The sequence below is a fragment of the Dromiciops gliroides genome, chromosome 5 (assembly GCF_019393635.1).
Source record: "Dromiciops gliroides isolate mDroGli1 chromosome 5, mDroGli1.pri, whole genome shotgun sequence".
NCBI classification, from domain to species: domain Eukaryota; kingdom Metazoa; phylum Chordata; class Mammalia; order Microbiotheria; family Microbiotheriidae; genus Dromiciops; species Dromiciops gliroides.
In genome coordinates this window covers 48683885-48755973 of record NC_057865.1, presented here as the reverse complement: position 1 = coordinate 48755973, position 72089 = coordinate 48683885, and the positions used below count along the sequence as shown (strand labels likewise).

General features: G+C 40.3%; 1 protein-coding gene across 1 annotated transcript; it reads left to right on the top strand.

Moving 5' to 3' along the window:
* The first annotated feature begins 17076 nt into the window (after window positions 1–17076).
* FZD1 (frizzled class receptor 1) lies at window positions 17077–24696 on the top strand. The gene has a single exon (XM_043967840.1). The coding sequence runs from the start codon at window positions 17611–17613 to the stop codon at window positions 19501–19503; it is 1893 nt and encodes a 630-aa protein (XP_043823775.1). The 5' UTR covers window positions 17077–17610; the 3' UTR covers window positions 19504–24696.
* Window positions 24697–72089: the final 47393 nt, after the last annotated feature.

Below are 72089 nucleotides of genomic sequence, written 5' to 3'. Positions count from 1 at the left end.
GTAGAAAAACCTTGGACCACTGGGATTTTGGTGGTTGTTTTCTATTCCTTTGGAAAGGGAGTTTCCATGGAGTGGTACTTGAAATGAAACACCAAAGTCACAGTGCCTACCGAGTGAGACCATTATCATTCAGATCCTCCATCTCCTTGGGTATCTTTGCCGACTGCAAATTTGTCTTTGGCAGGCAAAAGGAAACCCCCAGCAAAAAAGAAAGGAAGCCCACATCAATGTCATATCTGCTCTGTGAAACTTGGAAATTCTCAACTCCTGATAATTCAAGGTTCTGCTTTAAATCTATATGAACTCAGGACCTATGAGAAAATGGAAGTGGCACTTGGAAATAAGGTTAAGAAGAGAAGAGGACCAGATAAGTTATTTATGAAGGAAAACTGTACTTTGAGGCAGCACCATTTTAAAGGCATTATGGGATGTATTCTTAAGAAGTTTGTAAAGGAGAAGATACTGTATCAAATGAAAAAAAAACTCTGGTTGGTATTACTACCAAAAAACCCCACAAAATACCTTTCCATGGGGCAGCTGGTGGTGCAGTGGATAAAGCACCAACCCTGGATTTAGGAGGACCTGAGTTCAAATACAGCCCCAGACACATGACACTTATTAGTTGTGTGACCCTGGGGAAGTCACTTAACCCTCATTACCCCGAAAAAAAAAAAACCAAAAAAACCAAACAAAACAAAAAACCCTCCAAAGAGCTTTAAAAAGTTATCAGTCACTAGCAACTCATACGGCTACTTTTTAAATTCTGTACAATTTTTATGAGAATGCTTTATACCTACATCAAGGGTTTCTTGGCTTCCTTTAGTCTCAGCTCAAATCCCACCTTCTATAATTTTTTTCTGGGTACCCTCAATGCTGGTACCTTCCCTCTAAGATCACCCATACTTTACCCTGTATATGTCTTATATGTACTTGGCTATTAGCCATTAGTGTGTGAGCTCATTGAGGGCCAGGAACTATTTTTGCCTTTCTTATATCCAGCTAGGTGGTGCAATGGATAGAGTGCTGGGCTTGGAGTTAGGAAGACCTGAGTTCAAATTTGACCTAAGATACTTCCTAACTGGGCAAGTCATTTAACCCAGGTTTTTCTCAGTTTCCTCATCTGGAAAATGAACTGGAGGAGAAAATGGCAAACCACTTCCAGTAACTCTGCCAAGAAAACTCAAAATTGGATCATGAAGAGTTGGACACAGCTGAAAATGACCCAGCAACAACAACAACAATAATAATAACATACCTAGAACTTAGCGCATAATAGGCACTTGGTAAATATTTGTTCACTTGACTTTCAGATGCTTTCACCCACAGATAATACTGTGCTGATTGCAAAGTCCACAATGGGACCTCCTTAACAAAAGTTTAGAACTCTTAAAAGAGATCAGGATAACAACCCATATAGGAAAAAACAAAATTATGGAAAATTGTGGGTGCTGGAGCCAGCTGGCTCTTAGAAGCAATTGTTAAATATTCAGCTTGAGCATTTAGACTGTGGAAGTTGTCAAATGCTACAAGTCAGGGCTTGAATTACTGTTTTGATGATTATCCATCCTTAAGAAAGTGATAGAGAAAAATGTTAATAATGCAAATTTAACTTCAAAGTGTGTTCATGTATTTTTTTCTGGTTGTTAAACATTTATCAGCATGCCCCTGTGGAAAATGCCTATTGTCCAGACTGTGACTTCCATCTGGATGAGTAATCCATTGAATTAGTCCATCAGTATATCCAACTTAGATAAGCACCATAGACAGTCAATGATTTGGGCAGATAATTAAATGGGAGGAAGAGAACAGCTTGGATGAGAATTGGAAAGATTGAATAGTACTTTTAATGATCCTAAGCTACTCCCTGAAACAAACATACCCATCTCCTTAATAGCAATATTTTTCCCCACCTCCCTCAGTAAATACTCCTTTATTTAAAGTTTTGAGTTCCAAATTTTATCCTTCCTTCTCTCCCTCCCCTCCCCTCTCCCTGAGGTGGTAAGCAATCAAATATGGCTATACATGTGCAATTATGTAAAACATTGCCATATTAGTAATTTTATACAAGAAAACTTGAATAAAAGAAAAAAATGAAAGAAAGTGAAAAATAGCATGCTTCAGTCTGTATTAAATCAATATCAGTTCTTTCTTTGGAGGTGGATAGTATGTTTCATCATTAGTCCTTTGGGATTATCTTGGATCATTGTATTGCTGAGAATAGTGAAGTCATTCACAGTTCTTCATTGAACAATATTACTGTCATTATGCACAACATCCTCTTGGTTCTGCTGTCTTCACTATGCACCAGTTCATACAAGTCTTTCCAGGCCTTTCTGAACTCATCCTGCTTGTCATTTGTTATAACACAAGATTCCATCACCATCATATACCACAGTTTTAGTCATTCCCCAATTGATGGTCATTCCTTTGATTTCCAATTCTTAGCCACCACAAAAACAGCTGCTATAAATATTTTTGTACAAATGGGTCTTTTTCTCTTTTGGGGATGTCTTTGGGCTATAAACATATCAGTGGTATTGCTGGATCAAAGGATATGCACAGTTCTATAGCCCTTTGGGCATAGTTCCAGATTGAATAGCAATATTCTTCAGGTGTTTCTATATGACTAAGAATCACAGAACTTCACAATCTCTGAAGAATTAATACTGTGGTGACAGAAAATATAATTGAAAAATACATGAGAAGTATAACTAGGCAGTGGCAAATTACTGGTAGTGACATATGGTTTAAAGGAAATCACTGAGGAAACTGAGGAGTATTGATCCCATAAGGAGAGCAAACGAGAACATGTGGGTGGTCAATGTGATGCAATAGAACTCACAAAATGGAAAGACAACTTCTGGATAGCTCCTCTATAGGGCATTTAGAGGATTGCCATAGATATGAGTTTCAAAGAATACTAGGATGTGGCTAGGTTCCAATCTGGAGAGTGAGTAATCACAGGGTTTTGATCAGGGCTCTGCTGAATTATGCCAGTGCTTCTTTAAAGGCACCTATAACCCAGAAAGACTGATGGAGAGTGAAGTGAACAAAATCAGGAGAACATTATACATAGTAACAGCAATATTGTTCAATGAAGAACTGTGAATAACTCAGCTCTTCTCAGCAATACAATGATCCAAGACAATCCTAAAGGACTAATAATGAAATGTACTATTCACCTCCAGAGAAAGAATTGATATTGATTGAATACAGACTGAAGCACACTATTTTTCACTTTCTTTCTTTTTCTTCTTTGAGTCTTCTCATACAAAATGACTAATATGGAAATGTTTTCACATAATTGCACATATATAACCCATATCTTATTGCTTACAGCCTCAGGGCGGGAGGAGGGTAGAGAAATAGGGAGGGATAGAATTTGGAACTCAAAACTTTAAAATAAATATTTCTTAAAATAAAAAATAAAGGCAGCTATAATTCTGAGCACGGAGTCAGAGGACCTAAATTTAGGATGCTGATCACAGTACTGTGTGAGACCTTGAACAATTAAAATCATCTGTTTTAGCCTCAGTTTCCTCATGTAAGAAATGGAGATAATACCTATGTCACAGGATTGTTGTGAGACTCAAATAAGACTAAAAAGTCAAGTAAGACTCAAATCAAATAAGATTCAAAAGTATGCAAAGCATATGAAGTATGAAAACTATGCAAATATTAAAGCTCTATATAAATGTAAGTTTTACAGTGTGGACCTAAAAGTATTGGTCCAGTTTTTAAGTTTTGAATAACAGAAAGATGCACTAAGACTTTTGGGACATGCTGCATAAATGCTATCTGTTATTGGCCATTGGCCAGAGTTTCAGATGGCACTGACCTCCTCTCCCCACCCTTGCAGAGACCCCAGAACTTACAGTCTCACAATTCCAGAGGACACATGATGAAAAATGCTATCTACCTCCAGAGAAATAAGTGATGGAGTCTGAATACAGATTAAAGCATACCATTTTTATCTTGGGGTATTTTGGTCTGTGTTTTCTTTTCTTTTTCTTTTCTTTATTTTTTTTTGCAGGACAATGAGGGTTAAGTGACTTGCTCAGGGTCACACAGCTAGCAAGTGTCTGGGGTTGGATTTGAACTCAGGTCCTCCTGAATCTAGGGCCGGTGCTTTATCCACTTCACCACCTAGCTGCCCCGGTCTGTGTTTTCTTTCAGAACACGACTAATATGGAAATATGTCTTGCATGATTGCACATTTATAACCTATGACAAATTGCTTACTATCTCAGGGAGGGGAGAGGGAGAGAATTTGGAACACACACACAAAAAGAATTTGGTCTTTAGTTTAATCAATTTTGTGAGCTTTTAGCAGAATTCATAACCCATCTTAAGCACTAAGGAAAACTGCAGTAAGTCAAGAAGCTCTAGTATTTTGCAGATGCTCCAACCACTAGACCTATCTGTAAATTTTGGAAAAGGAGGCAGAATGACTTTCTCCAGGTTCTTTCAAAAGGAAATCATGAGATTTTTCTTTCAGAATCTCTAGATGAATGGGAAAATAGCATTTATTAACCTCTTATCATGTGTTAACATCTGGGGATACAAAGAGAAAAGTAAGACAGTCCCTGTTTTCAAGTTGCTCGCATTTGTAATGGCAGACACAAGACATATGGAAGATTTCAGCTGCAAGTCAGATAGAAGAGCCCCATGGTCCTTAGGGTGCAGCGACAAAACACATCATAATGCTTCTTCTTGAATGTCATTTTCTATTGATAAAGCCAAATCCACTCCTAATGGTGAACCATTTGACAGTGCCAAGGACTTTGATAGTACTAACTTTCTTATTCAGGTCTTTATTATCAGAGGCTGCTAACAATAAGTCAAAAGAGTCAATAATATGCATTTCTAATCTCAAGTACACCAGTGTTCTTGCTCAAAATAGAACTGTTTGCAGGATTCAGTTATTTGAATAACTACAAATTCATTATAATAACTTTTGGGGTAAATTATATTTTTCCAAAACAGGAATCTGCTAGGTAACTCAGTTTGATGTATAAAAATTAATCACATTTTAAAAAGTGAGCTCCCTATTCCTATACTTTAGCAATTTACATTTTAATTGCTCTTCAAGATGAAAACCCTTTGTATTAGAATATTTCTTGATGACAGCAAAATTCAGGGTTGCTGAAATCTATTACAGAGTACAGTGCTAAGATCTAGCTTCCCAACAGTCATAATGCAGCAGTCTTCTATGTCCCGTGAATCACCTCATTCTTTTGGGGGAAGCATTCAGCTCTGCCTTTCAAAGTTTATGTAGCTCTGTCATAATAATGTAGAGACAACTTACAAGTATTTGCTCAGGCATAGGAAGCTTTGGCCCATGGCTACTGAAGCTATTGAACCTATTGACTCATAATTTTTTTTGTACAAATGTTAACACATTTATTGAAGGTCGAGGGTTTTGTTTTTGTTTTTGTTTTTGCGGGGCGATGGGGGTTAAGTGACTTGCCCAGGGTCACACAGCTAGTAAGTGTCAAGTGTCTGAGGCCGGATTTGAACTCAGGTACTCCTGAATCCAGGGATGATACTCTATCCACTTCGCCATCTAGCTGCCCCTGTTTGTTTGCTTTTAACAAAATCACTGTGGTTTAAAAGAGACAGAATGCACAGTTGAGTTTATAATCCTACCTCTGATTTTTACCAGCCTTTAGTCTTTGGGCAAGTCATTGTGAGACCCAGGAAACTTTGGGGGTTTATCTACTAAATCCTAGAAAGCTTGCCACCAGATTCAGTAGAATGAATTCCCATACCAGAAATGTTACCCACTGATAAAAGTCAATCATGTAAGGGTCCTTACAAAGTATCAATGAAAATAAAAGAAATACCAAGAAATCTGAGATCAGTGAATACAGTTCTCATCATGAATTTTCCATATATCCACCTGCCCCAATCAGTGGGCAAACAGAACTCTCTTTTATCAGAAATGACAGTGCATAAGTTTTGATTCTTAAAGCCAGGCACATATAATAGATACACATGACAAAATAAGATTACAATTAGAAAAGTGAATGTTTATGAATATATGCATTGGCAAATGAAGAGGAAATTACTTCAGTAGGGTTGTAGAGAGCTTTTTCACTGGGTAGTGGGGAAAGGACTAGATTTAGAATCAAGAGGTCCTGGGTTCAAATTCCATCCCTGCTATTTACTAAATGTGAGACCCTGGGCAAGCCATTCTGTGGACCTATTTCCTCATCCTGAGGAGATTGGACTAGACGACCTCTGAAGTCCTTTATATCTCTACATCCTCTAACCCCAAGATGGAAAACTTCATTGCTAGTGATAACTGTTCTGAATCATTCTTTTTGAGGACAAGGGCTAGCCAGTTAGGGATAGACTCTGGAACTAATTTCTTTCTTTTTGTGGGCATTGTGGGGAGTCAAGTTACATTTCAATTAAATAATAATAAATAATATTAGCTAGGGTTTCTATAAAACACTTCAAGTTTTACAAAGCTTACATATCTTGTTTGTTCCTTACAACAACTCAGTGAAGAAAGTACTCTGGGTATCAACTCCATTTTACTGGTTAAGAAACTGAGCTCCAGGGAGGTTGTAACTTGTCCAGGGGCACACAAATAGCAACTGTCTAAGATGGTCTTTAACAAACTCATTAATTGGCACTTGGCTATTAAACTACATTTTAAATGTAAAAAATCTGAATATGATCATATCAATTTAAACAATTATAAAATATAAAAAGAATGCCACACAATTCGATTCTATGACTGATATCAGGGTGTATTATGATGTCAGATTTTGTGTTAGAAAAAAATTTTCTTCTTGTTATAAAAAAAAAGCCTTAACATTCCTTTTTGGCCTTAAGTCACTACCAAATGAGAATTTACCACCTGATCTAAGCAGCCTGGACAGTCCTCCTTCTGTACAATTCAATTCAACTCAACAAGCATTATTCTAGGACCGGGGATACAAATACAAAAATATTTACAGCAGCTCTTTCTATGGTGGCTAAAAATGGGAAATCAAGGGAATGCCCATCAATTGGGGAATGGCTAAACAAACTGTGGTATATGGTGGTAATGGGATATTAGTCTTCAGTAAGAAATGACAAAAGAAATGACTTCAAAAAAAGCTTGGAAAGACATCTATGAAATGATGTATTGGGAAGTGAGCAGAACCAATAGAACATTGTGCACAGAGACAGCAATATCGTATGATAAACTGGGAATGACCCGACTATTCTCAACAATACAATCACCCAAGACAATCCCAAAAGAATATTGATGAAACATACTATCCACCTCCAAAAAAACCCTAATATTGATGGAACAGACTGAAGCGTGCTATTTTTCACTTTCTTTCATTAAGTGACAAATATGGTGATGTTTTGCATGATCATATATGTACAAGCCCGATCGGATTGTTTGCCGTCTTGGGAAATGGGGAGGGGAGGGAGGGAAGGAGGGATAGAAATTGGAACAGAAAAATATAAATAAACATGTTTAACCCGGGGAGGGGGGAAACGTAAGTCAGTTCCTGTCCTCTAGAAAGGGGGGGGGGGGGGGCGGAACGACATTAAAAAAATACAAAATATGTGCAAAGTAATTGGAGTATAGCTAGCATTTATATAGTACTTTAACCTTGAAAAAGCGCTTTACAAAGGTTTTCTCAATGTATCCTCACAACTCTGGGAAGCAGGTGCTATTATTCTCCCTATCTTTCAGAGAAGGAAACCGTGATAAGAGTTAAATGACTTGGGGCAGCTAGGTGGCGCAGTGGATAAAGCACCAGCCCTGGATTCAGGACTCCCTGAGTTCAAATCCGGCCTCAGACACTTGACACTTAACTAGCTGTGTGACCCTGGGCAAGTCACTTAACCCTCATTGCCCTGCAAAAAAAAAAAGAGTTAAATGACTTGCCCACAGTGCCACAGCTATGGGAGACTGGATTTGAACTTACCTTCCTGACTCTAGATCCAGCATCCTAACCATTCTAACCTTGCTGATTAGGGGGAGGCTACCACCTGAGAGGGAATCCGGGTAGGTTTCCTATAAGGAAGTAATCCATAAACTGACTTTTGAAAGAAATGAAAAGATTGTGTGAGTCTGTCCTGGGGAGGGAGGGTATTTCAGGCACCACGGAGAGAGTCAATTGTCATTCTAAAACTGCAAAGCTAGGAAGAGACTGTACTGAAATCAGGGGCTATTTTTCACGTAGTCTTGGGGAGGGGGAGGATACAAATTAAGGAAAGCAAAATAATACTATAATAAGGGCATTTGAACAGGATATGCCATGGTTTGAAAGCAGAGATATAAAGGGATTTCCTGACATAGCCTAAAAAATGCCAAGCCACCAGCAGGATGAGCAGAAGTTTTTCTTGTTCTCCCAAACTTTTTTGAGCACTTGTTCCAAGTCCGGTCCAGCCAATCGGAGAAGAAATCTGGAAACATAAGCAGCCGGAGGCTTTCATTTACAAGGGATCGTCGACAATTCTTTCCCAAGTGCTTGCAGAAGTTCTGCATTTTCAATGGACTACAAAGATAGTATGCGTTTACAAGGTTTGCCATTTTCAGCATAAATACTATAGAAGGCGTCAAAACAGTTCTATCGGAATCATGTCTTTGAATCTTGTGCTCCTGAAACATTGATTTCTAAAGTTCAGTGAGATCCTTTTGTATGGTTCAGGGGTGGGAGTAGTTTAATAGGTGAATCTTTATCACAAAAAAATTAATTTAGAGATTTTTTGAATAATTATTACCAAGGCCCTGGGTTCAAATCCCATGATGCCCACTAAAAACATGTGTGAGCTCAGGTTAGTCTCTTAACTGATCTGGGCCTCAGTTTCTTCATTTGTTTCTCTTTTTTTTAAGTGGGGCAATGAGGGTTAAGTGACTTGCCCAGGGTCACACAGCTATTAAGTATCAAGTGTCTGAGGTCGGATTTCCTGGGGGAAAAGGACTTGCAAGCCTTAAAAAGCTATGTAAATGCTAGCTACTTCAACCAGTACCACTGTCATTGCCTTCATCATCATCATCAGTGGTTATTATAAACTGCTTTAGTGAAGATTAAATGCTTAGGAAAACTGCTCCATTCACAGACTATCTGAAATGGTGGTTTACTGTGTAACTGAATCCAATGACTACATGACACACATAAGGCATAGTATTGTGTAAGTGTGATATGGGAAAAAGGGTGAAGAGATCAAAGACACATTTATTTATTCATTCATTCATTCATTCATTTTTAAAGTGTTGCAAAATAGCCAAGCTGGGTTTTTTGTTTGTTTGTTTTGATTTGTTTTTGAAGATGAGATGGCTCCTGCAGAAACTCTAGGGTTGTCATTCTTCCAAAAGGAAATAAGATAGAAATCTGTGCTAGACCATCCATGTAGCTGCCCAGGTATGTACCCAGGTAATTGAATCACATGCCACAGAGTTACAGGCAAAATGCCACCTAATAATAGCAGCAAGGGCATTTAACTACTGGCAGCTAGATCTTCTGTTAGTTCTTGTTGGTAGCACCAGTGTGTGATATCTATTTGTCAGTAATCATGGGGCCAGTGAATTAATAAGCCTTCTTTAGGAATTAAACAATGAGAGACAAGCACTTTGAGGACTGGATTGCTTTGTCTACACTTTCTGCTTCTGACAATCAAGAGTGAATCAAAGCTTATTAGTCCAGCCTCATAGTATTTGCTTCCAAGTCATGGGTGCTTTTGGCCTTGAGATTTCATCAGTAGGGAATTGCTTATGTGGAAACTTCCTGCCCAGTTGAAAATCAGCAACTTATGGTCTTAGAAAGTTGCCAGAGGCACTGGGACATTGCATGACTTAATCAGCTAATGTTAACCCTCATGAAGCAAGACACAAACTCAGGTATTCCTAACTTACTCCCAGGTCAGCCCCATATCTACTAAGCTAGCAATATTTAAGATGGGAGCCAAAATGTGTTACAAAGGACACTTTCACCTGACACCCCCCCCCAAATCCCCTGCAAAGGAGGGGGTGTAATCAACTAACCAAAGAATGGGATGGTATCCAACTCTTCACCATATAGCAAGTCCTAGGGCTGGTCTCCATTGAAACCTTCCCTGCCCTCATCAGGGCAGCTAGGTGGTGCAGTGGATAGAGTACTGGCCCTGGAGTCAAGAGGACCTGAGTTAAGATCTCACCTCAGACATTTTATTAGCTGTGTGACCCTGGACGGGTCACTTAACTCCAATTGCCTTAAACATCTGGGACCATCTTCAGTCATCCTGGTATATATTTTGCCACTGGACTCAGATGGCTCTGGAGGAGAGAGTGAGGTTGGTGACCTTGCACAGCCCTCCCTCACTTCAATTCAATTCATTGCAAATCATGACATCACTCCAATGTCATGATCCTCTTCAAGAATGAAGGACAAACAGGACAGCTAGGTGGAGCAGTGGATAAAGCATGGACCCCCAGATTTAGGAGGACCTGAGTTCAAATCCAGCCTCAAACATTTGACACTTACTAGCTGGGTGACCCTGTATAAGTCATTTAACCCTCATTGCCTCCCCCCCCAAAAAGAAGGACAAACAATAACAACCTGCCCTTATCTCCCAATACTGTCTCTTCCCTCTCTTTAGACCCCACATATAATCATAATTTAATGTCTACCTAGGTCAAGCCCTCATCACTTTGGACTATTTCAATAATCTCCTAATTGGTCTCTCTATCTCCATTCTCTACCCTTCTCCAATTGATTATCCATACATCTGTCAAAATAATTTCCCTAAAGCACAGGTATGACCATGTCACTGCCTCACTCAAGAAGCTCCAGTGGCTTCCTAGTGATTTTAGGACTAAATATGATTTCATCTTTATCTCATCACTTAAAAATTTCCATTTTGTGTTATTATGCACACAATTATTAGTATAATAGTATATGTTTATAATTTACAAATGAGGAAATACCCACATATTGAATAGCATGCTCAATTTTTTCAATTACTGTGTTTTTATTTTTATCCTTTCTGCCTCTTCACAAACTAACCACCTTTTTTTGTTTCTATAAGATTTTTAGTTTCAAATTTTTCTCCATCCCTCCCCTCCCTTCCCCCTCCCCAAGACAGCAAGTAATCTGATATAGGTTATACATGTACAATCACATTAAACATATTTTTGCATTAGTCATTTAATGAGAGAAGAATCAGAGAAAAAAGGAAAAACCTCAAAAAAGAAAAACAATAGAAATAGTATGGTTCAATCTGCATCCTCATTCAACAGTTCTTTTTTTCTGGATTTGGAGAACATTTTCCATCATGAGTCCTTTGGAACTATCTTGGACCATTGTGCTGCTGAGAAGAATCAAGTCTATCACAGTTGATCAACACACAATGTTGTTGATACTGTGTACAATGTTCTCCTGGTTCTGCTCATCTCACTTATCATCAGTTCATGCAAGTCCTTCCAGGTTTCTCTGAAATCTGCCTGCTCATCGTTTCTTACAGCACAATAGTATTCCATTATATTAATATACCACAACTTATTCAGCCAGTCCCAATTGATGGGCAACCCCTCAATTTTCAATTCCTTGCCACCACAAAAAGAGCAGCTATAAATATTTTTGTACATGTGGGTCCTTTTCCCTTGCATGCTCAATTTTTTTATTCTTTCTAGTGACCCATCATGAAAAAAGTTTGGAGAGCGGCTAGGTGGCACGGTGGATAAAGCACCAGCCCTGGATTCAGGAGTACCTGAGTTCAAATCCGGCCTCAGACACTTGACACTTACTAGCTGTGTGACCCTGGGCATGTCACTTAACCCCCATTGCCCCCCCCAAAAAAAAAGTTTGGAGACCACTGCATCATACAACACTGTCTCTCTCTAAGGCAAATGGAAGTCTAAACCAGAATCACAAAATCATACAAAATCTGATTTGGAAAGGACTTCAAAGACCATCTAGCATACTCATAACCTAGCACAGAGCCTTGAAAACCAAAGGAATTTAATATATTTGTGTAATTGAATGGAATCTACTGGGTGAATGGGGCGGGGCATCTTCGACAAGAAAAGCCCTCCATTGTTTATCCCTGTGTTTATAGTGAACTATTCAGATATCTTCATTCAAAGCCAGTTCCAGTTTCTCATTCAAAAACAAGGAAAGTTCTGCACTACGGCTATTTACCCATAATTTGGACACGTACTTCAATGTGCTCATATACACTAGTCTGTGTCTAAAAGGAACTGGTTACCCATAATAATTAACCACACTGAACTTGTCAAAACATCCCATCTTGAGAAATTGGGGGGGGGGGGATTTGGGAAAGGGCTGGTAAAACAAGATACCTGAAGTGAGATAACATGACTAAGATGATGAATGCCATGATGCAATTGATCTCAGAAAAGAATAATATTATGCAAGTCATTTGACTTGAATGTAAATATTGTATTACACAGCTAAATAAAGGTTTGTTCTTTACTCATCTTCATCCGAGGATCTCAAACACCCTGAGAAAGTAATTTCATCAGAATTAAAATGCAGACATTATTAAAAAAGCAAACTTCCCCTCCCCTCCTTTTCACTTTCCTCTTTACCCTTCTCCTCCCTCTTCTCCTCTCCCTTCTTCTCCGCCCCTTCTCTTTCCCTTTTCTTCCCTCTCCTCTTCCCCTTATCTTGTCTTGTCTTCCCTCCCAAACCCCAACTATAACATTGAAATTACTAGATATATCTCTTCCCTAGTTCTTTTATTCACATACATTTTCTAGTCTAGCCCAGACCCAAAAGAGATCCCCATCAAAACCTACCCAAAGGGTGGTTATCCAACCCCTGCCTGCAGACCTCAAAGGAGGAGGAATCCTCATGAGAGGCCCCATGACCATTTTGGGCAGCTCCAGTCTTTCCTGAACAATTTGCCTCTTTATAAATTCCATCCTTTGCTTCTGGTGTTGCCTTCTAGGGATCAAACAGAAGTATAACTTTTCCCCCACATGTCAACCCTTCAAAAACCTGAAGACAACTATAATATTCCCTCAGTCTTCTCTTCTCCGGGGTTAATACCCCTAGTTCCCTTGTATGATGCTCAGAGGACATAGACCCAAAGCCCTTCACCATTCTGGTTGCCTCTCTTCTGGATGCTTTCCAGTTTATCACTGTCTTAAACTGGGGCACCCAGGACTGAACAGAATATTTCACATAAGATCTTAGGGTAGAGTGCAGTGGGGTTATCACATCCTTACTCCTTCCTATTCCTTTCTTAATGAAGTCCAAGAACCCATTAGCCTTTTTTGGCCTGCTACATCATGCTGCTGATTTATAATGAGCTTATGGTCCACTAAAAGTCCAAAATCTTTATTTCAGACAAACCACTGTCTAACTGTGCCTCCACCACCTTGTTCTTTTAAAGTTGATTTCTTGTACCCAAGTACAAGATTTTACATTGATTTCCTAATGTATTTAATATTCTTAGATTCAACCCAATGCTCTGGGCTGTCAAAATATTTTTGGATATTGATTCTATCATCCAGCATATTTAAGCTATCCCTCCCACTTTTTTGTATTTTTTGTATCATCCACAAATTTGATAAGTTATGCCATTTCTTATTCTAAATTATTAATAAAAATGCAAAGCAGAACAAGAAGCTATGATGTTGTGATTTTATGCTTTAGGCTTCACACCCTAGCCCTCCACACTTTTTACTACTGATGTGCTGGTGGTGGTGGGGATAAGAGAGTAAGGGAGTAGGCTATTGTTAATTTTTGTAGAGAAGCAACCAGGGAGGGGATCTGTGCTTTGCTTCAGGAAGCATGCTGGTACAGCCCAATTTGGGGATAGGATGCAGGGTGGGGAACACACTAAGCTAGTACACCAAGACTTGTAGAATCAGAGACTGAGAACTGAAAAGGACCTTAGAGGTCATGTAGGCCAACTCATTCATTTTACAGATGAGGAAATTGAGACCTCACCTCTTATGAAATCTTCAGGATAGATAGATAGATAGATAGATAGATAGATAGATAGATAGATAGATAGATAGATAGATAGATAGATAGACAGACAGACAGACAGACAGACAGACAGCCCTGCTTTGGAGGCACAAGAATTCCCAGAATTCCCAGCCTCCCCCAATTTCTCCCCAAAACATCCACACCCGTTTTAGAGAGAAACTCTGAAAAGTAGAGCTACATGTAGAAAAACCTTGTTCTACCAGCACAGAAGAGAATTTGGCTACACCAGCTAACCAGTTCTCATAGGTTACCCCCCACATTGCTTGAAGGGTAGGACAAAGGGCTCTCCCCTCTCTCTCCATATTCATGGGGGGGTTCCCACATTACTCACTCCTTTGGGAGCACTGAAGATACACTATTAAAAAGAAACTATTGGGGCAGCTAGGTGGAACAGTGGATAAATCACCAGGCCCAGATTCAGGAGGACCTGAGTTCAAATCTGACACTCGACACTTACTAGCTATGTGACCCTGGGCAAGTCACTTAACCCTCACTGCCCCTCACAAAAAAGAAACTATTATGTAGAAAGGCTAACATTAAGCCACTATCAATGATTAGAAATTAATAAATATGATTAATTTATGCTGATGATTGATTTTGGCATACTTTAGCTTATTAGGGAGTCATTTAGCAGAGCTTTGAGGTATTTAGAATATGAAACGATAAATTTTGATTTGGAGTAGGAAATAATAATATGATTAATAATGACAATTATATGATTAATACTGATTATTGTATTTCAAATTCCAATCACACTTTGTGGTTTATAAAGTGCTTTCCTTACAACATCTTAGTGAGGTTGGTTATAAAAGTATCATCATGTTCATTTCGCAAATGGAAAACTGAGGTTCTGTGAAATGGAATGATTTCCCCATGGCCACAGGGCTAGTAAATATGGCAGGTGAGAGTTATTTATTTATTTTTTTTTTTAGTGAGGCAATTGGGGTTAAGTGACTTGCCCAGGGTCACACAGCTAGTAAGTATTAAGTGTCTGAGGTCACATTTGAACTCAGATACTCCTGACTCCAGGGCCCATGTTCTATCCACTGCGCCATCTAGCTGCCCCAGCAGGTGAGATTTAAAACCAGCAAGCTTTTTTTTTCTCCCTAGGCCAGAGGGTCTATAACACGGAAGGAAGAGAGTGGATATGCAATTTTATTGGAATGAGGAACTCCCAGGTGAGGTTGGTACCTGCACTAACAGGTTAGTGACTTGTCCAGGGTCATACAGCCTATAGTAGAGACTGGCTAGCCATTATACAATGATGTCTATCAACATGTAAGGAAGTCACAGATGGGGCCCTAGACAGGTCAATACAGAAGTACTAGAAGGGAGGAGTGGGCGTGAAAAAGACACAGAGGCTAGTGCTATAGGCAGATATAATTTCATGTGCTGAGCAACAGACCAATGGGCCTTTTCTTTAGAGGCATTGTCCTGGCAAGAAGGAAATTAGCACTCCTTAACTGTAAATAATAGTAGAGGATTACCAAGTAGAGATTTTAGAGACTAGTTACTGAAAGCTGGCTGTAGATAAGGAGATGACAGACTGACAAAACTTGGCAAATAAATCTTCCAGTCTTTTATTTCATAAAATTATAAGGTAATGGGGTAGATTTACATGGTTGTGCCACTTGGTTAAAAAAAATCACACACAAAAATTACATAGGAGATTAAAAACCCACAAGTATGTAGATCTGGCAAGAGGTAACCTGACCCAGTGGCTTTGGAGTCAGGAAAATTTGTGTTCCAGTATATTACCTGTGTAACCCCTGGATAAATTATTTAGTATTTCAGTGATGCTCTAAGCAACTCTCTAAGACTAGAACTTACAGGTGAATTTCTTGACCTGCACTGGTGAAGGGAGTTTCTACAATGGAAGTTCTTGGTTCTGATGAAATAACCCTCCGGATCAAAAAACAAAATGTCCTGGCATGAATAGAGGAGAAATTTATAATTCCTCTTCCCCCTCCCCTTTTAGGTAGATTTTGATAGAGGCTGGTACAGTCTCAAAACAAGTGCGTGGTCAAAAACCCAAAAAAAACCCAAACCAAAACCCAAGAACAAAAACGCAACGATCCTAACTTCTGCTAAGTCTCTCTAGAGTTTCGGGTATTTTCACAAATACTGCTTAAGCCAGCATATTGTTATTTTCCCCTATTCTTGGGAACCCGATGGGACCTCAAAACATTTCAGTTCTTCACAGGCCAGGACAGTCCTAGGCTGGGCACGACCGGCCTCAAGCTATAAACAACAGCCACTCCCAATCCTGGCAGACTTGGAGGTCTTCAAGAAAAGACCGCCCCAATTTCAAGAGGCTTCAGCCAGATACTGAATTCTCCAATTCCTCCAAAGCAGGGGTTCCTTAACCTTTTCTATGTCCTGGATTCCACTGGCAGCTTGCTAAAAAGCTTCTGGATCCTTTCTTAGAATAGTGTTTTTAAATACATAAAATACATAGGATCGCAAAGGAAAAAATTATAATGAAACACAGGCATCAAAAACAAAACAAAAACACCTTCAGAGACCCCAGGTTAAGAACCTCTGCCCTAAAGAATTAAGGGACAATTTTCTTCGATTAATGAGAGGAGAAGGAAGGTGGGAGTCATCGACTTTTGCTTTCGTGATTTCCATCAAAAAAAAAAATGGTTTCGTGTTTGTTGTTGCTTAGATGATCAGAACCCAAGGAGAACGTTTCCTTCTCGTTCACAAAAACGAGGCACTGCACGCAGAAGAGCCACGTAAGGTCTGCCAAGCCCAGGCTCCCAAGTGCAAAGAATTGCCCGAGAATTCGATTCACTGAAAACTTTGACAGACACAAGCTTAAACGCAACGAGGCCCTTCATTCAGAAGCAGCCCTTCTGAGGGCTGTTCCCTATTTGCTACGTTGTAACCACCGTGAAGAGCAGAATTTTTAAACATGAAAATGAAGAAAAGGGAAGAAAAGGAGTCTCCTGGTCTGCCAACTCCTATTCATTCTTCCCACAGCATATGGGACTATTCTCCTCCGTGTCCTGGCTCTTTCTCCGGCTAAAGCAAAAGCAATCAAGCTTGTCCCGCCGCAGAGCAAACCCCACTCTTTGTGCCCGAGCTCGGCTCTCCCCCGCACCAACTCTCCTTTTCTCCCCCCACCCCGGGCACCCCTCCCCTCTCCAGCCCTCAGCGCTTCTTGCGAGTAGACAGTGGCTAGCTCCTTTTCGCCGGGAAGCGGGTACAGCGATTGGGTGACGATCCCTTAGCCCACAAGTTCCGCGTCGGTTTCAAGGCTCCTCCCTCCGAGTGAAAGACAGACTCCGGGGCGCCTGGAAACCGGTCGGGGAGAGGGAGAGGGAGCCCAGTTGAGGGATTGACACAAATGGTCAGGCGGCGGCGGCGGAGGCGGAGGCGGAGGCGGAGGCGGAGGCAGAGGTGCGCTCTCGCCGGGGCCCGGGACGCCGGAGCTGCGCCGCCCGCCGAGCGGCAGCGCCCGCCGGACGAACCGGCACTCGGGGCTCTCCCCGACTCGCCCCCCGCCGGCGCTTCATGAATCGCCAGTTTCCGCGGCGGCGGCGCCGGCTGCGGGACGCGGAGCGAGCGCGGGACGAAGAGGGCAGCGGCCGCCGGGGGGGCGCCGGCAGCAGCTCGGGCGGAGCGGCGCCCGGGACGGGGCCGAGAAAGTATGGCTGAGCGGGGGGCGCCCAGGGCGACCGCGGCCGGCGGCGAGCGCCGGCAACTTTGCGCGGCGCTCCGGGGGCCGCCGCCGCCGCTGCTGCTGCTGCTCCTGCCGCTGCTGCTGCCGTCGGGGGTCCGCTCGCAGGCGGCCGGCCAGGGGCCCGGCCCCGGGCAGCCGCCGCCGCCGCCCCCGCCGCAGCCGCAGGCGGCCGGGCAGCAGCAGCCGCCGCCGCCGCAGCAGCAGTACCACGGCGAGCGCGGCATCTCCATCCCGGACCACGGCTACTGCCAGCCCATCTCCATCCCGCTGTGCACCGACATCGCCTACAACCAGACCATCATGCCCAACCTGCTGGGCCACACGAACCAGGAGGACGCAGGGCTCGAGGTGCACCAGTTCTACCCGCTGGTGAAGGTGCAGTGCTCGGCAGAGCTCAAGTTCTTCCTGTGCTCCATGTACGCGCCCGTGTGCACCGTCCTGGAGCAGGCGCTGCCGCCCTGCCGCTCTCTGTGCGAGCGGGCCCGCCAGGGCTGCGAGGCGCTCATGAACAAGTTCGGCTTCCAGTGGCCCGACACGCTCCGCTGCGAGAAGTTCCCAGTGCACGGCGCCGGCGAGCTCTGCGTGGGCCAGAACACGTCGGACAAGGGCACCCCGACGCCCTCGCTGCTGCCCGAATTCTGGACCAGCAACCCCCAGCACGGGGTCGGGGGCGGCGCGGGGGGCTCCCGAGGCGGGGGCGGCGCCGGGGGCGCCTCCTCCTCGGAGCGGGGCAAGTTCTCCTGCCCGCGGGCGCTCAAGGTGCCCTCGTACCTCAACTACCACTTCTTGGGGGAGAAGGACTGCGGCGCCCCTTGCGAGCCCAGCAAGGTGTACGGGCTCATGTACTTCGGGCCAGAGGAGCTGCGCTTCTCGCGCACCTGGATCGGCATCTGGTCCGTGCTCTGCTGCGCCTCCACGCTCTTCACCGTGCTCACGTACCTGGTGGACATGCGGAGGTTCAGCTACCCGGAGCGGCCCATCATCTTCCTCTCGGGCTGCTACACGGCCGTGGCCGTGGCCTACATCGCCGGCTTCTTGCTGGAGGACCGGGTGGTCTGCAATGAAAAGTTTGCGGAGGATGGAGCCCGCACGGTGGCCCAGGGCACCAAAAAGGAGGGCTGCACCATCCTCTTCATGATGCTCTATTTCTTCAGCATGGCCAGCTCCATCTGGTGGGTGATCCTCTCCCTCACCTGGTTCCTGGCAGCCGGGATGAAGTGGGGCCACGAGGCCATCGAAGCCAACTCGCAGTACTTCCACCTGGCAGCCTGGGCGGTGCCGGCCATCAAGACGATCACCATCCTGGCGCTGGGGCAGGTGGATGGAGATATCCTCAGTGGGGTGTGCTTTGTGGGCCTGAACAACGTGGATGCTCTGAGGGGCTTCGTGCTGGCGCCCCTCTTCGTTTATCTCTTCATCGGCACCTCCTTTCTCCTGGCCGGCTTCGTGTCTCTCTTCCGCATCCGCACCATCATGAAGCATGATGGTACCAAGACAGAGAAGCTGGAGAAGCTCATGGTCCGGATAGGCGTCTTCAGCGTCCTCTACACCGTCCCTGCCACCATCGTCATTGCCTGCTACTTTTACGAGCAAGCCTTCAGAGAACAGTGGGAGCGAAGCTGGGTGGCCCAGAGCTGCAAGAGCTACGCCATCCCTTGCCCTCATCACCAGGGCGGTGGGGGGCCCCCTCCCCACCCACCCATGAGCCCGGACTTCACAGTCTTCATGATCAAGTACCTCATGACATTGATTGTGGGCATCACCTCCGGCTTCTGGATCTGGTCGGGCAAGACCCTTAACTCTTGGAGAAAGTTCTATACCAGACTTACCAACAGCAAACAGGGGGAAACCACTGTTTGAGAGAGAAACCTACATCCCACAAGCACCCAACCCCAACAAAAAGCCATTTCCAGTTTCCTCCACTTTCCCATCCCTGAAAAGGTGGCTCCAGAGGATTCATTCCTCTTGTTTGGCTCTTTCCAGCTAGGCTTCCTCTCTCACACACACTTTAAAAAGACAAAACAAAAACCCTTCAAATCTCTAAAACCGTCCCTGGAAGCAAGCAAACAAGGGGACTTAACTGCTAGGAGAGATTTGGGACATACTGAATACGGACACCTCACTCTCTGGTACCAAGACTTTATGGTTTTATGGTTGTAAATAGCCTGTGTAAGATTTTTGTAAGTATATTTGTATTTAAATGATGGAAAATCACATTTTTAATTATTTAGGGATTTTGAACCATTCCCAGATTTTCTTCCTTTGCTTTCCTCTCCCTCGCCCAAGTATTCCAAAAAGAAAAAAAGGGGGGGGGGGAGGTAGCACACAGGTTTTTTCAGAGCCATCTGCTCAGGGTTGAGCAGAGAAGTCTTGATTTTGTTGCCATGTCCGACAATTCTCCCCTCCTTTCCCTCTGACCCCACTCCCCCTTTCTGAAGTGGGTTGGGGGAACTCAGATCTCTTCCAGCCTTCCCTAAACTGGGAGGTTTGCCAGTCCCAATTCCACCCTCCCCTGGGGGCAGATTCTGAAGCCTCGTCTTTTTACTTTACAAAACCGAATTTTCTACGTGAACTGTGCTCAAAGCTCACCAGGGACCTGGCAGATGTGGGTGCAGTCAGTCTTCAGCCTGCTACCACAACCCACCTCTCATTCCCAGGCACTCTAATGGTGACACTTAACCTGGTTTGAGGGTGAATAGGTTGTAAATTCCAAGCTTGTTTTCCAGTCTACTTTTTCATGGATGAACTCATTTTTTTTTTCCCTGAGTGTGTAAAATCTGAAATAGATTTGGCCAACCTCATGGAAAAAAATGTGGTGACTGAGCTTTCAGAGAAGACATCATGGGTTGGAAGAGACTGGAAATGGGGGTTTGAAAATGTTCATTTCAATTGTGGATTCATTCTTGGCAGTCTGCCTCCTGGATCTAGACAGCTTAAGTGTTTATAGTTTACTCTTCTGTAAACAAAAACAGTTGAGATCACCTGGAAATCTCTATTGGAAAAATGGATATTTATTGTCATTAACAGGACAACAAAATATAAACAGGATCAGAAAAACTTTAGGGGTTCAGGATAATGGGCTTTTCCACAGTGTATTGCTATAATCACTTTTGGAAATTAATTTACAAACCAATTATTAATTGGTCTTTTAACTGCAGAACTCTTTAAGGAAACAAAATGTTGTATGTGGTTAACCCATTCGTGTTATTAAGAAACTAAGATTGAGGAGTCCTGGATGGGGGAGGGGAGAAGAGACAGTCGGTGCCTCAGATGGGGGAACCTGAGAAGATTCTGGAGGCTGAGGAGCATCAGCAATTGATGGGTTTATTCCCTCAATAAAATGATATTGCATAAAATGGGGGAAAGGGGGCCCATGTTCTGCTACCTTAAAATCTTATGTGCTTCTCTTTCCCCACAGATTTGTACATGCAAAAGAAAAATATGATCGTCATATTTTTTTGTGTGAGTTTGTGTGGAAGGAAAGGAGGAGAAATGCATCTGTCCTGCTAGCATTGTTTTGAACTTTCAGAGTATATCATAAAGCCTGTACTTAAAATCCTAAATTAATCTGTGACTGTCATAAGCCTAAAATGCAAAGGTTTCTTTCTTTTTTTAAAAAAAAATTTGGTATGCATTTATTCTGTTCACTATCACAAGATCATCTATATTTATAGAGGAATAGAAGTTTATATATATCAAATACCATATTTTTAATTTCGCAAATAAAAAATTGAGGTTTTGTATAAAATGCTATGGTCTTTGTGCCTCACAGGAAGAGAGCTGGTACTGTCTGCTGTCTTTACATTTTATAAGGGTCTCCTAAGCCCGCCCCACTGTATGAGGAATTCAGCACAGGGATCCATGAAACAGGTTTGCTGCTTCAACATTTAGGCTGGCTTAGATAAATCTGTCTCTCCAAAGAACTATGGTAATCATATTCAGCATCTCTGTTGTGGTTGATATCATTGAACCCAAGAAAAGAGCTGTTTTTTATAAAAGAGTAAAAGAGAAGTTTGTAAGGATGTTGTCCAGAAAGCTTACGATTTTATCACCAAAAAACCAGCCCCCCCCACCCCATGAACAGATTTACATGACTATTTTTAGTATTTTTGTTTACATTTCATCAATTGTCATAATATTGATGATATTAACTTCTCTCTCCAGTTCTCAATATTCAGAAACAATCAATGAAATGTGATTTTAAGCATTTTAGACTACAATTAGATTTAGGACTTAAGAAAAATTAGATGGAATGCTTTTGAAGCTCCCAAATTGATCTCTTTCAAGGAACCTTTATTGTAATCTCCCACAGAATTATTTATGTGATTGGCTCAAAAGTTTTGATTTTTTTTATTAAAGATTTTTAAAAAAATTTTTAGTTTGAGGAATACATACAGAGGTTACTGCACATTTTATAACATGGAAGTCAGGACAGATTTATCATCTAAACTACAAACAAAAAATTGGAAATTTAAAAATCTAGAATAGCTTTGTTTAAAAGAAGAAAGAAGAAAAAAACTGTTACTCTATAGATTCAACATTTCTTTTGTGATATATTTACATTGTAATGTTTTTGGTCAATCACAATGGGCTAAAATGACTTCTATCTATTGCAATTATGTTTTGGTTATAAAGGAATTGAAAGAACTGTTTCTGTTATTCAACTTTAGGGAATTTGAAAATATTTTCCCCATTGGGAAAAGTAAATATTTATAGCCTAAAATTTTAGGTAGCATTTGTACAATAATTCGCATATACTTCTCCCCTACCTTTGTTAAACTGCTTTAAGTAAATAAAGTAGCTATTTGAAAAGTCCTTCTGTAAAGACATGGAAAAACCAACAGCTCTAAATAATAAGAAAAATGTATCTCTTAGGATATGAGGTAATTCAAAGAGGTAATTTCTAAAAATCTGCTTTGATGCCCTGACTTATTTTTTTCTGAAAAGTTGCACCAGATTTTACATGAGGATTAAATGTTAGGATACTACTTAGCCTGGGTGGTAAGGATAGTTTGATAGTGAGTTTGATGCAGAAGGGTTTTGTAAGCTAGCTTTAAATACTTGTAGAAGGGCTTTTAAAATCCTCACCAGGCTCTGTTATTGGAGCTCAAGTGACTTAATACTGAAAGTTTTAAAAAAGAAATAAAAAATTAGGTGCTTTTATATTGATTACCAAACCATGATGCCTCAAAGACCATAGAGCCATTGGCAATGGTGTCACAGTGGCTGGAGGGCCATGTTGATGTTCCCCTGACAATCCTTGTTTTTTATAGGATTTAACTTGTTCTCTTGTTATTGTTAATAACAACTATCAGAATCATTTCTCCCCTCTAACCCCAGCTTCCTTGATTTAACTATTGGGATGAGTGTGTGTATATACACAGTAAAGAGAAACTTCTGATGCTTTTAAAAGAAAAATAAATATTTAATACACTTACATTTTGTAGCCCCCAAGGGTCATATTCTTAATTGCAGAGAGTGCTTCCCCACATCAGCCCCTGTAAGATGGATAGGCAGGGGTTGAAGCTAATCTTTCAGTTAGTTCTGTGGCAATCACTCGTCAAAGAGAGTTTATACTACTGCTCCTTTTGTCTCCAGTGAGCAATGGTAGACCCCTCACATACTTCTGCACTCTTCTGAAAGAAGAGCTTTAGAAGAGTGAATGATAGGCAACTAGTTAAAACAAGGCCTAAACACAAGGTATTTGAGTACTTAGGTGTGATTTCAGATCGGTTCCACTGACTGACACCAGATACATCAGGCTGAATACATGTTTGTCCAGGAAAAGGTTTTCTTTTAACTCTTGCTGCTCTACTTTTTATTTTTCTTTTAGTCAATGTAATAAGCTATAGGCCAGATTTTGTGCCATCAATGTACAATCAATTAAAGCCAATGGCATACCATTTGTAGATACACTGCAGAATTTCTCATTATAGTCCATTTAGGGGTTAGGATAGCTTTGGCCTTCAAAGATACAAACTATGGGGCAGCTAGGTGGCACAGTGGATGGAGCACCGGCCCTGGAGTCAGGAGGACCTGAGTTCAGATCCGGCCTCAGACACTTGACACTTACTGGCTGTGTGACCCTGGGCAAGTCACTTGACCCCAATTGCCTCACTAAAAAAAAAAAAAAAAAAGATACAAACTATGTAGCTGTATCCCATGCACCAACTAAGCTTTGGTCCAATGTGACTTAGAATTCCCACTAACTTTAGATGGGTAAATGTTTTCTCTTAGCTTTATTATGTTCTTTGATACATGGCTGAATAAGAAGTCACTTTGTTGATTAAACTGCAGACAACCTCTGGACTAATTTTTATAAGGCACACTGCAAGAAGTGATAACCAGTTTCTCCCTAAAAAGGGAGCATCATGATCTTTGAACATATGAGCACTCCCTTATATGTTATAAATAGGGATTTACATTTTTTTTAAAATTAGGACTTTAGCATGGCTGAGTAACAAAATTTAATGTCTTCAATATGATTTTGATTAGGGTGATTGTACATTTTTTTTAAAGTAAATAGTCTGAAGGTCATAATCAGCTCTACCAGCCAAGGAGATATTTAACTTCAGTTATTTAGAAAAGTAAACAAATTCCAGTTTAGTTTCTGATTTCCCAGTAGAGAATATTCATAAATTATTGTTTTCATTTTCAGATAGTTCTGTTCTAAGACAGCAGCATGCTTCTAAATAATACCATTTAGATGGTTTTTGAAAGGCCACTTTAATGAATTGCCTGGATGTCTTGTAGCAGCAATCAGATATAAAACGTCTCTCAAAAGCATATATATGCACCTTTTCCCGCATTTAGCATCCTTTAGAAAACTATTTAAGATTGATTGCATTTCTTTGAAATCTACACATTCTTCACAATCATTTCAATTAAAATTTAAAATTTTAGAATTACAAACATCAATACACAGATGTTCTGTACATTTCAAATGATAAAGATCTCAAGAATATTTCTCTGTAGAACATGTCTTAAAACGTATATCCATAGCAATGCAGTGATTAACACATTAAAAAAGAAGGAGCAGCAATGCTTTTGAAATAGTTCAGTGTGACCTGTCTTTTCTTTCCTTTCCTTTCCTTTTTAAAAATCAAGTATTATCCTCTAATCTGTGGCTATCTCCATGTTTTAGATCTCCACACCTGTTTGAATTAAATTTGCAGGGGAATAACTTCAAATTCTCCCCATAGACAAAATGTAGCCTCTGTTTCCTTTCAAATCAGCAGTGTGCCCTTGCTAAAATGATGTACAGTGAAACAAAGTGTTCTCTTGCCCTTGGAGTAGATTCTTCTTCTCAATCCCAGCATCCAAGTGCCTGGAAGTCAAATAGACCTGAAGGCTTAGTTGGAAGTTTCAAAATGTCAAGGACTACTGTCATGTTAAAGTGATAACGCTTTTTCCTCTGCTGTGAATCAGGATTTGGGGGGGGGGTCAAGGGGGGGGGGTCAGAGTAGGGGGGAAGTGTGTGTAGGGGGGTCTCTTTAATTTATGTCTAAGAAGCAGGGAAGCATTTTAGTACAATATATCCAATTACCTAAGATAATTGAGGGCAGTGATTACACAAACAATGGAAAGCAAATGTTTGAACCCTTCATTTTCACAATTCAAGAAAACTTAATGATGATGGCTTGCCAGTACATGAATTCAGATATCCACAGGTCAAATCGCAGGACCTTAGCTGGGATAATGTACAGTAAGAGCCTATGAGGTGAGGTTTAGGCCAGAATTATAAAAAGGACTCCACAGTTGTGCTAACTCCTTGAGAAAGTCACATCAACAAGTATTTATTAAGCATTTACTAAGTATATTGTATTAAGTGATAGAGATACAATAATTTTTGTCATTCAGTTGTGTCCCATGCTTCATGAGTCCATTTGAAGTTCTCTTGGCAGAGATACTGGAGTGATTTGCCATTTCCTTCTGCTCATTTTACAAATGAGGAATTGGGGCAAACAGGGTTAAGTGACTTACCCAGGGTCACATATCTATTAAGTGCCTGAGGGCAAATTTGAACTCATGAAGATGAGTCTTCCTGATTCTAAACCTAGTGCTCTATTCACTGCACCAGCTAGCTGGTATTTATATAGTGTTTTAAGGTTTGTAGTACGATTTACAAATATCCCATTTTATCCTCACAGTCATCCTGGAAGTTAGGTGCTAGGAGTTAGATCCAGTGGATAGAGTGCTAGGCCTGGAGTCAGGAATACTTACTGGCTGTGTGACCTTGGGCAAGTCACTTAACCCTGTTTGCCTCAGTTTCCTCATCTGTAAAATGAACTGGAGAAGGAAATGATAAACTACTCTAGTGTCTCTGCCAAGAGAACTCCCAAAAGGGATCACAAAGAATCAGACACCACTGAAAATGAGTAAACAATAACAGTTAATGACAAACCAAAAAGGCAGGAACTTTATAAATACCAGTAGGATTCAATTTCAAGACCAGGGTCTCAAGGACACCATTATTGAAAGATTGTAAAGTTAGTCATAGGTCTAGCATTCAGATATCCATAACAGGCAGGAAGGAACCTCCCAAAAACCTTGGAAAAATTGTAAGTTTCTCTCTCTCTCTCTCTCTCTCTCTCTCTCTCTCTCTCTCTCCAGTTTTCTTGGTAAGGTAAGGTTAGTTGGCAGTGCCAGGTTTCGCACGGAATACAGGACATGGCAACCGTATGAAACATGAAGACCTGTTAGGATGTAACAGTCATTTTTGCCATTGTAGTATCTGGTGTGTTTTTTTCTGCATGTAGAAGTGAGCCATATATTCTTATCACAATCTTATCTGCCATAAGGCCTTATTCTTGCTATTTGTCAAGTCAATTTCTTTCATCAAGCATTTATTTAATACTATTCAGTGCAAGTCACTGTGCTAGGTTGGGGATACAAAAATTAAAATGTGATAGTCCCTGCCCTTAAGAAGTTTAAGAGGGGCAGCTAGGTGGTGCAGTGGATAAAACACCGGCCCTGGATTCAGGAGGACCTGAGTTCAAATCTGGCCTCAGACATTTGACACTAGCTGTGTGACCCTGGGCAAGTTACTTAACCCCAGTTGCCTCACAACCTTGGGAGGTAGGTTCTATAATTATCCCCATTTTACAGTGGAGGAAACTGAGGCAAGGTTAAGCAACTTGCCCAGAATCACACAGCTAGTAAGTCTGAAGGCAAATTTGAATTCAGGTCCTCCTGACTCCAAGATCAGGGTGCTACCTAGTTGACTTTAGAATTCAATAGGAAGGATATTGCATGTCCAGAAGCAGAAGGAGGAAGGGAGAGAAGAGAGGAAGGGAAGAAGGCAAGGGAGGGAGGAATAGAAAGGAGGAACAAGAGGAAGAATGGAAAAGAATTTGAGTAAATTGGTAGAATGAGATAGAAGCCAATAAGAGGGGTATTAGGACAACTGAGGTAAGAACTTCAGTTTGGGATATCAGGGAAGACTTCATGGAGGAGGTGTCCTATGACCTGGGCCACAAAGGAACAGAAGGATTTCAATAGGTGGAGGATGAGGGGGGAGGACATTCTAGGCTCAGGAGATGGTCTTTGTAAATGGTTGGAGGCCAAGTATTTCCTATCTCCATAGCTGCTAGTGCCCTCCCCATACTTTCTTCATCTTGTCTCTAGTTTGTATATTCATGTAATCTCCTGTCCCTCCCTAAAGGCAGGGGCTGTTTCATTTCTTAGCATCTCCAGTGCTTACCACACTGCTTGGCGCATAGTAGGTATTTAATAAATACTTGCTGATTGATCAACAGATCATAGAAATTCAGATCAAGGACAAATCTTAGATATCATCTAGTCCGATCCTCTCATTTTATAGCTGAGCAGAATAAATAAAACAACAATTAAAAAAAGGAATCTCAATACCATACCATTTAGAGTAAAGAAAGGCTCAAAGACAACATCCCGTGTTATAGCAAGATGGAATCAAAGAGATTTGGGAAGCACCATCCCTTTGTTTGGGTTTAATTAATTTTGGTGCAATAGAATATGGCAGGAGGCTCAGGTGAAACCACAAGTTTATGAATATGCAGAGTCAACCTTCTCTATTTTAGCGCCTAATGAAATGTGGACATTTCCTCTCAGAGATCTGAAGGCTGAATTTCCATAAATGTTCAAAAGACAAATGTTTATACCAAGTAAAGGAAAATGAAGCACATAACTTGAGTTATCAATTCATAGAAGCATCGGATTTTCATGCTAAAAAGGACCATCTAGGACAGGAGTTCTAATCTGTATTTGTTGTGACGTGGATGCCTTTGGTAGGCCTGAGAGACCTATGGACACCTTCTTGTGATAATGTTTTCAAATGCATAAAATAAAATACAGAGGATTATGAAGGAAACTGGTTATATTTAAATATAGTTATTAAAATATTTTAAGCAAGTAAAAAAACTGATTCTAGCCCAGTACCTTCAAATTGCAAATAAGAAAACTGAGGCCAAGAGAAAATTATTTATCCAAGTTCATCTAAGAATGGCTGAGTATCTGGCCTATAGTTACTGGGCAGCCTGAGGTTAGTGAATCATTTGAGTTTGGGACTTTTGAGCTCCAGGGCTAAGTCCAGCACTGATATGATGGACAGTCAGGATTAGAGGCCAGTAGGCTGCTTAAGGAAAGGTAAACAGGGATATCTTGGGAGAGAGAGAGAGGGAGAGAGGGAGAGAGAGAGAGAGAGAGAGAGAGAGAGAGAGAGAGAGAGAGAGAGAGAGAGAGAGAGAGAGAGAGAGAGAGAAGGGAAGGGGGAGGGTGGAAGAAGGAAGGAAGGAAAGAAGGAGAAAAGGAAGTGAGAGGGAGGAAGGGAGAAGGAAAGAAAGAGCAAGAAAAGAAAGAAAAAAGGAAGGAAAGATAGAGGAGGGAAAGAGAAAGAGAACAGAAGTGAGGAAGAAGAAAGAGAGAAAGAGAGGAAAGAAAGAAAGAAAGAAAGAAAGAAAGAAAGAAAGAAAGAAAGAAAGAAAGAAAGAAAGAAAGAAAACAGAAAGAAAGAAAGAACAGAAAGGAAGGAAGGAAGGAAAGAAAAGGAAGGAATGAAAGAAGGGAAGGTGGTATGGAGGGAGGAAAGGGAAGGAAGGGAAGAAGGGAAGGGAGGGAGGAAAGAAAAGGATGGAGGAAAAGAAAGGAGGTACAAGAGGAAGAATGAAAAAAAGAAAAAACCAAATGTATGTAGAGCACATATATTTTGACTATATACTTGCTTTATGAAAGCACAAACCCACCAGGGTCCAGAGGGCCTCTTAGAATATGACTTTTTAGAAATTCTAAAATATATCAAGTATAGGAAACATCATCTAGAGAAAAACAGGTTTGGTTATATAAGCACATATGTAACATTTGAGAGTTTTGAAGCTCCAGCCAACCCATGGGGACTTGGCATTTAACATGCTATTTTGATTTAGATAAAATCATAGCAGCTCAGAGCTCAGAGGGGCCTTCAAAGTCATTCAGTCTAATCTCATTTTGTGATAAAGAAATGAAGGAAACACATTGAGGTGAAGCCATCTGCCGAAGGTCACGTTGGTGACTGAGCAGGGGTTACAAGCCGTCACTCTGCCTGGCTATGACTTTTCCCCTCTGCCAGGTTGTCTCCTCAGCCCAATTCAAGCCATAGAATCATAGTATCTGAGAGCTTGGAAGGGCTTCCTTGGCTGTCTAGTCCACCCTGTATGGGGAAGGATTCCTTACAATGACATACCCGACAACTGGTCATCCATCCTCAGTTTACTGACCTCTAAGAAAGGGGATTCCCACAGTTCCTTGAGGCAGCCCATTCCAGTTTTGTACAGCTCTGCTTGTTAGGAAACTTTTCTTTACCATCAAGCCTCAAGTTGCCTCATGGCAGCTTCCACTCATTGCTTTTCATTCTGCCCTTTGGGGTCAATTAGAACCAGCATAATCCCTGCTCCCCATGGCATCCCTTCAAATCCTGGGAAATGGCTATTATGCCCTCTTTGAGTCTTCTCTTCAACTGCCTAAACACTCCTGCTTTCTGCAACTGATTCTCTAATTACATGGACTCAAGGCCCTTTACTAACATGGCCCATCTACACTGGCCATTTTCCCGTTTACCCAAGTCCCTTTAAAACTGAAGTCCTCAGAACTCAATATAATCCTGCAGATGAGATCTGACAATGGCACAGTACTGTGAGCAATCACTTCCTTATTTCTGGAAGCTATGTCTCTCTTCATCTAGATCTCATTAGCTTTTATGGCTGTCTCCTCAGATCTTTTTCAAACTCATTGCGATCCAATAAGCATTTATTAAGCATCTACTATTTAGTAAGGCACTGTGCTAGGTGCTGGGGGTACAGTGACAAAAATGAAATAGTCCCTGCCCTCTCGAAGTTTATATCCCACTAATAGGGATGCAACACATGCATAAGGAAATATGAAGGAATTTCATAAAGGCTGAGGGATCAGGAAAGGTCTCATGTAGGAGATAGGACCTAAACTAATCCTATGAAGAGATTCCTTGCAGTGTTGGTGAAGAGGAAATACATTTCAGGTACAGAGAACACTGTATTGGGGGCAGGAGATGATAGGTTGTGTATGAGTCACAGCCAACAGGCTGGTTTAATTGGAAGAGTGCATGAAGGTCAGAAATAGAAAATAAGACTGGAAAGATAGATGAAAGTCAGATCATGGAGGAATTTTAAAGTCTTTGTCATGGAGCTTTTCTTTTATCCCACAGGCAATAGGGAGGCATTGAAGATTTTTGAGTAAGGGAGTTACATGGTCTGATTTATGTTTTAAGAATATAAATTGGGGGAAAATATCAATTGGGAAGCTGTATGGAGAATAGTTTAGAGAGGGTTGGGACTGGAATCAGAGACACCAATAAGAAGACTATTACAATAGTCTACTTGAGAGGTGATGAAGACTCTGTGTGAGTGGAGATAAGGGGACAGATAGAGGAGATAACTATAAAATACATGCCAAGCACTTTGCAAATTTTAGAATGCTATATAAATGTCAGTTATTGTTCTTGCGATCTTGTTCTAATCTTGTTCGATGGAGTTAAAAAAGAGATAGTCATAGGGCGAGTCACTATCTTGGTATTATTCTTTTAAAACTGAACATTCTATAAGCTATTGTAATGTACCTTTTGTAGTTGAATAAAAGAATCAGAATGCCAACTGCCTGAGAGAATCCTCAGAGCAACATGGGTACCAAAAATGATGAGGGGGATGATTCACATGATTTTGATTTCTTCTGCTAGATCTCTATGTGTTGGTAGCTTTTTGTTCGGCATAGCTTGGAGATTATGAGCATTAAGAATGGCAACATCTATTTTAAAAGGTTCCTAACCTAACCCCACTGCGGTGGGCTGATCAAATAGTGCCCACAGAGGAGAGAGTGAAGATGAGGACTTTGTGCAACTCTGCCTCAATTAAATCCGTTTCACTTGCAAGTCAAGACCACTCTCAAGATATCATTGGACCTCTTCCAGAACAAAGGATGAACAACAATGATAAAGGAAACTTCATAGGGTGTGTGTATGCCCAGGGTCCTCTCAGGCCAAGCAAGGCCAGGAACAATCTCAGTAGCCCCAACATTTCTGGGCCAAAATGCTTTCAGGCAAAAACTGCCCCAATCCTCCACCACCCTCCCCTCCCCAGAAACTCTCCTTTCTGGCTGGTTCTCTCATAGAACTCTATCCCTCTGAGTTAGAAAAGGAAAAACTCTAGGTTATCATCTGAATTTATGTGCACTCTGGAAAATTCTTAAAATAACAAGGCAGTCTCTTCTCAGATCTTCCCTCACCTAAGGAAAACCTCTCTTCCCCATGGTTGATTGAGTTCTCTCAATCCCATTCTATATATTCATAGCCAGGCAAGCTCATAGTCAATGGTCTTCTAGTTTCAACAGCCACTTCAAATAGCATAGTGATGCAAAAAAGCAATTAGATGCACACAGCTTCCAAATAGCAGCTGCTTTGGCTGCAGCAGAGAACAGATGGATGGGTTTTTCCCTCCCTAGTTGAAGGAAAAAGAAATGATTAGTTGAACAGGTAAGCAGCCTTCTCTAATTCAAGATGGGAGGGAGAAGGAAAGTGCCGTGGACTGAGTTTGGGTTTCTCAGCAATCATGCATCTGCTCAATCTGTTTTCAGTTCCTTAACATTAGCCCTAATCCACATGTGCCCTGTATACATCTATCTCTGGTCCCAGTTTGACTTGGTCCCTACTATCCTTCAAGCACTTAATGCAGCTAGGTAGCACAGTGGATAGAGTGCTGAGCCTGGAGTCCTCTTTGTGACTTCAAATCTAGCCTCAAACACTTACTAGCTCTGTGACCCTGGGAAAGTCACTTCACCTTGTTTGCCTCAGTTTCCTTATCTGCAAAATGAGCTGGAGAAGGGAATGGCAAAAACCACTCCAGTATCTTTGCCAAGAAAACCCCGAATGGGATCAGGAAGAATGGACACAACTGGAAAAAAATAACATTGGGCAAACTTAAGTGTTATTACTTCATTCTACAATCAGTTCAGAATGGAATGTCAGAGGGCACTTCATCCTGATTGGTCATCAGTCCTGCCTGGCTGTCTTTGCTTCCCTGCTCCCCCCTTTTTCTTGTGGCTTTCTTTGTTGAAGTTCTTCAAGTGCAGAAGCCATGGGGCACAGGAACTCTGATGAATGCCACCCTAGGCAGATACTTCTCCCTTCATGATAGTGCCTCTATAGGAGGAATGATCTGCACTGAAACCTGTACTACATTCAATTTTTATGAAATAATGTCATAGCTGGGCGATTGTGGGCAACTGTTAGGTATGTGAGCTATATTTGGCTTTATATGTATGTCTATATTTATAGTGTGGGGATTCATTGTCTGCAGATCCATGGAAGATAGTGAGCTTCTGATGTATATTTCTAGCTATCAGGTTGTGTCATGCTAGGTGTTTATGGGTGCTAAATATTAGCAGCCTACAATGATGTGTTGTGCAATTTCTAGCATTCTCAGCATAATTCACACCAATCGTTAAGTTCAGACTCCACCAGGATAACCCTTTTGTAATCTCCGTTTTAAAAATCTGCTCTGTCTCTATATTCTAAAAGATTTAGACCATTCAGTCTAGTGCAGTCCATTAAAAAGTTGTTCTTAAGTTTTTACATTGCAGTTTCCACAGTTTCATTGCTTAATGCACATGAATCAATAAGTGGAACCTATTAAGGATAATCTTTTGATAGTATTTGGTGATGATGGCCTAATCCTGAATGGCTTCATCCATGACTTCCTATCTATAATGTCAGTCTTTTGTTTGACTTATTATTGGTTTTCACCAATTGTGTTTTTATCTGAGAAGTTCTACAGACCAAGTATTATGATGTCATTGCTTGTAAGTCATTCTGTATCACATTGACTTTCAGCCTGGTTATAAAATAAATCAATAATTAATTTGAAGACCCCTGAAGTCATTGGTTTGACCCTTTTATCCATACTTCTTCATTATTAGTTGTGGGAAATGCCTCCATGATACCAGTAAGGAAAATCAGTCCCAATTAGCAGAAGCTGAGTAGGAAGCAAAAGTTTTTAAGTACCCTGATTAACTTGGGCTCTATTTCCTGATATGGATTCATCCCCAATTTAGAAATTCACTCTCTGTTTCCCCTTAGCTATTCAATTCAATTTAATTCAATCAACAAACATCTCAGTATTTAAAGTGTTTACTGACTATGGGGTAATTCACTGCACTAGGATGTGGAGATTTGGGGGGGGGGAATATGAGAAAATAATTGGATTTTGCAGATACTCAAAGGTCCACCTGGAGAGTAATCTAAACTGATTGAATTAAGTGAGAGTGATTAACTTTGCTGCTTAGCCTACTTAAAGTTAATTAGATTGTAACCACACCTGGCCTGCCCTTAAGAAGGTATTGTTCTCAGAAGCTAAGGACCTTGAACTCAACATGAGACCACCTTCAAGTCCAGTGAACCAATGGATTTGGATGATGCTAACCAACCAGCTTGAAGCAGTGTGTAAGGACCACCTATGCTCCAGACCTATAAAAAGCTTCCACACTCAGTTTGTGGGAGCAGTTCATGGTTGAAGCAGGCTCCTGGTGGAGTACTTGAGGAAGAACCAGACCAGGCTGCAACTCTAGGCTAGATAGGCCTTTTCTTAACTTTCTGAACTCCACATGTTCTCCTTTTACTAATACCTAGTATGCTTTAATAAATGCTTAATGCCCAAAGACTGGTGCTAAAGCTTCTAATTTAAGGTGACCACACATTTAGACCTGGGCATTGAGAAATCACATATCATCGTTGTTGTTGTTTGTCCTTTGTTCTGGAAGAGAAGAGTGAATTGGATTTATGTGAGGGAGGGCTATGAAAGGTCACCAACCTCACTCTCTCCTCCAGAGCCATCTGAGTCCAGTGGCAAGATACATATCAGGACAACTGGAGATGGCCCCAGATGTTTAAGGCGATTGGGATTAAGTGAGTTGCCCAGAGTCATACAACTAATAAGTATTTGAGGTCATATAGCCCAGTTAGTATTAAAGGCAAAACTTGAACCTTAGAGATTCTAACTCCAAGACTGACCCACCATTTGACTATATCTTGGCTATATGTTCATCAGGTTTGATTGCATCATTCCTATGCTCAAAAAACCTTTAGTATCTCCCCATTACCTACAGGGAAAGCTATGAAATCCTTGATCTGGAATTTAAAGCCCACTCACAATCTGGCTGAAACCTACCTTACTCATCTTATTTTCCCTTCCCAATCTTCCCCAATGTTCAGGCATTCTACATTATAGCAAAATTGGACTAATACCTGCCTTCTCTCACTACTATATAGTCATGCATGCCATCCTGGCAGAGTTGATACAATGCTTGGCCTGGACACAGGATGACCTGTGTTCAAACCGGGCTTCAGACACCAGATGTGTGATGATGGGCAAGTCACTTAACCTCTCTGCCTCAGTTTCTTCAGCTGTAAAATGGAGATAATAGCACTTCTCAGGATTTCTGTGAAGATAAAATGAGGGTTAAAAGACTTTTCCAGGGTCACACAGCTAGTAAATCTCAAGTGTCTGAGGTCAGATTTGAACTCATGTTCTTCTGAATCCAGGGCTCGTGTTTTATCCACTGTGCCACCTAGCTGCCCCTTCTTAGAAGTTTCTTTTTCTTTTCTTTTCTTTTTTTTTTTTTTTTGGTGAGGCAATTGGGGTTAAGTGACTTGCCCAAGGTCACACAGCTAGTAAGTGTTAAGTGTCTGAGGCTGGCTTTGAATTCAGGTCCTCCTGACTCCAGGGCCGGTGCTCTATCCACTGCGCCACCTAGCTGCCCCTTCTTATAAGTTTCTAAGCAGAAATGTTTTAGTAAGAGGTCAAAGCTCATTTGGCGTACATTGCTGTGTCCAAATGACAAACATTATCAGAAACTTTATAATCAGAGAAATAAATTATATAGAGGATGTAAGAATCTGTTCCAAGAGGTCAGCTGGGGGGAGGGAGCTTCAGTATGAAAAAATATTCAATGTTAAAATAATGTCAAATATTCCAGAAAAAAAGATTATGTGTCTGAGCGTCTCTGGGTAAATGGAAAGCAAAAGAGGAGTACTGGGTTATGATTAGGGAAGGTGAAGGAGAAGACCAACCTGTCTTAGGTAGGGAAGTAGGTGTGGGGGGAGGTAGGCCAGAAATATACCAGAAAAAATCATATAATCATATATGAACAGAGATGTTTATGCCCATATGTGTGTATATGTATGTGCATACATGTATGTGTATATATGGCCAACCTCAGTGTAGAAGATGATGCAGAGTGAGCTGGAAAGAAACACTGTTTTCTGCCCATCCCAGATCCCTGGTAGGACCTTGCTTCTCCTCAGTGCGGAAGCCAGAGATCTTCTGTAGGAAAGAAACTGACCCTTGGCATCTCTCACCTTTGCCTCCTAAGGAATTGAAAATGGACTAAATCAAATTCTGGGTCTGCTGAGTAGCCCTGGTGTGATTTTAGTAGTGCCTCCTGATCCCACAGAGCCCTACACCTGCTCTGAGGATACCTGGCATTTCTTTAACAAGTGACAAAGCCTTTCATTTCACAATTAGAGATAAAAGCCTTAAAATGGAAAGGCTCAGCTGGTGTTAACTCTTTAGTGAGAATGGATTTTGATCAAAGTACAATCAGCTACTCAATCAAACAGGGGCAATTGATGGATAGCAGAGTCTGCTCTGTTTGATAAGGGACAATAAAGTTAGCTGAAATAAATGGGGGCGGCTTGGTTTCCAGGAGGGGTCCTCCCTGAGGGAGGGAAGAGGGCAGAAAGAGAAAGATGGGAATGCAAAAACCGAGCCTCTGACTTCATAATTTTGTCTAAAGTTAGCCCTGTTTACCTTCAGTTGGGTAAGGACAAACAGAAGCTGTCCTGGAAAGTATTCTTGGCATGTAGCTGCAAACAGAGGCAGCTCTGCTTTACATGATTTGGGATCATTTGGGGCTGGAGGAGGGGAGCTGTTTTTTTTTTTTTTAAGATGAACGAGTTACCATAAAAGAGATTCATTCCCAGGCAATTGAGATATTAATTACAGAAAAGACTGATTGATTAACTCATAAATCAAATTACCTTCCTTGTTGGACAAGACTGGTGGAAAATACAAACTTGGCACTCATGTTGGTTAATTAATATGTCATTCCAGGCAACTTTAGAAAGCCTGTACTAAAAGAAATTCTTAAACCCAAGATATGCATGTGTCCTTTGTCTTAAACATATTAAAATTATTTCATTAGGAAGAAACTCACTTTGCAGTCTAGAATAATTTAAGGCAAGATTGTTGAATTCTTTTAGAATGAGATCACATTTGGTCCATACAACTTAGTTCACGAAAGGATGTAAGAACCTTTTTATTTATGGTAGTAATGGGCAAATAACAGCACCAATTACTACTACTACTACTACTACCACTACTACTACTACTACTACTACTACTACTACTACTACTACTACTACTACTACTACTAACAACAACAACAACAACAACAACAACAACAACAACAACTATTACTATAACTGCAACTACTATTACTACCAACATTTACATAGCATTTACTATGTGTTCTGGCATTATGCTTAGCCTTTCACAATTATTATTTCATTTGATCATCACAAGAACCCAGGGAGGTAGGTGCCAATATTATCCCTGTTTCACAGATGAAGAAACTGAGGCAAAGAGATGTTGACTGACTTGCCAAGGGTCCCACAAGTACTAAGTGTCTGAGGCTGGATTTGAACTAGGGTCGTCCTGACTCCAAACCCAGTTTTCTATCTACTGTACCTACAAGGGAAGAAATGTCTCCTTGGTGTCTATCCCCATGTGTCTATGTATGTATAGGTGGGCACTTAATGCCTCAACCCACTACTGGAAAGATTTTGAAGAATATTGCTATGTTTTCATATATGATCTAGTGGGATTGAAGAAGGTAAATACAAATTAATGATTTTAAAAACTGGATTTTTTTGCAATAAGGAGGTTGAAATGGTCATCTATTTCAAAAAACCTTTAAAAAGTAAGTGCTGAAAATGTTCTTTGTAATATGGGATAGTTCTTTGGGAGGGGAGTAGAATGATAAGGAGAAATTTAAGAGATTTAACAACAAAATATATCAATAAATTTTATTAGAAAATATAATATTAGCTGAATCTCAGAGGTACTACTTTTCTTTTAAAGAGAAATTTTATTAGTTAAAATAAGCCATTGTCATATGCCTGGTTAATTTTCTTGACAATATGCTGAATACTCAGTTCTAGGGCCAACTGCTAAAAAAGAAGAGCTGTCTATTTTATGGAATCTGGCTATTATTTCATAGGAATGAACGAACAAATGAATGAAGTTTTGTGTAAAGCATTGTGCTAAGTGTTGGGGATTCTAATAGAATAGTAAGACAGTCCCTGATTCCAAGGAGCTCACATTTTAGCAGGGGAAACAACACATATAGAAGATATTGTCTACAAGTTAGATAGCATGGTGCCATAGTGCTTAGAGTAGAGTGGTGAAGCAGATGGTAGTAACTCTTTAACATTATTTCTGTTGGCAAAATGAAATCCATTTCTGTTGAAGAACCATTAGACAATGCCAAAACGACTTTGGTGTCAAGAACTTTTTTATCTAGGTCTTCAGTAACTGTAGCTGTAGCTGTGTTGCATCTCTACAGAAACTGCTTCCCAGGATGAGATCTGAGGGCACTGGGCTGGAAGCCTTGTTATTCCCAAGGCTTCTGGGTTCAAGGTCCAGGGTTGTTTTCATCAGGATCTGGGCGGTGATGATGGTCAAGGTGATGGTGATGATCTGACTTGCCTAGCATATGTGGCTTCAGCTAGCCTGGCTTGCCTGCTTTATACATGGCAGTTGGTTGGCACTTGGTAGGGATGGTTGAACTCTTTCCCACAGGAGTTACTTCAAGTGATGATATTAAAATAGTTATCATAATATATTTTAGAAAGGTCATGGACTCTAGGTTGGACCCTTGATCCAGAGGGAGGCTTCTGAATGGCCTTGAGATTAAAACAGCTGACAATTGATTGAGAAGAAGTATGGATCTCTACCATGGAGAAGAAGAGACTTATGCGAGAAACACTCTAATTTTCAAAGTAAATAAAGGCCTGCCAAGTTAAAAAGGGATTGTATTTGTCCTGATTCAAAGAAAGGCAAAAAACGCGGTCCATGTCTTCAAGGAGCTTATAATGGGTAAGACAACATGCAAATAACTGTACATACATAATATAGTTTATCCCAGCTTTAAATTTTCATAACATAAAATTGTACTAAGACTTTTAAAATATCACGTGTATGTATTTGTAATACATACACACAGGTATGTATATATGTATATATATGTGCCACATAAATGTGTTTGTTAGATATATACACACACATATATATACATTTGTTTGTAAACATGTGTGTCATATATACACATATACATATAACAAAAACACTAACTGATCTCCCTGTAATCAGCCTCAGCCCTCTCCAATCCTTCCTCCAGCTAGCCACCATACTGATTTTCTTAAAGCATGGATTTGACCATGTTACTCTACTGCTCACAAAGCTTCAAAGGTACTTGAAGGATAAAATGAAAACTCCTTTGTTTGGCACCTAGAGCCGGGTGGTGCAATGGGGAATGTCCTGGACTTGAAATCAGGAACATCTAAGTTCAGATTTGACTTCAGGTACTTACTAGTCAGATATTGAACATCCAGTTTGTTTCTATTTTGTTATTGTTTTCAATTACAAACGAAATGTACAGTTTGAAAAATAGCTCCTTTTAAAAAACCTTTCTTATAATGTTCTTGTTATATATTATGGGGTCAAAGGATATAGTTGGTTATATAATTTTTGCAATGTATTTCCAGATGGGCAGCTAGGTGGTACAGTGGATAGAGTACCAGGCCTGGAGTAAGGAAGAATCATTTTCCTGAGTTCAAATCTGGCCCCAGACATTGGATGTGTGACCCTGGGCAAGTCACTTCACCCTGTTTGCCTCAATTTCCTCCTCTATCAAATGAGCTAGAGAAGGAAACAGTAGACTACTCCAGGATCTTTGCCAAGAAAACTCCAAATGGAGTCACAAAGAGTTGGACACAACTGAAACGACTGAACAACAATTTGCAGATGGCACTACAAAAAAATTCTATCTACAATGTATTTGAAATTCTATCCATAATACTTAAAACACAAAAAACTCACAAGTGCTCCTTAACAAATATTTAAATCATAAATGAATAATCCATCATACTCATTATGCTCTCCCAGAGGTTTAAGAGAACTTTTTGGAAGTGCTAAGTAGATATTTCACCTTCATCTTGGATCTGTACTGTCTAAGCAACTAGCAAGGTCCACATCTTCCCATCCAGACATGTGTCCAGACAGGCATGACCCCTCAGGCTCTTCAAGTGATGGATGATGATGTTGGTGGCCATCTTCTTTTCCAAGAACTGGTATGGAAGAAAGCACTTCCTTACACCAAATCAAAAACTCGAGAGAGAACTGACTGAGGCCCTAGCCTTTCTTCAGTTCCTATAGCATCCCAAGGGGGCTCTATTTCCTGATCAGGCTCTACCCCTGTCTTATATAGACTCCTAGTCCCAGGGACCAAAGAATTAACAAGGAGATTCTTTGTCCCCAAAGTTCTTTAGCAAGGGGCTGGAGTATATGGCTTCACAAAAAGGGACTAATGTGCATATACTACTTCAGCTATTACCCCTGTTACATGTATTACTCCATGAGGTTGGTGATATGAGTATTATTATTTTTATTTTGTAGTTTGAAAAACTGAGGCTCTAAGAAATAGAGCAGACAGATTTTTCAGTGGTGGAGGGAATGCTCACATAAGACCCCACTGAAACATGTAATTGAAACTACCCCCACCATCTCCATAATTTTTCCAATTTTTTCAATAAATAAAATTTTATCTCTTCTCCATACTTGAGATAAATATATTGTCCTCTTTCAACTTTCTAATGATTCTTTTTTATATTTAAATCTATGATCCAGCTGGAATTTGTTATGCTATATGTCATGAGGTAAAGATCTACTTTTTTTGTTATATTGCTTACCCGTTATCCCAACACTTTTATTAAATCATGAGTCATTTCCTCAGTTTTTTATTTTAATAGATTTATTAAAGGAAAATACTTTACACTGATTTGGTTCCTTACTGGTATCTTTATTCCATTCCATTGGTAATTTTTTCTATCTTTGGCTTGGTGTTAGATAGCACTGACGTTAACCCTCTTTAGATTTTAAAATCTACGATAGCAAGTTTGCCTTTAAGCAGTTTTTAATTTCCCCAAGTGCCTCCTAAGATTATTTCTCATTTGTTTTTCAATGTGAACATTGTTATGGTTTTATTCAGTTCCATAAAGAAACCCATGGGAATTTTGATTAGTATTGCATTCAATCTATAAATTATTTAAGAAATACAATCATTTTTACTACTGACTTATCCTTTAACTTTGAATGTTCATCCAGTTACTTAGATCTTCCCTGATTTCTGTCATCATTTTTATAGTTAGCTTTATAAAGATCATGTGCATGTCTAGGTAAAATAATACTCAAATAGTTGATATTTTCACTGCTATAAATGGAATTTTCTGTGTATAATGTTTTCTTGGGTTATCTTAGTGACATATTAGAATGTGAATGATTTTGTTCATTTAACTCATGTCCTTCAACCTGGATGAACTTATTTTGTTGTTGACAGTTGGATTTCCTAAATTTATATCATCTGCAAAAAAATACACTACTTCATTTCTGATGTTAATAATTTAAATTTCTTTTCCTGTCTTAATTGAAATTGCTAGAATTTTTAATACTATGGCACACAGGGCAGTGAATAGGCATCTTCCTTTAATCTCTGTTTTAGTAGGAATACTTCTAGTTTTTCTCCATTGCATGTGAAATTGACCCTCAGTTTCAAGTATATGTTTTTTTTTCTATCAGGCTGCAAAAAAATCCATCTATTCTTATTCTTAGTATTTTATCACAAATTTTTTCATTTTATAAAAGATCTTCAAGTATCTCTTGAAATCATCATATGATTTTTAAAATATATCCATTCTGAAAAGAAGTATTATTCTCTACTAAACTACTACTCTGATGCCTCATGGTGATCAGGAAGTGACTCTGGATTCTCAAAGGCTTTGCCAATGAAGCACAATCCCTCAGTCAACAAAGCTGGGAATGCTTTAAATAAAAGACCAGCAACGGTTTTGTATAAATGTTGTCTGAGAACCAACTAGATTAGCTAAGCTTTTAGAGATTCATCACTAGACTTTGCATCAATGGATGAGGAATTTTTTTAGCCACAGAAACTCTCAAAAAATCATCTACTAAAGTAGATGGGTTGCAATTTGTATCAGTGGAGGGAATAACTATACAGGTGAAATTGCAATTGAGCTTTGAAGCATTGAAGTGTAATGAATAACATTGGATCTCTAATCTCATTGATGTAGATCCTCAGGCTGATCGTGCATATCAAGACCTGTCCATATTTTCTCATCTAATGAAACTCTAGTTCACATCTTCCCATGAACTTTCCACAATGGGTTCCCCCCAAAACTGGGGGGCCTTCCTGTAGGTAACTTGACATTTTGCAGATACTAATGGAAGCACATGGAATGTCCAATATTTGAGTAGGTTTATTAAATATGACTCCTTTAAATATATTTGATTCTATTGCTGTTATCTTTATTTTGTTTTATTGGGATATTCCCAATGATACCTCTCTATTGCAAAATGATCGGTCTGTCTCCTTTTTTGACCCAATATCTTTCTGATGACATCTTTCATGTAATTTTCTTTCTGTACATCTCTTGTTTGGTATCCTACTTACTCTACTAGTCAACATTTGTCTCTTCATTGCCCTTGGGGGATTTTAATTCTTTCGAGACTGAAATTCCATGACTCACTGCCATGCAGCATTACCAGAAGGGTATTGATGTTAAAAAAAAATGGGCCTTTGTTTTAGGCAAAAGGTTAAGATAATTAACTCCACATTTCAGACAATAAACACACATTTCAATGGTATAACTATAAAAACATAGTCATATAATTCTATTTGGTCTGCTGTAGACTATTGTTTGCCAAAGACTTCCTACTGCTTTTCTCCTAATCTAAAATAATATGTTATAGATTATTCTCTCAAAGGTTTTGTTGAGACGGGAAATAGACATATTGGTCCATAGATATTGATATCTTCTGTTGTTCTCCCTGCTTTTGGGGTAATAAGGTCCATCATTTTTCCAGACATTTGATATTCTCCTTTTTCTCAGATATTTTGAGAATCAATCCTGTGATGAAATAATGGGATTTAGCAGATACTCAAAGACCCACCTGGAGATTAATCTATACTGATTGGATCAAGTGAGAGTGATTGACTGCTGATTAAGTCTACTTCGAGTTAACTGCATTGCAATCACACCTGGCTATCCCTTAAGAAGGTATTGTTCTCAGAAGCTAGACTGTGAACTCAATTTGAGAACACATTCACAACCAATGGATTTGGGTGATGCCAACCAATCAGCTTGAAGTAGTGTGGAAGGACCGCCTCTGTTCCAGACCCATAAAAAGCTTCCACAATCAGCTTGCTGGGAGTTCCTGATTAAAGCAGGCTCGTGGAGGAGGACTTGAGGAAGAACCCAACCAGGCTGGAACTCTAGGCTAGGTAGGACTTCTTTTTCTTAACTTTCTGAACTCCTTGCAAATATCTATATGTTTTAATAAATGTTTAATGCCCAAAGACTGGTACTGAAACTTTCTAATTTAAGGCAACCACAATTTAGATTTTAAACATCTCAATCCCCTGATACTTTCAACATTATACCATCTTCAGCATGATAGATTTTGTGTTGCTGCTCTTTCTTTCTTTGTTTTCTTATGTGTCATTTCTACTTCCTCATGTAGCACATTAGAATAGCGATGTTAGAATCCAGATATGATGATTCTGTTGCCATTCTTGGAAAGAAAAAGTTTGTTATATAGAGATATTTCTATTTCTCATCTATTCATTAACATACTTCCAATATCACTCTTTTGTTTTTGGGCCAATGAGGGTTAAGTGACTTGCCCAGGGTCACACAGCTAGTAAATTGTCAAGTATCTGAGGCTGGATTTGAATTCAGGTACTCCTGAATCCAGGGCTGGTGCTTTATCCACTGTACCACCTAGCTGCCCTGCTAATATCACTCTTAAATGCCTTAGTGATGATCCAGTTTAAATGGGTTTCTCACCAAGCTTTATGTAAATTTGTTTTTAACGTCTATTGCTTCTTACTTTTATGATAAATATTGCTCATAATCTTCCATTGTCCTCTTTCTTAAGATTTTACAGATGACTTTATAGTTTAAATTCCTGTTGTCCCTGGCTGCTGTATCTCTGTGCTTCTTAAGGAGACTAAACATTTTCTGGTTTCAATAGTTTTTTAGCCTCTTTTGAACTTCTTATTTAACTGATTGAATTATATGAATTCAACTCCCTTTGGAAATGATGATAGTATGTATCAATTTCTGTTCTTTATCCATTTTCCATTTTCAGTATCAGTGGTTATCTTGAGTAGGTCAGATTGGAATTGCCATAATTGTGAGCCATATCTCATTTTTATTCCTTTTTTCCTGATTTGGTATTGATTTTGGTCATTGCTCTACCAAGTTAGTGTTCTAACTATACATAGACAGCTGATTCAGAAGTGAATCCCACATTGATAATCATTTCATATCTGTTAAAATATAATCCATTCATTCTTTTTGTACTGTTATTTGGTATTAAATATCCTGAACTTGCTATCTTCATGAAGAAAGGATCCATGATACAGAGGAATAAGACTTCTTGTATAACTGTTTTAAAATTTTGGTCTCTTTTGTTTCTTAATTCTGAATGATGTTTTCCAAAGTATTTTACTGCCTTCCCCTAAGCTTACCTTTTCATCAAAGTTACTGAAAATTACAGTATATTATAACATATTGGCATATAAGCTGCAATTAAGGTGAGAAGATAAGAAAACTGGAGAAGACAAAACTTAGGGGAGGGAATAGCTATCTTCAAGTACTTGAAGGATAGAGTGCCGGGCCTGGAAGTCAGAAAGACATGATTTCAAATCTACCCTAAGATGTTTAGTAAGCTGTGTGACCTTGAGCAAGTCATTTAAACTATATACCTGCATTTCCTCAACTGTAAAATTGGGATAATAATAGCACCTCTCTCTTAGGGTTGCTGTGAGGATCAAATTGTGAGATGAAATTTGTAAAGCCAATGCTTGACATATAGTAGGCACCTAATAAATGCTTGTTACCTTCCTCTCTCCCCTCCTCCCCATATGTGGAAGAGTAGATTGAATTAAACTAATAGTAATTAGCTCCAAGGGACAGGACTGAGTATGAAGAGTGAGTTCTATATTACTCATCTCTCTTTCAATGTATAGGTGGCTAGTTGAATTTCCAATTTATAAGAACACCTCATACAATGTTTTAGGGTTCTAGAAGGTCACATCTACTAACTTCCCATTTGACATCCTGTCCCCCTGTCCTCCTCTGGAATAACTGAGCTAGGTATTCACCTTAGTTTAGGGCTGCTTCATGAAATATCCTCAAAAGAGAACGATTAGAGGAGAACCTGACTGAATCCAGTTTGGATTCAAGGAAGATTTTTAATTCCACAGCATTTAGGAATTTATATATTTTTGCAAATAAGCATCCATTTCATTTAAGCTACTTAATTTGTTATCGTATAGCTATATCACTACATTAACCATACAGTGATGATATAGAGTCTACAATAATCCACCAACAGTCAGAGCAGTTTCTTTTAATCACATGTTATTATGAGGTATTATTACCTAGAAGAGAGGTCTTTCCAATTCTAATATTCTATGAGTTTCTCTTAGTTTTGATTCAAGGGCATTTTTTGTTTCTTTTGTTTTTACTGCCCATCCATTAAATCCTTCTGCTCTGGGCTTGCTACAACAAAGCAGTTTCTATTCTCAAATAAACACTGGCATATAAAGACAAGAAAATGTGTAGAATGGGAAATCACCTATATAGAAGTTTCTTGATCTTCTGTTTAACTAGCATTCATGAGAACAACCATAACTCAAAGTGAGTTTCTTGCTAGCAGGTGCTGAAAAAATAAAAATATAATTATTGATTCTTCCCTGCACTGGTCTGAGAGGAACTCATTAGCATAGACCATGGAGGTCTACCACCGGGCTGCTGCTGTTTCTCAGCTTAAAATTGCTTCTCGCTTAATGTGGGTTTGCCTGTGTTGATACAACCCAGGTGCAAACGGTACCTGATTCCCTTGCTGCAGTTAGTCAGATGTTAACATTCATTTCTGCCATCAAGCTTGGATGCTATTGGACTATATACTCTGGTGCTGCCACTCTTAAAAGACTCATGGCAGTGATCTCTCCCCAGGGCTGCCCTAGCCTGGGGCTGGTCCTTTAGGCATTTGCCAGTTTGATAGAAGCTCTGATAACATCTGGGCCATTGCTTTTCTCAGGTATCAGGAGTGCCAGGACCAGAGGGGTGACTGTTTGGATGAGAAATGACATTTTGTTCCTGTGAATATCCTTTGCCCAAGAAAAACTCCAATTTCAATCTTTAGACAATGTGTACATTTCTAGCTAATAAGTTGTTTGGCTCAGTTTTAGAGGGAAATGACTTTGTAAACCTCAAAGAACTCTATAAACATGAGTCACCATCGTCATCCTGATCATCATCACTGCTGCTGCTATTAATACTACTACCACCACTACTATTACTACTATCACCTGATAGAGTCCATTGATCTAGTAGTAGTGCTGACAGACTACAGTATTCCTTTGTTTAAAGGACTAATCGGATCATTTTAAATTTCTCAAATACCTTTGCTGAATTGTTTTGACATCATCATATCTAAACACTATAAAAATGGTGACTAACAGAAGGACATTTTACCAGTCCAAGTCTTTAGTTTCTGAACTGGAATATTATTTATTAGCAAGCCTTCTGCATGGATAGGTCCTCCTTTGGAGCTTCCACTTGGTGTGGCACTTGCCCTGAATTCCCAAAGGCCATTCATTGGAGTGATAACACTGGCAGCTTCTCCACTGTGCATACCTGAAGGGATTTGATTACTATTCCAGCAGGTAGATGGCACAGTGGATAAAGTCCTGACTATGGAGTCAGGAGGACCTGAGTTCAAATTTGGCCTCAGACACTTACTAGCTGTATGACCCCAGGGAAGTTACTTAACCCTGTCTGCCTCAGTTTCTTCATCTGTAAAATGAGCTGGAGAAGGAAATGGCAAACCCCATCCACTATATTTACCAAGAAAATCCCAAATGGACACAACTGAAAAATGACTGAACAACAAATGCTCCAGTGGCTGGCTAATGTCTGCTTTCCAAAGGCCCCATCCTCGTGGCTGGCTACTTAGTGATATAATTTTTGGCAACCTAGACACAAGAGTGTTAGGGCCAGTTACATTTTAAGAAACCCTCTAATAATTTGTAATCTGAAACTGCCAACATATAGACATACAGGCATTCTATCCCTGAACCCCACCCACCCCACCCCAACCTCACCACACATATCAGAATACAGCAGACTTTGGAATAGATGACATCTAAGATCCCTGTCTGCTCTAAATTCTGTGATAGGACATATGGGGAAACTTTACTAGCAGCCTGATTTCCTTTTCTGTTTTTATTGTAAAATCACCAATAAGCAAACATTTCAACCTACAAAAAAGAATAAGAGATTATAGAAGCTGAACTATTTTGTATAGTTACACATGAGGTTTTTTAGCCCCTTTCAGTGAGAAAAATGATACTGTCCCTTTAACTTCACTCCTCAGCACACAATATTCTATCTCAGGGAGCTTCTGCATTACATTCACATGTAACATTGAACAAGGTAGTAACAAAATTACTTTGTTTGTGTTCCCTTGTGAACATCTTTTCCATTTCCCCCTCACTTGAAGGATATCAGAGACAGAGGGAAAGAACCCATAGATTCAAAACTATTTATAGCAGCACATTTTTTTTCTTTAAAGCAAAGAACTAGGGGCAGCTAGGTGGCACAGTGGATAGAGCACCGGCCCTGGAGTCAGGAGGACCTGAGTTCAAATCCAGCCTCAGACACTTGACACTTATTAGCTGTGTGGCCTTGGGCAAGTCACTTAGCCCTCATTGCCCAACCTAAAAATTTAAAAAAAAACAAAGAACTGGAAACAAAACAGATGCCCACTGACTGAAGGATAGCTGGACCAATTATAGTTATATGAACATAAAGGAATGTGAAACTGTACCACATGATGATTGTTGTAGATTTAGAGAAGCATGAAAAGACTTGAATGAACTGATGCAGAGTGAGGTGAGCTGAACTAGGAGAACCAAACATAACCAAACCAATAATAATGGGAAGGAAAATAACATAAATTCTTCAGAGCTCTGACCAGAGCCACCTGTTTGTACAGAAATCAGAGGGGTATTTAAGATGAAGAAACAACGAGAAGTCAAGAACAGCTGGTACAGAGGAGTTAGAATGATGCTGTTTGACTGAATACAAAAGACCCAGTAGAAATCCATCTTTCTTATCCAGGTCCCAGGGACCCCAACACTACTCAGTTCTGTTACAGATGTTTGGTGTCCTCAGTCTTTTCTACAACAGCTGTCTTCAAAAGTCACCAGTAGACTTTTAAGATTTGGAGAGTAAACTCAGAAGTCTCATTACTACTCACCCCAGACAACTATGTCTACCCTGCAAAAATGATTAATGAAAGAAATGGGTCTGCTCCCGCCTCTAAAATTTTTTAGAACATTGATGAAATGAGCATCATAATTCACTTTACTTTTAAATTATAGAGAACTAGATGCAAAGCTAAGTTGAGTTTGCTGGATCTTTACTCAATTCTAACATCAGGATGGAATTTTCAATGTGAATTACATTCATTTTCTTTGCTTTCCAAGTGATTTTTATACTTTTTGAAAAGTTTCTGAAGCTAAGAAACCAAAATCCTTCCTCTGCCCACAGGGTAAGTATGGCTAGAAAGAACTTTGCACACTCCTGGGCTGTTTACCAGTTCTCTGCTAGAGGCATTGTCTTCTCTAGAGAGATAGAAGTTTGGCCAATCAACAGAAAGTTCCCATAATATTGAGAGTGATTCTGATGCAATAGTGAATCACCTTAGCACAGTTAGTCCTTCAGCCCCAAGCATGCTCCAAAGAAGTGAGACTATCAGCTGGAAAAATTGAGAAGTAGCTGTGTATGTGCACTGTGGGGGCAATGGCCTTTGGAATATGATTGACTACTAACAAAAGAAAAGAATTTTTAAAAATCCTTTTCCCCATTAGTCTCCCACAACACAGGCAATGCTACCATTGGAAATTCATTCGTTTGAGTTAAATCATTGTTCATTTTGATATCTAATCTATCCCAAGGGAAGTGAGGGCTAGGGGTTAATAGAGGGTCCTGACCCCAAGGGGTAGAAGGACTATTATAGCACAGTAGAGGACAGCAGAGAGTTTCAAGGTAGAAAACCCTTAAACAGAAGTATTAACTTTGTGATGGAGGTGAGATGAAGTGGGGTTTGGGAAGACAAGTAAGGGGCTAGAGGAGACATTTTTATCCTAAGAGAGTAAAATTCTGTCCTTACAAGGAGAAAGTCACTGGCCTTGACCTCTCTATAGCCTTTGGCACTATTGATCACACTTTCCTGGATACTCTTTTCTCTCAAGGTATTCTAGACATGCCCCTCTCCCCTTGTACTTCCTACCTCTCTGCTCCTTTTCTGTGTCCTTTGCTGGATCCTCTTCCATATCATGACCTCTAACAGCAGATTTCCCTCAGAGTTCTGTCCTGGGACTTCCTCTTTTCTTCCTCTACACTACTCCACTTGGTGATCTCATCAGCTCCCCTGGATTTGATTGCCATCTCTATGCTGATGATTCTCAAATCTACCTTTCCTATCCTGATTTCTCTGTTGACCTCCAATCTTGCTTCTTCAACTGCCTTTCAGATATCTCAAACTAAATGTCTAGTAGTCATTTTAAACTCATTATATCTAAAAGAGAACTCATTATCTTTCTTCCCCACTCCTACCTTCCTTGTTATTATAGAGAGAAACACAATTCTTCCAGTCCCTCAGACTCCTGACCCAGGAGTCATATTGGACTCATCGCTTTCTCTCACCATGCACATCCAAGCCTTTGTAAGGACCAGTCGATTTCAGCTTTGCAACATCTCTTGAATATGTCTCCTTCTCTCCTCTGACATTGCCACCTGGCCATAAGTCCCCATCACCTCACAAGTGGGACTATTGCAATAGCTGCTGGTAGGTCTGCCTGCTTCAAGTCTTGCTTCCCGCCTCTCCATTCTCCATTCAGCCACTCAAATGATTTTCCTAAAGCTCAGGTCAGATCAAAACCCTATCCCTCCCCACTCAATAAATTTCAGTGACTTCCTATTGCCTCCAAGGGCAAATACAAAATGCTCTGTTTGGCATTCAAAGCCTTATAGGAGCTAGCTCCTTTCTACCTTTGTCTTGTTAGACATTACTCTCCATTATGTACTCTTCAATTCAGTGATGCTGGCCTCTTGTCTCTTCCATGAACAAGATCTCTCTTGGCTTTGGGCATTTTTTCTAGCTGTCCCTATGCCTGGAGTGCTCTTTTGGAGCCATTTGCTCCAACCTCCCTGGCTTACCTTAAGTCCATCTACAATTCCACCTTCTACAGGAAGCTTTCCCCAATTCCTCTTAATTCTACAGCCTTCCCTCAGCTTATCATTTTCTATTTATCCCATATATAGCATGCTTTGTATTTATTTGCATGTATATTGCCCTCCCCCCAATTATATTATAAGCTCCTGGACTGCAGAGACTGTCATTTGTTTCTTTTCGTCACCTCAGAGCTTAGCACAGTGCCTGGCATGTAGTAGGTTCTTTTTTCTTTTAGTGAGGCAATTGGGGTTAAGTGACTTGCCCAGGGTCACACAGTTAGTAAGTGTTAAGTGTTTGAGGTCGGATTTGAACTCAGGTACTCCTGACTCTAAGGCCAGTGCTCTATCCACTGCCCCACCTAGCTGCCCTGCAGGTAGTAGGTTCTTAATAAATTTTTATTAATTGATTGATTGATAACAGGTAGCCATTAAGATTGGGATCAAATCATTGGCATTAGAAAACCATTGAAGTGAAATCACGCCAGACAAGAAGTCTATTTCAATCGGCTGGAGGATTTTGTTATGACTTCTGACTGCTACAGAGAAGTATCCAGGTAACTAGATTGAGGAGGAATTACAAAAACTGGAGTGTGTGGTTTACCAGTACACCTCTGAGGAGTAAAGAAGACTGAGCTGTGGCAGAGAAGGGAGATAGCGAACAAGGTTAGTGATTCCATAAGCATCTCAGGGCAGGAGACCCAGCTTGGGTTAAGTCCCAATGCAATGATGCTAGAATGAGGAGGAATTACAGGAATTAGAGCATGTGGTTTTCCAGGAAGACTGAGATGTGGCAGAAAAGGGAGATATTGAACAAGGTCAGTGACTCCACAGGCATCTGAGGGCAGAAGACCTAGGCTGAGTTAAGAAAAGGCAGGCTGTTTGCCCATCTTTCTTCATGTGTCTCTCCATCCAAACCCACTATAATATAATTTGCTGTTTCAATATCCTGATGTGTCCAGAAAACTGAACCTTGCCTTAACCACAAAAAGCCCAGGGGTTAACTAGAGATAGATATAAATGTAAAGTTAGGCGGAGGGCCCAATTTCTGCCTAAATGTTAGGGATTTTTCTAACTGGGTGCTCTAAAAGATTGTGACCAGACTCATAACTGTGTCAAATAAATTCCCTAAAGAGGAAAAAGGGACCATGTGGATCCTAAGGGCCATTCATTATATTTCCCTCTGTTATAACATATGCAAAGTACAAAAAATGTCAGCTACCTATTTTTCTGCCATTAAGTCATTCCCAGGGAGCCAAGACCCTGATGTTGGGAAAGATTGAAGGCAAAAGGAAAAGGGGGTGACAGGGGATGGAATTGAGGGATATTGTCATAGAGACAAAAGGCACGAGCTTGGACAGATTTTGGGAGATAGGGGAGGGATAACCAAGAGCTGGATGTGACTAAGTAACTGAACAACAATAAGGAGCTAGGACCGGTAGAGAGGATGCTAGAGATGCAGATCTCACGGACCCTAGAACAATTGGTGTCTTGCAAGGAGGAATTGGGAGGTGGGTCATATAGCCAACCAGGGAATGCTAATCAGCAATTAGCTCTCACTTTAGCTGGTAGGGACATTTGTGCTTTGAAGGACCTGTCCAAATTCTTTCTTCGTGTCATTGATTTATGTGAATGCTGGCACATTATAAGAAGGAAATATTTCTTTTTTAAAAATCTATTTAGTATTTTATTTTTTCCCCAATTACATATAAAAACAATTTTTAACATTCATTTTTTTTTTTGCAGGGCAATGAAGGTTAAGTGACTTGCCCAGGGTCACACAGCTAGTAGTGTCAAGTGTCTGAGGTCGGATTTTAACTCCAGTCCTCTTGAATCCAGGGACAGTGCTTTATCCACTACACTACCTAGTTGCCCTTAACATTTATTTTTAAAACTTTGAGTTAAAGGGAATATTTCTGAAGGGGATAACACATTTACCCATTATCAGTCTGCAACATTTACTCAGTCATTAACATCTTCATAAGCATTAAGGTATCAGAGAACTAGTTTACAAAATCAGGATCCTGAAATGGAAGGGGATTTGTGACAGGTAAATTCAGTCATGGAGAGGGAAAAGGAATAGGGCCCAGGTAATGGGATAGGGATAGAAGAAGCTTAGCCCTGTCCAAGGAAGTGGGAACATTGTAGTGAGGATTGGGCACTGTGTCTTTGAGGATAGAGTACTGAGCTTGAAGGTATATATGTGTGTGTGTGTGTGTGTGTGTGTGTGTGTGTCTCTCTCTCTCTCTATATATATATATACATAGACACACACATAAATACATATAGATGTATGTATGTATGTATACGTGTGTATATATGTATATATACATACATATGTATTTATGTGTGTGTATGTGTATATATATTATCAGTCTGGATCACCCCCCAAAAAAAAACCAAACCCTCAACAAATTACTAAAAAATAATATAACAACAATAATAGCAACAACACTATAGCTAGGATTTACGTAATACTTCAAGGTTTATAAATATTATCCCATTTTATTCTCACAGCAACCCTAAGAGGTCAGTGCTATATTATTTCTTTTTTTTTTCTTTTTTTTCGGGCTATAATTTTTAAAAAATTTTTTAATTATTTATTTTTTGTGTGTGAGGCAATCGGGGTTAAGTGACTTGCCCAGGGTCACACAGCTAGTAAGTGTTAAGTGTCTGAGGCCAGCTTTGAACTCAGGTACTACTGACTCCAGGGCCGGTGTTCTATCCACTGCGCCACCTAGATGCCCCTAGTGCTATATTATTTCCATTTTGTGGATGAGGAAATTGAGGCAGAGAAAGGTTGAGTGACTTACCCAGGTTCATACAGTTAGCATTGGAGGTCAGATCTGAATTCAAGATCCAGCACTAAAGTCTACTGTACCACCTAGATGTCAAAAAAACAAATCCTGCTTCAGACACTTAGCATAGGCAAGTATGTTGTTAACCCCTCCAACCTCAGTTTCTCCAAATGTAAAATGGGTATAATAATGAATATAGTACCATATATATATATATACATATACATATATATATGATTTTGTGGGGACTTAGATAATATATATAAATACTTTGCAAACATTAAAATATCTGTTTCACTATTAATAATAATAACTTTTAAAAATGCTCAATAAATCTATAAGCCCTCAAATGTGCTAAATCTCTCTGTGATCTCTTGTAGCTCAGCTAGTCAAAGCAGCCTGAAGTAGAAGATTCTGATTCCAAAGATGCCCAGATCTCATCAGAACTTAACCCCGGGTTCAGGCTGTATGGATTGAGACCTTCTACTTTGTTTTACTTGGAATAGGCTAAACCCATCTACAGGTAAGTGAGGCAAACCAACCAGGTTACAGGGAAGTTACATAAAGAAATGGCAACACTGACTAGGTTTCACTTCCTCCCCCATTAGCCCTCCACTGTCAAAGCTAAAGGAGCAGTGAATTTTTTTAAAGCAACTAGCCAGAGGATAGGTGGAAAAGGGAGGTCAGCAATCTGGATAATTCACAGACTAGATAATCTGAGTAAGAGAGTGCAATGTGGAACAGATAACCAGGAGCCCAGGCTCCTAGGCTCCATGGGAAGTGCAAAGTATTCCATCACCTGAACCTCTTAATGTCAAATAAAGACTTCGAGTGATACTGCATTTTAAAAGTCTAGATACATGTAAGGTATTTAGGAAACTTTTTCACAATTATATCCATTAATATTTAGCCTCACAGAGGGTTATTGGCTTCACTTGCCTGCTGTTTTTTTCTAAAATATTCTTTTTTTTTTGTTTTTTTGGTGAGACAATTGGGGTTAAGTGACTTACCCAGGGTCACACAGCCAGTAAGTGTTAAGTGTCTGAGGCCAGATTTGAACTCAGGTCCTCCAGACTCCAGGGTGCTCTATCCACTGCGCCACCTAGCTGGCCCTTTCTTGTTTTTTGTTTTGTTTTGTTTTGTTTTGTTTTTGTGGTGTAGAATATTCTTAATCAGAGTCCAGCATTTTTACTCTCCCAGTATTCACTAGGAGAGGGATGGCTACTTCATGGAAAACATCCACCACCCTGACTGATGCCAGAAGATTCTTTGTTGATATGTAGGTGGACACAGCAGCTCAGCTGCCTCTAACTTTGAAAATAGAACCAGTACCAGGAGGCAGTGCAAAGAAGGGTGATTTAGAGTCAGCTTGAATGCCAGCTCTGCCACTTAGTACCAGTGTGACCTAGGAGGTCACTTCGCCCCTTTGGGCCTCAGGTTCCTTGTCTGCAAAAAGAGGGAATTGTACTATCTGGTCTAAAAGGCCCCTTCCAGTCACTAATCATCAGATTCTTTTTGCCTTCTATGAACTTCACGTGCTTTCAGGATTTAGAACCAGAGGGAATCATCCAGTCCATTTCGACCCCTTCATTATATCGATGAAGAAATTGACTCCCAGAAAAGTTAAATGATCTGCCCAACATCTCACAGGTAGGAAGTGATGTAGCTGAGATCCAAACCTGGGTTCTCTGACTTCATATCCAGAGTCTATGATATGACTCTATTTATAGCATCCCTTAGGATTCATTTATCCAAAGCTTCTGGGAAATTAGCAGAAGGCAACAAAGTTGAGACAGTGGGTGTTGACTAGTTCACTACCTGAGAGTCTGGAATGTAGAGTTCAATCTGTAAAGAGGGATGTGTGGGGAGAAAGTTTGGAGTAACATATAGATGGAAACAGTGAGCTGCAAGGACAATATTTAATGCAGTAGAATGCAAATTTCTTTTTTTCTTTTTCTTTTTTTATGGGCAAGGAGGGTTAAGTGACTTGCCCAGGGTCACACAGCTAGTAAGTGTCAAGTATCTGAGGCTGGATTTGAACTCAGGTCCTCCTGAATCCAGGGCCAGTGCTCTATCCACTACACCACCTAGCCACCCCAGAATGCAAATTTCTTAAAGGTACTTTTCATTTGTGTCTCTGTATTCCTAGTGCCCTACTTAGTGTCTGGCACGAAGTAGGAGCTTAAAAAATATTATGGGATGGAATGGAAAATAGAGGAGAGGAAGACTGTGGTCCTCCAGGGACTTCAGCCTAAGCCTGAAATATCTGTCAATGGTGTTGAGTCAGGGACGTACAGACCCCATTACACCACAAGAAGTGGTGTACAGAAGGGGCTCATCTCTCTATTTCCTTGTCCCTTATTATTCAATTGATCAATCTTCCAGTAATTATTGGGAGCCAAGCATGTGGCTAGCATAGTCCTAAGCAATGGCAGAGAGAGAAATTTAAGACACTGATACTAAGAATTCTTTCACCTGAGCCAAACACAGTTAGGAAAGTTTGGTGGGGGAGCAAGCCATGCTGAAGGCAGGTGCATTCCAAAGAGAGTCCTGCCCATGTTTCTTCAGCAGTTCAAGGGGAAGGCATCCCTGGAGAGAGGAACACCATGATCATGGAAACCTAAGAGTGAAATCGAGCAAGACAGTGGGGCTGTACAAGTTGGCAGAGGACTGAGTGGCACAGGGGTGGTGGTCTCTGGACCACTATGGAGAACGAGAAGGCCCTGTTGGGAGGAACTGTGCTTCCCTTAATTGTGGCACCCCAGTCATGACATCCTACTTACTCTTCTGGTCTTTTCCCTTAAGGATCTTTCAAGCCATTTGGAGAGGCAAGGAAGAGTAGATTAGACTTGAAATTAAGTTTTTGGCCTCATTAGGAAGAATCCCCCATCTTTTGGTGCATCGCAGCTTTAGATTTTCAAGGTTACAAGTGTTATTTGCTATAAATCAATCATTAGTTTTAAAAGAGAGCATCAAAATGTGTTGGCTTAGAGTAAAATGTACTCTAAATATTTTGATTACAGATGAAATTGGCACTGATTTGTAATTTTCTCGTTTCTAATCATGCTCTTTCAGGCAGGTGAGGCTCATTGGTTAGAGTTCCAATTATTGTTAAGATACAATTTTCTGACAATCAAGTTTCATCTCTTATAGAACCATTATCTTTTATGTACGTATGCCTCTTCTCTCTGCGGTATGGTGAAGTGGAAAGATTACTGGATCGAAAGTTAGGAGTGAAGAGTTCTAGTAAGTCCTAGTGCTGCTCCATTTGATCGATGTGGATCAATTCCCTTCACCTCAGTGGGCCTCAGTTTCTCCAGCTACCACATTTAAACTTAAAGTAATGAAAAACTTTCTAACAATTAGAACTACGCAAAAGATGCATTAGGATGTTTAAAATCCCCGTCACTTGAGATCTTCAAGAAAAGGCCAGATGCCCACTTGCCAGTCATATGAGGGGGGGATCCTTTTTCAGGTATGGGCTGGAGAAAATGGACTTTGCAGCATCTACCAATAAGGCCCCTTCCAATAAGGAGAGTGCTAAAGGCAGCTTGATCAGGCACATCTGGGAAATTGGCCAATATAAACCAGGGCTTGATTCATTGTTTCGTTGATTATTTGTGCTTAAAAAAGCTTAGTAATATAAATTAAACTTAAATGTAGGTTGGGCAGCTTTTTTCCCCCAGAGAGATGGTCTAATATTTACTAGCATACCCCTGCTTCCAACTATGAAGCTCTGTGCTTCTGCTCAAGTGAGATGGCTGGCCTAGATGACATTTCAAAATAATAAATGTTGTGACAGCAAAAATTTTCCAGCCTGTCTAAAGTCAATATTTGTGTTGATATTTAGATTTGGGCTTACATAGAGGAGAATTTCATTCATTTTTCATGCAATGGAATTTGAAAATAAAGGTTAAAATGTATATAAAGTATACCTAATGAGTGAATGAAGCATTTATGAAGCACTTACTGCATACAAAGCTATATAAGTCACCTTTTATTATTTTATCATCACCATTGCCACCACCACTATCATCATTCCTGGACTCCATCCCAAGAGCTTTAACAGCTGAACTACCTAAGGACCTCATTAAAAGATGGGTTCACTCGCAACAGTAGACTTATTTTGACACTATTCTCAAAGTGCTTCAGAATATACATCTTTCTTCAGTACCACTGAGCAGAAAAGACTCTGGACTTGGAGTTAGCAGAGACATGGGTTTGAATCTTACTTCTGATGCTTTCTAGCTTTATAAATATGAGTCAAATCACCCAAGATCTCTGATAAGCTTCAATTACCTCAATTATGGGAGGGAGGGGATAATAATGCCTATGGTATTTACTTTACAAGGCTGTTGTAAAGATACAATGAGATAATTTATGTAAAGTTTTTTGAAAATTCCCATTATTGCTGTCTTGAGAGCATTGGTAAAGTGTTCAGTAAACTATATCCTAAAACATTAGGTCTGGAAGAAACCTTAGAGATTATCTTTTTTTTCTTTTTCTTTTTTTTGGGGTGGGGCAATGAGGGTTAAGCGACTTGCCCAGGGCCACTCAGCTAGTAAGTGTCAAGTGTCTGAGGTCGGATTTGAACTCAGGGCCTCCTGAATCCAGGGCCGGTGCTCTATCCACTGTGCCACCTAGCTGCCCCCTAGAGATTATCTTAATGGAATCCTTTTATTTTTCAGTTCAGTCATTTTTCATTTGTGACCCCATTTGGAGTTTTCTTGGCAAAGATACTGGAGTGGTTTGCCATTTCCTTCTCCAGCTCATTTTGCAGATGAGGAAACTGAGGCAGATAGGGTTAAGTGACCTGCCCAAGTGTCTGAGGCCAGATTTGACCTAAGGAAGATAAGTCATCATGACTCCAGACTCAGTGCTCTATCCACTATGCCACCTAGTTGTCCCAGTGTGGGAAAAGAGGGCCAGAGAATTTAAATGCCTTGTCTAAGATTACTTAGCCCTACTAGACTTTACTTTTGACATCTTCTACAAACTTGATTCTACCTTAGCACAATGTTCTACAAGCAATAGGGGCTTACTAAATGTTTTCTGAATCAGTGGCAGAGGCTGGGTTAGAAACCAAATCTCCTATCTAATTTAGTGTCCCTTCAGTAGTAACCAATGTCTTCTGTCAAGAATAGTAATCTGTCTACAGTATGCCATTTGTATATTCGCCTTCTGTTCGTCATGTATGAGTTATTTCCTTTGTGGATTAGCTTTAGCAGGCCTTTAATTCTGAATCAACTTCCCCCCAATCCCCAGAAACAGGAGCTTCCTGACATGGGTATTCTTTCCCATCCCCTCCTCCATGTTCTTTCTGAGTGTCTTCTCAAGAAACACCAAGTAATATTAACCTAAGTAAAACACAATGAAGTAAGCCTGCTACTCCTAAGTAATGCCACAATCCATTTCAATGCCAAGTTTAGACTTAAAAAAAAAAACATGTGTGTGTTATTCTCCATTAATTGCTATCACTTGTCCTCTCCAATAGCCCAGATAATAAACAGGTAATCAAAAATTGCTTGGTATCATTAGACTCCTAGAGATAGCTTTCTGACTCAAGCAAAATTCTGTACAGGGCCCTGTGCAGAGGAAGTATTTAATAAATGTTTATTAAATTCCATTGAATTATATTCTGCTCTCAGATTCAAGATCTTGATCATTGCCCTTTGTCATCAGCATCCAGTCCCCCCCCCCATTTTACAAGTGAACCAGCTGAAGCCCAGTGACATCACTAAGAAAAGAAGTGGGGATTTGAACCTGTATTCTCTGACCCTAGATCCAGGATTCCTTCCCCACCCCCCCACCCCCCACCCCGTTTGCATCAGCTTCCTTGCCTCTGCTGCTGCTGTATTCTATATGTGTCTTCTCCGAGAACAGCTGGCCTGCATGCTCTTTGGTGTTTGGTTTAATATCTTTCACTGAACCTGCTGGTAAGCTTGAACGTTCTGCATATTAATGGAGACTTGTACCAGAAACCCTTTTCTCTAATTTGTCCACTGTAAGTAGGGGGTGGGGTGGAGGGAGACAGGAAAAGGAGCCCAGCGGATAAACACAGCGCTCACTATTCATTGAGAAAATGGACAAGGAGGAGTTCCCTATTGTAACCTGGTGAGCTCTGTTGTTTTGGGAAGCCTAGCTGTCCTGCTGCTTCAAGGGCTTGGTGAATGTGCTGGCGAACAGATCAATTTATTCTAAATTCTACTGCCAGTGTCGGTTAATATCCACTGGGGTGTACAAGGCGAGTTAACAATCTACGAGATGTGGGGGTGCTCCTTTCTTTTTAAAAAATTTTTGTTTCTCTTTTGGATTCATTGAGAAACATTGACAAAACTGCTAACATATGTTTCTGCTGCCAAAGCTTAGTCTTATCACAGTTTGAAACTGTAGAAAATCAATTACATGCTTTGAATTACTCTCTTTACTGACACAAAAGCATTTCTTCATTCTTCCAGGGGTAGTGAGCACTTCGCAACATCTACTACTAACAGGCTGTTAGGACTTTCTGCTAAATTAATGTATTACAAGGAAACTAAACAGAAGGCTGGTGGTATGCGAAAAATCCACTTTCTCTGTTGTGGCTGCAGCGGGGCTTGGTTGTTACAACATCTGGACAACATTTGGGGTTGTCTCTCAAGGACACAGGCATGCACCTCCGGTGAATTTCAACTTTCAACATCTCTCTGCCTCTAATCTATATTTAATGTTTCATGACTAGTAGTCAAAGAAGCTTCAACTAAATATCAGGTTGGAATGAAAATGATCCTTGGGAAAACATTCCTTTTCAGCCTCGCACGCCAGCAAAGTGTCTGTGACAGAGATGCTCCCCAGAGACGTGTAGCCCATTCTCTAGCAGTAATAATAATTAAGACTTATGATTGCTATGCCCACATAATCAAAGATCGCTTCATGAAATGTATTCCCGAAGGAAAGCAGTCTCTGTTCCTAACTGGATGTCAGTCACTGAGATCAGCCCCCCCAGGGATTTCAAGTCTTTGCTTTGCCCTTTCCATTACGGCATAGTTAGCATTGTATTTCTTCATATTCTTCTCAATGCAAATGAGGAGGTAATCATGTATAAATCGTGCCCTCCAGAAGGCACATGTGGTGCAGGGGAGGGGGCTTGGTGTATTCTCCCCCCCACACATACACCTACCACGGGGATTTCTCACATGGAACATAATTACATCTCTACCATATGGGCTCATTTATATTCTATTACAGGTTAAGCTAATACGACTCCGAAATATGCTAAAAATACCTCAAAGTACTCTGAGTGCTGTCAAAACACTTGTCATTTCTGGCTTCTCTGTTTGATTGCTTGTGATTTTATTTTTGTCTGGAGAGACTGGGCAGCCAAGAAACTTCAGAAAAGTGAAAGCGGCACCAGCCTGCTGGTGACCAGCGTGTAAATACAGCTGTGGCTCCCCCTTGGATGATTGCAATCTTTGGGCTTAGAGGGAATTGCTCCTTCTTGATACAACTGAGAAACCCCCACAGTTGTAAGTTTTAAGTCTCCTGAGAGGCAGAAAGCACATATTTCAGATGTGTGGCTTCATCAATGTCAGACGATCCCTTCTTTGCCTTTGTTGGACATGAAGTTTCCTGGTGATAGAGAAACACCTACAGGGGACAGCCGGTACAGAGGAGTCTCTGGTTTCCTTATGGGCTGGTTTGGCTCTGGGGTAAATCTTTGCTCTTAGAAATTTGGGGAGAGACATAACAGGAAGCCAGTCCTATCTGAAGACATGAGTTCAACAATGACTTACCAAAATGATTAAAGGTTGTGTGGCTAAATTTATGAAGCGGTTAACATCCGTCATTACAGAGTAGTGAGTAGTGAGTAGTGAATAGAGTTCTAGGTGTGGGATCAGGAAGAGCTAGGCTCAAATCACACCTAAGTATGACCCTTGCAAGTTTCACAGGTTTGGAGCTGGAAGTCACTCCAGAGATCCAGTTATTCCCCACTTCCCTGTTCCACATGAGGAGAATGATGCTTACAGATTTTCCGTAGTGTGCCTGATAATAAATGAAAGTGCCACAATTTGAACACAGTTCTTCTGCTCCAAATTTGGTATTTTTTCCACCATACCATGCTGCCTTATTTAATACTTAACCTCTCTCAGTTTCTTCATTTGTAAAATGGAGATAATGATAGTACCTTGCCCACAGGATTATATAAGAATCAAGAAATACAGCAGATGTAAATTGCTTTGTAAACTTTAATATAAAGTGCTATTTTTATTCATATTAGTACTACATATAACAGTAGTGGTAGAGGGAAATAATTTAGTTATATATGTGTATATATGTGTGTGTGTTTAAATATAAACAACTACTAATTTCCTGATTATTGATAGATATTAGATATTACTTGGTTGAAACATCAATTAAATTCAGCAATTATTCAATATGTACCTACTTAAGGTTCTGTAAAACAATCCTTATCTTCATGGCACTTAATCAGCAGCCTCCACGTACGCAAAAAGAAGCAAATTGTGTAAATGATTATCTGGGCATTTCAAGGGAAAGAATTGCATCTGCTGTTCATTGAGCAACTTTCTGCTTCCCTAAGAATATAAGCTTCTAGAGGGAGGAGCTGTCATTCCTCTTTGCTTGTATTTATATTCTTGGAGCTAAATGCTCACTGAGTCACTGAGTTGACCTGACTTTCCTTTAGCTGTATAGACTTGGATTTTCTTTTTCTTTTCTTTTTTTTTTTTTTGGCAGGGCAATGGGGGTTAAGTGACTTGTCCAGGGTCATCACATAACTAATGTCAAGTGTCTGAGACCAGATTTGAACTCAGGTCCTCCTGAATCCAGGGCCAGTGCTTTATCCACTGTACCACCTAGCTGCCCCCTAGACCTGGATTTCCTGTGAAATATTTTGCTTATAAAGCCAGTCTTCCCCGCCCCCCCCCTCCTTTGGACCGATGCTATAGGAAATTCTTCAAAAATAAGGCATGTAAGGAAACTGGGTTTATAATTAGGGGAAGAAATTTTTAATGTAACCAAGAATTGCTTTTCTACTTAATAAACCTTAATAAACAACATATATTTATAAGGGATTAGTCCCACATATGTTATTCCCATTATGCCTATAAATCACTTTTGCCAAGATGGCAAAAGGCCTTGAGAACATGCCTTTCGAGGATTCATAGAAGGGCAAAAGGAACACAGGAAAGTTTAACCTGAAGAAGAGAAGCCTTGACAACTGTCCTGAAGGATTTCAAGGTCTGTGTGAGGAAGAGGGAAAAGACTTGCTCTGTTTGCCCCAGAGGACAGAACTCAGGGCAGCATATGGGAATTGTAAGCATGGAAATGTAAGTTTGATGTCAGAAAATAATTTCCTAACAATTATTGTTATACAAGAGTGGGATGCATAGAGGGTTCTCCTTCATTTGAGGTTTTCTAGCTAAGTCTGGGTGACCAATTGTCAGGAATTTTGTAAAGAGGATTCTTATTCAGGTGTGGTTTGGTCTGCATGGCCACTGACTTACATTTTTAAAGCTGAGATTCTTTGTAAAGCTGAGTAAGGGTTCAAATAGTTAAGAAACTGGTCAAGTACAACCTTCGGCATGAATCCTCTCCTAACCTGCCCCCTCTCCCTACCCACCTCCCCCGCCCCAGCCACTTTCTCCTCCATTCCACCCAAATCCCTCTGGTATCTATCTAATTTGCATATGTACATCTTGTCTCCTCCAGTAGATTGTAAACTCCTTGAAGGCAGGAACTGTTTCACTTTTTGTAATGTCAGTGCCTGGCACTTAGTAGAATACTTAATAGATGCTCCTTAATTGAATGATTCATTGAAAATAGTGTTTCATCATTTGCTGATTAAAAACCTGAGATTCTTTTTCATTTAAATATCACAAGTCAACAGTGCAAGTGTTGAGGCTCTTATTCTGAAAAATCACAAGTATATATTATGACAGGTTTATTAAGTAGAAAAGCAACTCTTGGGTACATTAAATTTTTCTCTCCCTAATTATCAGTCTGATTTCTCCACATGCCTTTTTTTGAAGAAGTTCCTATGGAGTCAGTCCAAAGGGAGAAATACGTCTCTGGCTTTATACAACAAAATATTTCAGAGGAAACCCCAATCTACATAGCTAAAGGGAAGCTGGATCAGGTCAATGAGCATTTAGCCCCAAGAATACAAAGATAAGCAAAAAGATGGCATTATATAATATATGGATTTAAAACTCATCGGGACCTCAGGGGCCATCTAAGTTCAACCCGCTGAATTTTATAGAGGAGAGGAGACTGAAGGTCAGAAAAGGTAAGTGACCTGCCAAGCTCACTCAGGTAGTAAGTGGCAGAACCAGGATTCACAATCTAAGTCAAAATGCAAAGTTCTTTCCACTGCACCATGCTAGTCAATGATCACGCATCTGATTTCATAGGCTAGTGGCCTCTTTCCATTGACCAGATGACAACATTCCTATACCTTGTTGTTGTTGTTGTTGTTGTTATTCATTAGTTACAATCAGTCCAACTCTTCATGATCCCATTTGGGGTTTTCTTGGCAGAGATACTAGAGTGGTTTGCCGTTTCCTTCTCCAGCTCATTTTCTAGATGAGGAAAATAACACAAACAGGGTTAAGTGACTTGACCAGGGTCATACAGGTAAGAAGTGTCTGAGGCCACGTTTGAACTCATGAAGATGAGGTCTTCTTGACTCCAAGCCCAGTGCTCTATCCATTGCACCACCTAGCTGCCCTTTCCACATCTTGCCAGCCAGATGCTTTCCATTAGGTATTGGGAGGGAAAAAGGTGCATCACCAAGTAGCTAGGCCTCTCTGAGCCTCTCTAAACTTAGCTAGACTGGTGCTATAACAATAGACACGGCACCAGGGCCTAATTCAATTCAAAGCCTTTCTATTTTAAAGAGACTTTCCTGAGCTCATGTTCTTGGAATAATTTTTGAGCACCCAGGGTGACTTCCATGTCAAAGGAAGGCACCAGATGAGATTTTCAATAGGCAATACTAGGAATGTAAACATTTTCAAACCAAATTATATGGGATAACTTATTTAAAACAATCCTTATTTGGTCTCCTGTTAATTCTATTATATTTGGTTAATGCTGTTCTATTCCTATAGTGAGTAGTCCAGCCTCAATTTTCATATTATGGGATTTAAATCTTCAACCTTCATGATCATGGTAATCTTTTGTTTTTTCTTTTTTTTCCAGGGCAATGAGGGTTAAGTGACTTGCCCAGGGTCACACAGCTAGTAAGTTTTAAGTGTCTGAGTCTGGATTTGAATTCAGGTCCCCATGAATCCAGGGCCAGTACTTTATCCACTTCACCACCTAGCTGCCCCCATGGTAATCTTTAAGACTATAGATTGCACAACATGTTTCATCTGCACTGGGAGAAAAATTTTCTGTGCTGGGTGTTGCCTATGTCAATGAAATCATAGATTTGGCCAAAAAAAGTTAAGGTAACCATGTTTCCCTTCCTTTTCCTTGGCTCTGCAGTGAGAGAAAGAGATGAAGTTGAAGAGATGCTGGGTATTGTTGACCTAGTCCCCCAGCAAATTGCCTGGACTGACTCTTGGACCTCAAGCTTATACACAATGGTGCTTCAGATTTGAAGGACTTGGTAGCCATGGAAATAACTATGTGATTGTAGACACTCGTGACATATGAAATTTCATGCTCAGAAGTGATTTTTCAGCTTTTTTAGAAAAAGTGTTTTTCCTTCAAAATTACCCCTGAGATTTCTCTTCTGAAAGGATTAGATACACAGGCTTTCAGTGGTTAAAGCAACTGTATCTTAAAATTCTTTAAAGGAAAAATTAAAACATCCTGTTTTCAACCTTACATATTTAAAATTAAACGTCTTTTAAAATGGCAAAGATGATTTTTTTCATTCATGTTGGATCTACATAATTAGAAAGATATTTTTTTCTCATTTAACTCCCAATATTTGCCAATCACATTTGCCCTAAACCTACCAGGAAGAATCCACTTGGTTCATGATGAGGCAGGAGGTTTTTTTGCACCTCTGCAAAACCCCTTTTAATAAAGTAAAGAAAAAATTATTGAAGCAATTATTGAGGTGCAACACCTGAAGGCGCTGGGCCTATCCTCGATACTTCAAGAATTTATTATTTCATAGGTATTTTCCTTCCATCAATGTAGGTAAAATCTGAACTAATTGTCTATGAGCTTAGGGTTCAGGACTTGGTTCAGGCAATTTGCTGGGGGACTGGGCCAACAATACTCAGCATTTCTTCAACTTCATCTCTTTGCCTCCCAATGCAGAACCAAGTTAATAAATATCCTTTAAGAATATTGTGGGGGCAGCTAGGTGGCGCAGTGGATAGAGCACCAGCCCTGGAGTCAGGAGTACCTGAGTTCAAATCCAGCCTCAGACACTTAACACTGACTAGCTGTGTGACCCTGGGCAAGTCACTTAACCCCAATTGCCTCACTAAAAAAAAAAAAAAAGAATAAGAATATTGTGGAAAATTTAAAACTATGTAGCCAACTAAATATAATCTTCATTCATTGGGAAAGCTTCATGCTTTTCCATCCCCAAAGATATATAAGAGATTGGAAAGACCTACCAGAGCTTTCCAGGGTAATGCATCAGACCCAGATTTTAATGTACAATTTAGCCAGCAATTCAGTTTATTCTATGCAAGACTTACCCATTTGCTTATATACTTCTGCCCCATGGAATTCCTACCTTCCTTCAGTCAGCCAACTATTTATTAAGCATTTACTGAGTTTAATATTTATTAAGCATGTACTCTGTTCTAGGAATGGCGTTACAGCTAAAGATACAAAGAAAGGCAAAAACACTTTTCAAGGAACTCATATTATGATAGTGAAGACAATATCCAAATAACTGGGTACCTGAGAGAGAGAGAGAAAGCATAGTTAAGGCTCCATCTTAACACAAGGCCTTTCCCTTTTGGAATGATTCTGTAAATATGATTTACTTATATGCACCTGTTGTATCTCCCCAGTAGAAGGTAAGCTCCTTGGGAGGAAAGACAATATTGTTTTTCATTTTTTAGACCCCTAGAGCTTATCATGGCTTTCTATACATAGTAGGCAATTAATGCTTGCTGAATTAAATAGCATTGATGCCAGACTCAATTGCATGATGCAATTCAGCAGTCATTTCACAGCAAACATTTGAAACTGACATAAGTAAGAAGGAAAGTTTTGTCAAACAGATGAATTCTAGCACCTAGCTGGCTATGTAACAACTTCAGCCCCTGGTTTATCCAGATATATCCCTAGATAGGTACCAGTAAAGTAACAAATTATATGAGTTTTACATTCTGTATCTGGGTTAGCTTAGCCAGTGTTTCTTGTATACATTATCAGAGGAAACAAAATTATCTCGGACTTTATATAACGTGGGATCATTGGATTTAAAACAGAGAGAGCACCTTAAGGATCACCCAGACCAGGAGTTCTTAACCTTTTTTTTGCTTTTTGTTTTGTGAACTCTTTGGGTAGTGTCTGTTTGAAGACAATATAACACTTTGGGGGGGGGGAGGCAATGAGGGTTAAGTGACTTGCCCAGGGTCACACAGCTAGAGTGTCTGAGGCCGGATTTGAACTCAGGTCTTCCTGAATCCAGGGCTGGTGCTTTATCCACTGTGCCACCTAGCTGTCCTCAATATAACACTTTTAAGAATGATGTTTTTAAAGGCATAAAAGAAAATATGGATGATTACAAAGATTACAAGATTACTAAGAAAATTTTATGTAAGATTACATAGACATGCAGTTATCATAATACTGTTTAAAAAAGTATATGGATCTCAAGTTCAGGACTTCTTCCCTAGTATAAATCCTTTCTTTGACAGATGAGGAAACTGAGTGGATTGAAGTCCAAGGTCACATAAGTTGTAAGTGGAAGAGTGGGAATGTTGAGATTTACAGAAATTGGGTGTCCAAATTTTTTTTGGAACCACATCATCAAGGAATTTCATGTTCTTTATGGTAATTACTTCACATTACCATTCTTCAGTTTGTCCTTTATGAAGTCAAATAATGTAGAAGTGATCATTTTATATCGATTTTTTTCAAAAACATATTAGTGTTCTTTTTTCTAATCAGCATGGGTTTTTCATCTTTGTCCTTGCATCTCCAGTACTTAATAGCAGGTACCAAATAAAGACCTCACTTGATTTTTAGGTTTTGAACCGATTGTTTTCCCTATTTAGATTTTATTTTCAGTTGCTTGAAGCTTCTCCTTTCATTTCTTTCACCCAGGGAGAAAGACACTGGCAAGATTCCACACAAGGATGAAATGAGTTCCAGGTGGTGGCCCCAAAGCCAAGGTGAAACTGAGAATTATCTGGATAATTGAGGGTTACAGAGTTCAAGGGTGAGGTCTTCAGGTCTAGTTCAGAGAAAACAATAGACATTTTACCTGAAAAAAAAATACCTTGGGTGTCTTTTTTTAGGCAAAAATCATCCAAATGTAGGACAACAGATGATCAGAATGGAATCAAAGGCTTCCTCCTTCTTGAATAGCTCAACCAGTCAGCAAAGTGTTGGAAACCGTTGCATTCTTCCAGTCGAGAATGGAGAGTTTAATATAGAACCAGCTTGGAACACAGAAAGGAAGGTATTTGCCTTTTCCTTAAACCTGAAATAAATTTTCCTGACAAAGATGACTTCTTTTTTCCCTTTGAACCTCCATTGAAAACAGTCCCGAAGAAGCTCTGTTCTTCCTCCCTTCTCCCAACCCCAGGTCCCTGGGCAGGGGCTCATGTTACTATTCCAAATAAGCTCCTCTATTGGGACTAGCCAGGGTGATTTTCAAGATAATCTTCCCTGATATAAAAGCATTTCCATCCAGGCAGGGAGACAGGCCGGGAAACTGCTGAACAAACACCTGCTTTAGTCATGGAGAACTCAGGAAAAGGGCTCGACCTGCCCCGGGGAGGATTTTGCTACAGAAAAGAAAGTTCTTGGAGAAGAGCAGAGCAAGCAAAAAAACAGCCAGAGGCTTGTGCACGTCTGTGCACTCACAGAGGTTTATATTCTCTCACACACAAACATACAGGGGCATGCTCACACCTGGACACACACAGACTTCTCACAAGTACTAAGACATACACACCCAAAGGGAGGCATGTATTCTTACATGGACACATAGGGCATGAACACATACTCAGGGACATGCATACAGACAGAGGTTATTATTATTATTATTATTATTATTATTATTATTATTATGCTTTTATATAGCACTTTGATGTTTTCAAAGTGCCTTATATATTATTTTAATTCACTCTCTGTCTCTCTCTGTCTTTCTCTCTCTCTCTCTCTCTCTCTCTCTCTCTCTCTCTCTCTCTCTCTCTCTCTCTCTGTCTCTCTCTCCCTCCCCAGAGAGAGGCATGCACAAAAAGGACTTACATGAAAATGAGCCCACATAGGGACATACAAACACACATGCGCATCGGCACACACAGAAGCCAGAACCTACATGCACAGGGAGCTATCCCGTAATAGCCATTTTAAGTCAATTTCTGTGCTCCTGGTTTAATGGGAGTCAGATTGCTGGCTGAGAATATTTTTCATTGATTTTTTTTTTTGTCCAGAAGATTTCCATTGTATAAAAATAAATCTCTTCATCCCTCCTCCCCTAAGCTCTTAAAAAAAAATCGTGCATACAGCAACTGTTCTCTGAGCCCAAGAATTCCCATATTGTAGGAAATAAAAGGTGAAATGTAATGAATATTCTATCAGGACGCGCCAAGACCTCAGAAAGCCTTGACTGTGTGAGGGAGATCAGAATGCAGCTTCCCCAGGACAAAGCAGCCAGCTCTCTGCCTCCCCTTTTTGGCTGACCCAGGCAAATGACTCTCTTCCTCGGGCCCCCAGCCAGTTCTGCCCAGGACCAAATGGGGGAGATTTCCAGACAGTTCCATTTAGGAATAAAGTAACCGACAGGGCTTATTTGGGGTCAAGGCAAAGCATGTGAGGTGTTCTCTTCCCTTCCATCATCTCCCTTCCTCCCTAGCCCTGATCAACCCACAACATACCTATATAGCCTGTGATTTCTGGAGCAGTGGATCCAGGGGCTTGTTGGAAATACAACAGAGCAGCCCAGGCTGCTTCTTGTCCTAACTCCCACTAATGCCTTTCCTTTCCCCAGGCTCTGGTCCCCTGACTCCTTTTCTCTGTGCTCAGCAGAACCAGAAGTAACTGATCAAAGCTTCCCTGAAATCCTAGTCAATTTAAGAAAACATTTCTAGCAAGGTGGATAGTGTGTGAGCTTGAGTCAGAGAGACCTGGGTTCAAATCTAGCCTATGATACCTCTTTGCTGTGTGGACATGGACAAATCTCTTAACCTGTCTGAGACACGATTTCTTAATTTGGAAAATGGAGGTAATATTATCCATGGGTTTGGTGTGAGACTCAAATGACATGAAGTATGGAAAGTGCTATAGGTAACAGGTATTATCAGCCTCCAGAAACTTCTGAAGGTCTAGGGAATCAGTCTTCTTTACTTATTCTAGCCTTTAGGAATGAAGTCGCCCCACTGTGCATGCATGACTGAATGAAGGAAAAAGCCTTTGTTAAATACTTACTTTGGGGATACAAATACAAAAGTGAGACAATCTGGAGACAACAAAGGATCATGGAGACCTGAGGATATGTTTTTGCTTAGTTTCTTATAAATATGCAGGGCCTAAAGGGTGTAGGCCTATACTGAAGGCAGCAGTGGTTTGGGGTTTTGGTGGGTTTTGAAAAAAAATTTTTTTCAAAGTAAGCATTACCAACGTCCTTTGCTTTTACCTCACACTCGTTTCTGGAAACACGTTCCTCCTGCCTCCCCTCCTTTGTAACAAAGAAAAATATTAAGCAAAACCAGCCAATCGAGTGGGTGCTATAATGACAGTCACAGCGTTCTATGGATCACAGATGCAGAGCTGGGAGCAACACCAGAGTCCAATCCAAGCCCCCTCATTTTACAGAAAAGAAGTGAGCTTCCCAGGGTAACACAACCAGCAAATGTCTGAGTCGGGATTGGATTTCAGCTCTTCCTACCTCCCAATCCATCCCTGCAACCATTGTGTCACATTCTAGAGTGAGAAAGGGCTGCAGAGGTTATCCAGTGCACCCCCTCTCATATTAACATTCTGCCCTGGGAGCCCCTCACCCTCTCTACCAAGAGAAAGGAGGGAGGGAGGTACGTTTGATTATCTGCTCTCTGAAGCCATCATTGGGTTTTTAGCTATTTGGAACTTCCCCTTGGTGATGTTTCCATATATTTTGCTGTAGCCATTAGGGTAAATGTTTTTTGGGTCTTCTGGGTCATTTTTGAATGTGAAGCCATGTTTTAAAATGATATGAGGACTGGTGTAAAGACATAAGTGATGAATAAAATATTTTACCATTGTCTAACTGGGCCTCCACTGACCAAAGGCAAGGTCAGTTGGATTTCGCCCTAGTACCCTGAAAGGGGCTGGGGGTGTCCAGGCTCTCTGCACATAGCTCTAGCACACACCAATGGAGTTCCCCCAGTTACAGAGGTGGATCCCCCGGACCCCAGTTGCATTTAAAAGTCAGATGAACTTTTCCAAAGGATATTTACTTGAAAAGTTATAATCGCAAATATATAAACTTACTCTCTCAACACATGGAGCTGAATTCTTCCCCCTGTACTATCTCAAGCCTCTGGGGAGGAGAAGAGGATTAGGTTCACAGTTTCACTTGGTTCCTATAGAACACAGACCTATTCAAGTCCAGAAATTCCTTTGTACTGGAGTACTGGGTACCCTGGCTTCTCAGGGCTTTGCTACTGGCCTGGCTATGACCTTCCACCTAGAATCCAGGCTCCAAGGTCACCATGGCTTGAACTCCTTGTCTACTGGTTGCCCTGTAGGTGCCTAAAACAAAGAGGGACAAATGATAGAACAGAAACAAATATACCCCAGATCTATTTCTGAGAGCTGGGGTAAAAGAGATGTTCATCAGGAGAAAGAACGTCTCCTCTCATTCAGTCCATGGGTGCCCCCAAACTCTGATTTTCACCCTTTGGACCTAATAGGAAAGAGCAAGCAAGAATAGCAATAGCTGATATTTAAATAACACTTACTATGTGCTGAGCACTGTGTCAAGTACTTTATAATTATTATCTCCTCATAACAACCCAGGGAGATAAGTGCTAATATTATCCCCATTTTACAGATAAATAAACTGAGGCAAATAGAAATTAAGTGACTTCACAAGGGTAGCATTCCATCCACTGGGCCAAAGACAGTCTCCATCTAGCCAGTTTTTAGCCACGGTCTGTTCTAACTATGCAGCCAATTGAAAGAGGTTTCCTTTACCCACTGGTAGAGGATGCAGAGTATCTCTATGCTAGGTGAACTCAGAATGGCCAGGGCAAGTATTCCCTTTGAAATATGTCATCCTTGGCAAATAGGCAGGTGTGATTTTCTTTTCTGTTGTGTTTTTTGTTGTTGTAATTGTTTTGTTTTGTTTCACACATAAATCTTGTCCCAAATTCAGATTCTTGTCTCAAAATCAGAACAGTTCTCTGTTCTCTGGGGGGCTGGGACAAGCCCCTTTACAATCCTTTTGAAATAACAAAAAAGTTTTTAAAAAATACAATTTTAGAAAGAATCATAGAGTTTTAGAACTCAGAAAATACTTAGAAAATAGAATAACAACAGACGTTTACATAGTACTTTAAGGTTTGCAAGTTGCTTTATATACTTTATCTCATTTTAGTTTTACAACAACTCATCGAGGCAGATACTTCAGGTATCATCCCCATGTTATAGATGAGTCTCAGAAACATTAAGTGATGTGCCCATAGTTATGCCACTAGCAGGTGTCAGAGATAGGATTTGAACTCAGATTTCTCCTGATCCTAGGTCCAGTACACACCATGCCACACTGCTTCTCATCTCCTCAAGCTAGAGATGAAAAACTTGGGGTCCGGACAGAAGAAGGGATTTGCTTTGGGTCATTTAGATAGAAAGGACCTGAGCTTCATTTTGACTCCAATAGATTTGACTTTTTAGGCCCCTTCTAGTTCTGAAATTCCATTATAATCCATATGGGGTGACTTTTTCAGGCGTGTTGAAGAAAAGACTAACCCTCCGTAATGGGTCAGCCTGAGTTGGCCTTCCAAGATCCTCAGACCCTTGGGATAATTCCACATAAAACTGCTTTGTAGGCAGAGCCTAAAGACTTCCATGTTTCATTCTCTAGTAAATAAAAGCCAAGAAATGGGGGTGCATTGTAGTGGGTTGCTTGTATTTCTTTTTGTTATTTTTCTATTAACATTTTCCCTCCAAGAAGGGCCTGGTAAGAATTAAATATCTGTAGCCCAAATGTTAACCCACGTTCAATTCTTGTATTTTCAACGGCACTGGATGATCTCCATGTGTTAAAGAATGCAAGGGCCCTTGTCTAACAATTCAGGGTATTGTGGACATTATCCTTT

Bases quoted from the DNA above. Each gene is read 5' to 3' on its own strand.
- FZD1 (XM_043967840.1), top strand. From the start codon at position 17,611: ATGGCTGAGCGGGGGGCGCCCAGGGCGACCGCGGCCGGCGGCGAGCGC.